General features: G+C 47.2%; 1 protein-coding gene and 1 long non-coding RNA gene across 19 annotated transcripts; one reads left to right on the top strand and one right to left on the bottom strand.

Moving 5' to 3' along the window:
- Positions 1-21,409: 21,409 nt before the first annotated feature.
- On the bottom strand, positions 21,410-54,398 carry LOC100382879 (uncharacterized). 18 transcript variants are annotated; one of them, XR_004852496.1, is made up of 9 exons: positions 54,101-54,371; positions 37,421-37,508; positions 36,503-37,317; positions 28,715-28,784; positions 22,889-22,982; positions 22,697-22,785; positions 22,554-22,614; positions 22,079-22,217; positions 21,410-21,972 (listed from the first exon to the last, which is right to left on the bottom strand). XR_004852496.1 is itself a non-coding variant. In XM_008660614.3 (7 exons), exons 1-6 carry the CDS (start codon positions 54,112-54,114, stop codon positions 22,581-22,583), a joined length of 1,110 nt encoding a protein of 369 aa, XP_008658836.1. In that variant the 5' UTR covers positions 54,115-54,398; the 3' UTR covers positions 21,410-21,972; positions 22,554-22,580. The 18 variants fall into 18 exon arrangements, 2 of the variants coding, with proteins under 2 accessions (XP_008658836.1, NP_001169041.1); XR_004852494.1 differs by having other exon boundaries at positions 22,088-22,217; XR_004852495.1 differs by having other exon boundaries at positions 22,118-22,217.
- A 1,114-nt stretch (positions 54,399-55,512) lies between these two features.
- Positions 55,513-59,042, top strand: LOC103638331 (uncharacterized). The gene is made up of 2 exons (XR_558702.4): positions 55,513-56,133; positions 58,744-59,042. It is a non-coding gene; the product is annotated as an uncharacterized lncRNA (long non-coding RNA).
- The last annotated feature ends 13,047 nt before the right edge of the window (positions 59,043-72,089 follow it).

The following is a 72,089-nucleotide window of genomic DNA, read 5'->3' as shown; positions in this document are numbered from 1 at the left end:
CGCCGCATGCCCTCCATAGATCATGAAGCAGTCGCGGACCTCGGGGAATTCTCCTGCTAGGTGTTCTTCGTTCTTGTCGTCGTCGCGGGCCCTGCCACCCTCGGCGGGTGGCCCGGCCCTGTGGAAGTGACGCTGAAGCATAACGCACTCCTCGAGGGCGTGCTTGACGGGCCCCTGATGGTAGGGGCACGGCTCCTTGAGCATCTTGTCGAAGAGGTTCGCACCTCCGGGGGGCTTCCGAGGGTTCTTATACTCGGCGGCGGCGACAAGGTCCGCGTCAGCGGCGTCGCGTTTCGATTGCGACTTCTTCTTGCCTTTCTTCTTAGCGCCGCGCGGAGCAGACGCCTCGGGAGCCTCTTCCGATGGGCGGCCCTGGGGCTGCTTGTCTTTTCGGAAGATAGCCTCGACCGCCTCCTGGACAGAGGCGAACTTGGTGGCGATGTCCATCAGCTCGCTCGCCCTGGTGGGGGTTTTGCGACCCAGCTTGCTCACCAGGTCGCGGCAAGTGGTGCCGGCGAGGAACGCGCCGATGACATCCGAGTCGGTGATGTTGGGCAGCTCGGTGCGCTGCTTCGAGAATCGCCGGATATAGTCCCGGAGCGACTCTCCCGGCTGTTGCCGGCAGCTTCGAAGGTCCCAGGAATTCCCGGGGCGCACGTATGTGCCCTGGAAATTGCCAGCGAAGGCTTGGACCAAGCCGTCCCAGTTGGAGATCTGCCCCGGAGGCAGGTGCTCCAACCAGGCGCGAGCAGTGTCGGAGAGGAACAGGGGGAGGTTACGGATGATGAGGTTGTCGTCGTCCGTTCCACCCAGTTGGCAGGCAAGGCGGTAGTCCGCGAGCCACAGTTCCGGTCTCGTTTCCCCCGAGTACTTTGTGATAGTAGTCGGGGGTCGGAACCGGGTCGGGAATGGCGCCCGTCGGATGGCCCGACTGAAGGCCTGCGGACCGGGTGGTTCGGGCGAGGGACTCCGATCCTCCCCGCTGTCGTAGCGCCCCCCACGCCTGGGGTGGTAGCCTCGGCGCACCCTTTCGTCGAGGTGAGCCCGACGGTCGCGTCGATGGTGCTCGTTGCCGAGGTGGCCCGGGGCCGCAGGCGCGGTGTTGCGCGTGCGCCCGGTGTAGACCGAGGCTTCCCGCATGAATCGGGAAGTCGCGGCATGAGGTTCCGAGGGACAACCTTGCCTTCGGGAGGCAGTGCTCTCGGCCCGCCGGGCCGCAGCGCCTTCCAGGAGATTCTTGAGTTCTCCCTGGATTCGCCGACCCTCGGTGGTTGACGGCTCCGGCATCACACGGATGAGCATTGCTGCGGCTGCCAGGTTCTGACCAACCCCGCTGGATGCGGGCGGCGGCCTGATCCTGACATCGTCGGCGACGCGGTGCTGGAGACCTCGGGGCAGGTGACGTATTTCTCCGGCCAGGGGTTGGCCCACCCATGCCTGTCCGACGTCCCGACGGATCGGCTCAAGCGCTCCTGTTCCCTCGTTGAGCCTGGCCTGCGCCTCGCGGACTTGCTCGAGTTGTGGGTCGTAACCCCCCGCCAGAGCGGGGACCACAGCTAGCTCCCGCGGGATGTCGGCGCGAGGCGCTGACCTAGGGAGATCACCGTCCTCCGGCATGCCAAGATGGTTGCCTTCAGAGGGATTCCCTAGCTCGATGTGGAAACATTCGCGGCTTGGGCCGCAGCTCTCGTCGCCAAGGCTGCGGCTTCCATCGGAACGGTCGGATAGGCAGTAGTCACATGCGGTCATGAAGTCCCGCACGGCACTGGGGTTGCCAAGTTCGGAGAAATCCCAACCGATGCCGGGATCGTCATCTTCCTCGGACCCAGAGGGCCCGTAGGTCGAGACGTCCGTCAGTCGGTCCCAAGGCGACCGCATACGGAACCTCAGTGGGGTTGCATTCGCCTCAATGAGAGCGCCCGCCAAAACGAGGTCGTTTGGCGGGTTGAGGCCGAGTCGAAATGACGCAAGATGGGAGTTAGTCGTTACCTTTTGGTCGACGAGGAGCGACGTAGTCACATCGGGGACTGGTTGCACCATCATCTCTGGTCCGGGGGCGACGTCCTGCAGGCTTTCCGCGAGCGCGCCGGCGCCGTCTTCTTGCTCGGGGTCAGCGTGCCGCGGGGGGACGGCGCTTGCCTCCGTCTTGAACGCGAGGTCGACGTCCGGCGTGCCTTCCGTCGGGGTGTCGGGGGCGTCGATTTGCTCGACGGCCGACGAAGCGCGGCCTCCCACCTGGCCTTGACGGCCCCGTCTCCTCCTCCGTTGGCGGGGGAGAGAACGGAGCGAGCCCGAATGTTGCCCTTCCACCACGCGGGGAAGACGTCGTCGATTCCGCCGCCGGCGGGCGGGTTGTCGGCCGCCATTGTCGTAGTCGCGCGGCGGTGGAAGGAGTATCATGTCGTAGCTGCCGTCGAAGGACATGAACTCAAGAGTCCCGAAACGAAGCACCGTCCCGGGGCGGAGAGGTTGCTGGAGACTGCCCATCTGGAGCTTGACGGGGAGCTGTTCGTCAGCACGCAGCAGGCCCCTACCTGGCGCGCCAACTGTCGGCGTTTCGAGACAGGGGGGTCCCTAAGCCGACGAGTGAGTGTGCTGCGTGCCCCAGCCCAGATGGGTCGAGCGCGTGGGCGAGCACGAAGGGGGGAGAGGCGAGGCGGCCGGAGTCGAGCGTGAGAGAGGTGGAAGTCCCGCGGCCTTCGTGTTCGTCCCGCGCCCAGGTCGGGTGCGCTTGAAGTAGGGGGGTTACAAGCGTCCACGCGGGTGAGGGAAGCGAGCGGCCCCAAGAGAGCGCCTGTCCCGTCCTCGGTCCCGCGCGGCCAACCTTCTCTGAGAAGGCCCTGGTCCTTCCTTTTATAGTCGTAAGGAGAGGATCCAGGTGTACAATGGGGGGTGTAGCAGAGCGCTACGTGTCTAGCGGAGGGAGAGCTAGCGCCCTAGGTACATGCCAATGTGGCAGCCGGAGAGATCTGGGCACCCTGCTGGTGTGATGTCGTGGCTGTCGGAGGTGCGGCGGAGCCTGGCGGAGGGACAGCTGTTGGAGCGGTCGAGTCCCTGCTGACGTCGTTCTGCTTCCGTAAGAGAGCTGGGGGCCGCCGTCGTCATAGAGCTTGTGGAGCGCCATCATTGCCCCTCTGGCGGAGCTGGCCGGATGGGACGCCGGTCTTGTTCTCCGTGACCCGAGTCGATTCGGGGTAGGATGATGATGGCGCTTCCTGTTGACGTGGCGGTCTGTGCCCTAGGCAGGGCGACGTGGGGGTTCCTCCGAAGCCGAGGTCGAGTCCGTCTTCTGTTGCCGTGGCCGAGCCCGAACCATGGGGTCGGGCGAGGCGGAAGTTGTTCGGCCGAGGCGAAGCCCGAGCCCTAGGGTCGGGCGAGGCGGAGTTTCGTCGTCTTCCGGGTCTTAGCCCGAGTCCGAGCCCTGGGGTCGGGCGGAGCGGAGTTCGCCGTCTTCCGGGTCTTAGCCCGAGTCCGAGCCCTGGGGTCGGGCGGAGCGGAGTTCGCCGTCTTCCGGGTCTTAGCCCGAGTCCGAGCCCTGGGGTCGGGCGGAGCGGAGTTCGCTGTCTTCCGGGTCTTAGCCCGAGCCCGAGCCCTGGGGTCGGGCGGAGCGGAGTTCGCCGTCTTCCGGGTCTTAGCCCGAGTCCGAGCCCTGGGGTCGGGCGGAGCGGAGTTCGCCGTCTTCCGGGTCTTAGCCCGAGTCCGAGCCCTGGGGTCGGGCGGAGCGGAGTTCGCCGTGGCGCCTTTGTCAAGACCTGACTGCCGGTTAGACTCACTCTGTCGAGTGGTGCTGCAGTCGGAGTGGCGCAGGCGGCGCTGTCCCTCTGTCAGACTGGTTAGTGGAGCGGTGGAGTGACGGTGGTCACTTCGGCTCTACCGGGGGCGCGTGTCAGGATAAAGGTGTCAGGCCACCTTTGCGTTAAATGCCCCTGCAATTTGGTCGGTCGGTGTGGCGATTTAGTCAAGGTTGCTTCTGAGCGAAGCCAAGGCCTCGGGCGAGCCGGTGATGTGTCCGCCATAAAAAGGGGGCCTCGGGCGAGACAGAAGTCTCTCGAGGTCGGCCGCCCTTGGCCGAGGCTAGGCTCGGGTGAAGCATGATCGAGTCACTCGTGTGGACTGATCCCTGACTTAATCGTACCCATCAGGCCTTTGCAGCTTTATGCTGATGGGGGTTACCAGCTGAGAATTAGGCGTCTTGAGGGTACCCCTAATTATGGTCCCCGACAAAGTTGTTGTAACTTCTTCCGCATATTCGTTCCTCCAATGTCTTGTAATATCTGCGTGACGGGTGAAACGCTCTTGGGAAAGGTAAAAATTTTAGATACCGAACTTGTCAAGTGATCAGGTGCATCTACAGGGTTGTCCGAGGTCCGATGGACAAGGACAACTATAGGTGGGCCTAATAACTTGGGAGGTCCTGTCACAAATACAATATTGCCCTAATCCCTAAATCACATATACCACTAATACATTAATGAAATCAAACTAAACAATAACACTAATTACAAACAGTAATCAAACAAACACAATTACAAATATATACTAATTTCGGTGGCAACTAAATAACAGCAGCCAAAAATAAGGAATAAAATACGCAAAAAAATTACCTCTTGACGTGGCGGCTCGACGACGACGGCGGAGTGGTGGTAGGAGGGCTCGGCGACTCGGAGTGGCGGGCAGCGCGGCGGCTCGGCGGGCGAGCAGCGCAGCGGCGGGCGGGCTGGCGGTGCGCGCACGGGCGGGCGGCACGCGCAGGCGGGCAGCGGCGCTCTACGGCATGGCGGGCGTTGCTGCAGGGGAGAGAAGAGAAAGAATAGAGAAGAAGAAGGGACCGATAGTTTTTAAAACGTTTATTATCGACGGCTAGGGGTTGGCGCCGAAAATAGGTTGCTATTTTCGGCGGCTGTGTCAGTGGCCGCCGAAAATAAGCATATTTTCGACGGCCAACCCCTAGCCACCGAAAATAACATAGGCCGCCGAAAATGATCCACAGTGCTGTTGTGAAAGGATCGAAGATCGACGGTCTGAATTTAATGAAGGCCAATCCAATCTTACCCATTCGATCAAGATTGGACGGATCACTTATCTTCAGCCTAGCCAATGTCTAGGATCTAATCCCAGCCGCATGCGATGGAACCAATGGTCTACATCCCCCCGATGACTAGGGACAACGGCGCCCTATGCACCCGCGGCGGCGGGCCGCTGTGGCTTGGATGGCGGTGGTGCTGCCACGAGGCTATAGAGGAGATGAGTCTATGATTGATGGCTTGAGGTGTTATGGTGGCATGTATTTATATATGCTGGGAGGTGTATGGTTACATGATAGATCTAATCTGGTACTTATTTGTTACAATCCTATCCTATCTTTTAGGAACTCTAAGAAACTCGAAACTAAATCTATTACATGACATATCTAATCTGGTATTTATCTGTTACAATCATATCATATCTATCAGAAACTCTAACTTATCTCTTTTATTCCAATAATATTGTTGTTAATTTATACTAATCATATTAGACCTTCAATTTAAATAAATCTTAGAATATATTTTTATTTAAATTTTTAAATTAAATTTTTAGGTGTTATACGCGAGCTGAAAGGAGTATTTTCTTAAATATCTTACTGTGATATCCTAATTTGTATCGACTTTACCTAAAGGACGTCGTGTACAAACGAACCAACCAAACATACATCAATCCATTATATTATCTTATATTTTTAATTTCTGCTTTTATTTTAAATTTAAAATCCAAGTCTAATTTAGAGCTAAGTTAAATTTTCTATTTCAAGCATAAATTGCAACAAACAAAAACTCAACCTAAATGCAAAGCATGTTTATTAATTAATATATCCATTTAAGCAAATGAAAATTAGTAGAAATAATTCAGTTAAGATGTTTTACAATAATAATTATTAAAGAAAATAATTCAAACACATAGCCACATTTTAGAAGTACAATAAAATAAATTTATAATCTTCACATATTTATTTAAAAGGATTTAATTTCTTATGTAAACTCTATATTAAGAGATAGTTTAACTTAATTTTTTTTTTGGAGAATAGATCTTTAACACAAAGGATAGTTCACATAGAATTATTTTAGATAATCTATTATTTGAAAACACATTTATTTAAATCACGAAATGAGAGTTTCCTAATTTATTCAGAATGTGATTTTGGAGTGTTAAAGTTTGTCTCTTTTAGTGGGTACAATTGCATATTTTATATTCGTCTTGTGCCATTGTTTAAATCTCAGAACTTTTTCCCTAGGCCTCACAAGTCCTAAAGTGCATTGCTTTGCAAGTATTCATCACTTGTATGCACGAATTTCGGGGGAGTAATGGTCTACACTTTAAATCTTTGAGACTACTATCATTTTGAGTCCACTTTGTACTTAGGGAAATGGAGTTGTAAGCAAAGAGGACGCTTCCACTACACATCTGTTTGGTATCAAAACTCTTTGCTCCAACTCATGTACTTGAATTCTATATATTCTTGTTGTAAAGGCCTTCGATTTTCTTCGTTTTTGGTGCTCAATGCCAAAGGGGGAGAAATTACTAATCCAAAGCAAAAGGACCGCACCACCACCATGTTTACAAAACATGTTTAGACTTCCAAATTAGTACATGTAACACCTCTAGTGTTACAAGAACTAAAACTTTGGCATGGCATCATATGCATTGACATTACATTGTTTGTGATACACCTAGAATGCATTCACTAGGCTACAATTTCGAAACAAAACATGTGATGTGATGCTTGTTTGAGTGTATGATCTGGTAAGGATGTTCCTTAATCTAGGTAGGGGTGAATCTCTCCAAGGACTAGTAGCATGTGGCCTTATGTTTTAAGCACAAAGGAGTGATCTTGCCAAGTTGGGTAGACATGCTTTAAGGGGTAAGGATTAGAAGGGGTAAAGTGCTTAAGGGCGATTAAGAGCTCCAAAGACTTTTAATTAGAGCCAAAAGTGAAAATCATTATCTAATCACTTTTTGCTAGAAGTATATATATCAAAGTGGTAGAGTAACAAAAAACTAAGCAACTTTTATACTTGGAGATTTTCAAGTTTTGTGGAGCAATTTGGGGTGAAGTGCAAAAACTCACAAGTGCTCAAGGATTGGAATTATGCAAAACAATGCTACTGAGACAACTTTGGGCTCTTGCATCTCTTAATCCATAAGGGATTTGCTATAAGTTATTATGGCAAAGTTGTTGAGCTACTATAGTAGTATCAACTTGATTAAGTGACCTAGCCCAAGAACTACATGGAACTTGGAGTAAAACACCCTGGAAGTAGGGATGTCGGTCAAGGGGGTATTCTGAACCTGGACTGACAGTGACATTAGTCCAGCTTTGGAGCTAAATTGTGGATAATCCAGTAAGGTTAAGGCAAGGATCACTTTGACAAAGTTGAAGATGATATATAGGAGAACAACTTTTCTAAAGTCGAGTTGGTATGTTGCTACATGGAAATAGGAGTAAAAAGACCTCAAAGTGGCTCTATCAGTCAGTTAGAAAGGGGTATTCAGTGGGAATGGTAACTGAACAAGATCCTAGGTTCACTAAACCCGCTGGTGGCAAACCTTGTGCCATGATTCATGTTTAATGCTGTGATTCGTGCACGGCTAAGGACGAATTCTACGGTGGAGTGAAAAGATCATGGGGGAGGGTGAACCAGGGGTCTGGGCAGGCTCATCTGTCGTGCCCACTTGCCCACATGGTCAGTCTGTCATCGCCGAAGTTCGCCGTGTTCTCAGTGAAAGACACGTAGTCGCCTGATTCATCGTGGTGTCGTGGTCGTGGCACCCTTTGGGTTGTGCTTGTGGAACAGTGAAGGCATGAGCTCCATGGTAAGTGTTGGTGTTTATTACCCGACTGCGTACCACGAGGTTACCTACGTGATGCTTTTGGGCAGGATGGCGTTGTTGATCGCGACTCGATGGTTTGTGTGGTGACACGACAGGGAGACATGTAGGCTAATACAGGTTTAGACCGCGAGAATGGCGTAACACTCTACGTCCTGTGACGATCTTGGTATTGGGATGAGATTACAAGCTATGAACTATGGGTACGGTGGGCTGAGGTGAGATGAAAATGGTACAGGTGCCTCCCGACCTTATATACACGATCGAGGATGGCTATCCCCGCACAAGTGATAAATGTAATCCATTCGCATATGTCCCAGTTTGTAGCGAATCGTCTTCCTACATCTCTGGAACCCTCTTCACTCATCTGCCCGAGTTACCGCCGGAGGCTTAGTGTAAAGCCCAAAATTGGTAAAAGAAAATAATATTAATAATAATTATGAAATAAATAAATAAATATATATATTTGCACCTCATGACAAAGTTCTTGCCTTTTGCCTCTGTACTCAAAATTATGACAAGTTTAAGTTTGAAAAATAGAATTTGAAAAGGGAAAGAGAAATAAAGAAGGAGAAGGAAACCAGAGAGACCACTTCATCCATCAGCTGCGCCACCATGCAAGCTCCTAGGGATATAAATGCCAGCCTCCCTAACTATCTGCGATGAAACCAGAGAGACCGAAGAGAACAACCGGCTGCCACTCGCCATCTCCGCTTTGCTGACGGCTCAATCTTGGGGAAGGCGCTTAGAGAATCACCGATAGACCGTGGAAGTGTGTTCAAGAATCATCGCGCCTGGGGTGTCCTCTCGTTGTCTGAAACTCTCGTCGAAGCAGGGCTTGTGCCGTCGTCCGCCTCGCACCATGGGTGGGGGTAAGGGCGGACCCACAGGGGGGTCCAGGAGGGTCGTGGCACACCCTAAGCCTAGCCTTCACAGTTCTGACCCTTGAGCATGAGCAGACCTAGTCGTCGGTTGCCAGAACGCCACGCCCAGCCTCAGCGGTCAGCGCCGCTAGAACGCCTCGCCTAGCCATCGCCACCAGGACGTCACGCGCCCGCGCCCATCTATCGTCTCGTCGCGCGCCCACGTTGGTTAGCCACTGTCGTGCCGCACGCTCGCGTCCAGAGCCTAGCCGCCACACGCCCATGCCTAGTGGCCAGTGCCCAGCCAGGATTCACCTACGAGGCTGAGCCTCACGTGGGTCCTTCTAGGTGATGTGTGCAGACTAGTCGAATTGTCGTTGTGCTCGTCAAATTATTTCTCCGGTTAATAAGTATATAAATATGTGATCGTACATTTTCTTTCCCTTTTATTTACAATTGATAAGGTGTTGCACATCGGTGAGGAGCAAATGGATAGAGATACATGGGTGCTTATGGTTGATGTCGCTCAGCTTTTGACAACATATTTAGGTTACATGAATTGGCTTTGCAAGAGGGCTCGTGGTTGCTATGTTGATTCTTTTGGAGTCCTTGGAGAAATATATGTTGTGCTTACCAAGCAATCACGATTTAGAGCACATGGATTGATATTCAGTAAGCAAATTCACCCATTGGCTTCTATTAAAATTGTAGGTTAGAGTTTATGTTGGAAAATTCCTATTCGAGCGATCGGTTGGGATGCTAGATGATGGAAAAGATGATTACTATAAATTTATATATACACTGTAATTGTATATGAAAATTTTGTTGCGGCACACCCTATATAAAAAACCTAGGTCCGCCACTGGGTGGGGGTGCCTGCAACGCTAAGCACCGGTAACGATTTTCCCATGACGTTCTTCATCGCCCATATCGTAGGTATTTCTCTTCGATTTAGCTTTTGGGCACCAGATGGTGTGGGGGAAGGCATTGCCGGCGCACTGCCGCCACGATCTAGGCACCGCAGTCAGTGCGGGTGGCCGGGGAAGAAGAAATTGAGCTAGTCGTTGATTGGTGGGTTGGACGGCCCAGATTAAAAGTGGGGAAACACTCCAGACTGTCAACCCTAGCCGTTGACCCCATACCGTGCGGCCTAGATTGGTTTGAGCTTACCGCTTCGGTAGGATTAGATCTGAGCCGTTAGTGTAAATTGGATGATCGAGATTGGATCTCAGCTCATCAAATCTGGGGCATTGTGTTGGGATCCGATGGCTCACATAGCATACCGGTTCGCTTAAAGGATCAGTCTAGTCTGGACCCTCGAGATCAGATCGGGCGGCCTAGGATTGCCTATACCCTTTCGGCCTCACGACTTTTGCGAAAGAACCCCCAAGTTATTTATAATTCAACCCGCCATCCACCCGCAGCTTACAAATATTACAGAGAAGTCCAAATATTAGCAGTTTTAACCCTAGGGTTGCCTGAATTAGTGGCCGCCACCCCCTAGTTAAGATAAAGCACATAAAATAAATTATAAACTCCAGGAAATTCGCTGGAAAATGATTTTTAGAGTAAGAAATTAGTGCAATAAACTTAGGAAAATCATAACTTGTCCATTTTAGCTCCGAGTGGACCCGTTCAAATTGCAATAGCTTCATATGAATATTTACTATGTAGTAACAACATATATTATACCATATCTCATAATTTTACAGTTAGATATTTATTTAACCTATGTCTCTACTAGATTAACTCTTCTAATCAAAGCTAACATGTCCATAATTATAATTTGGTTAAAATATGATCTTTAGTCAAGTTATAATTAAGATTAAAGTTGAATTAATTATTTCTTTAGATTATCTTTATAAAATCAAAACAAGACCTAGTTTCAATCACTTACTCACGTGGGTCTTCCGTAAACTATACCTCCTTAACTGTAACTCCGAATTTAGTGGTTCTCGAACCCACGATCTCGTAGCAACGCGTAGATTATTATTATGCAATTGGTTCTTATGTTTGGTGTGATGTTAATTTTGTCTATATCATGTTTGTTTGTATTGCTACGACTAGCAGTGAGGTCACAGAATCTGAAGATCATCCTGGTACCTGGAATCTCAAATCCCAGGCAAGTTGTGCCCTTGACCACTTTTTACCCAATAATGTTCTTTATTATCACTTATCAATGCATAGGTTTAATTTTGATGGAACCCAATAGGTCACCCTAGACTGGTCATCCTTTTACCTTGTTTACCTCTGAATCATTTGGTTAGTTTTGTTATTGCCATATATGGTTTTGGGATTAATATCACATTATGTCCATGTTCCAATTATTCTGTTATTTTATTTATTGTTCATGTCAAGATCATTATTTTTAATTGGAACGTGGAGCTTAACTTGAGAAACGCGTGCCACCACAAGGGTGGAATGGGACGCCCTTGGCTGACTAACTAGCAAAGCTAGTGGAGGACTACCTTACCCGATAGGGGCAAGGGTAGTAGGGGAGTAGGCGTGTAGAGAGGTTCCCGGGTTGATTTTGCTGCGATGGCGGTCAGACGGAGGATTCCGGCATTGCTCTTCCTAGAAACTGTAGCGGGTTTTCTGAAGCTAGTGGAACTAGGTAAAGGCCTCATAGTGTTGCCCTGCCTCGCTTCCTTGGTAGAGGTGTATGGGAGTCGCGATCCCTTGGCAAATGGGTGACATGACTTGTGGGTACAGGGTACAACCTCTACAGAGTGTAAAATTGGTATACTAGCCTTGCTCGCGGTCATGAGCAGCTCAGGACTCTCGCATGATTAAATTATGGAACTAAATTCAATTTGTCATTTGCATTGCATGGGATTTAATATTAATTTTGTTCTATTATTATGGTTCGGTATTTACTTACATTTAGTAACTGCTAATAAAAATTTGACCAACTTATTAAAAGCAATGCTCAGCTTAAACCCCTATTATTGATCAGCCTTACACACCACATGAACTCCCACCTTTAGTGAGTTCATGCACATTATTCCCACAACTTGTTGAGCAATGAACATATGTGAGCTCACTCTTGCTGTCTCACACCCCACAGCTCAAGAACAGGTACCACAGGATGAGGCGCATGGAGGATGCTGCGATGTGTTCGTGAGAGGTCTAGGCCGTCGTCTCCCAGTCAACTTTGGGTTGATGGATCGTTGTCTCCTTTCGATGTAATTATTTATTTATTTTGTATAGAACTCTTATTATATAGTAAAGATGTGACATTCGTTTCTGTACCATCATCCATCATATGTGAGACTTGGTCCTAGCACACCTGGTGATTGCGTTCGTGCCCGGGTCCCTAAAACCCGGGTGTGACACTTAGCGTGTTGGGTGACCACAACCGTTCTTCCTGATATGCTCGTGCTCTCGTAGCGCTTAACTCGGGCATTGGCCTTTGCTGGTTCAGAATGGGCTTGCTTCACCTGGTTACCTTCAGCTGGCCCACCTGGAGGACGACCCAGGAGGAAACCTGCCAGGTGGCCCAGGACGCGTTTCCATGTGTGTGAGGACCCAAGGGATATCCATCCCCCACAAGCCCCGAGGTTTGAGTCAATTTTTTAGGATAATTGACTTGAGACTTTAAGATGAACCCAATCTCGTGATTCTCCCTCGATTCTTCAGTGGTTGCTTCCTCCTTATGCTCTGTCCATTGGGTGCACCAAAGGTGCTCCCAACGGGTGTAGTCCCCGAGCTTTGAATTGATTTTGAGTAATCAACTCAAATGTCATCATTGTTCGCTTTTGAGTTTATCGTTCCTCCTTGGGCCTTCCTGCGTCTATTGGGCCCCGAGCTTTGAATTGATTTTGAGTAATCAACTCAAAGGTCTTTTCAGCCTGCCCTCAGGAGATTTTGATGTACTCCAGCGGTGACGCTTGTCCACCCCTAGCTTGGTTTGAACCCACTCCGACTAGATTTCTTGAGGAATAGGGGTCTGGCCGGCTGAGCTTCAACCAGGAGAGGTCCAGCTGGACGGCACTTGACCAGGCTTTCAATGCTTCTCCTGATTGGACTTTTGCCCGATAGAGTCCTGACTGCCTTCAGTTTTACCAATCTTTCCTTTTGTCGTTGGGTATTCATTGCGTATATGTTGCTAGTCATGCCGCTTTAGAAAATCTCAAAAGGTCTAGATGGTACATCCAATGGGTGTCTATCCATTGAAAAGTGCCAATTTTCTTGTCCCGAAATAGTAAACTGATGTGACGGGGGGTGTAATGTTGTGTCTAAGCGGTTTACTTTGATTTCTTCTGGTGCCGAGTGTAAAGCCCAAAATTTGTATAAGAGAAAATAATACAATAAATAAATAAATAAATATATTTATATGCTGGTGTTTTGGGATTATGGAACCTTTAAAGATTATTTAGTTTTCTTTTCTTTGTGCATATTCAATTAATGGAATTATATTGGTCAAATAACAAATAAATATAGAAATATGCATCTCATGCTGAAGTTCTTGTATTTTTGCATTTGTATTCTAATTCGTGACCAAGTTTAAATTTTAAAAATTGAGTTTGAAAAAGGAAGTAGAAAAGAAAAGAGACGAAAAGCGAAAAGAATATATACTATAAAGGAAAAATATATATAAATAAATACATCTCTTCCTGCTCGTATTTTTTATTATTTGTGCACTTGACCTCTGTGTGAAATCCACAACAAATTTGAATTCAAATGCAAGGTTTGAAATTGTGAGGGAATTCAAATCAGAAATTATAAAAGAAAAAAAAAGCAAAAAAAACGCCTTTGGGTCGAAACCCCGCGCTCGGCCCACCTACTCGCCCTACTGCGTGGCCCAGCCAGAGTCTTGGCACCGACATGTGGGGCCGCCTGATCAGGCGCGCCCTCACGCACTCGTCCTCTAACGTAAGGACCCCGCGTGTCAGCCGCCACAAACCACTGTTGATCTTCTCCCTCGCAACAGAACGCGCCGAAGAGCTCGGCGCCACGGGGAAAGCGGACTCTGTTGCGTAGCACCCCGTACCGACCTTCCAAAGTCATATAGCTGACTCTCGGGTGTTCTCGCTCCTCCCTTCACCCCCACAAACCATCGCCGGACGAATAGAGTTGAGAGGAGAGAGCCACAGATTTCCGTCGTGCGGGGAAGCTCGAGCCTGGCGCAACCCAGCCCTCAGCGATTATCCAGAGAGGTTCGCTCGGTCATGGGGAGGGTGGTCGGCACCTTGCCTAGGGTGAATCGAGATCCAGTGCCCCGGAACTCTCGCCGGAGTTCGTGTGCCACGAATGTCCGCCCCACCACGTGGTCGACCCTGTCCGCGACTTAATCGGCCGGTAAGTCTTCTCCCAATCGAGTCGCCTTGATTTCCCGTACGTGTAACCGTTGCCGTGCATGCTTGTGGGTGCGTTATGGCCAGGGCAGTACTCCTCTGCCGCCGCCGCCGTAGCAGTCGGCGTGCGTGCCACCGCCTCAGTCGGGCCAGGGGAGAGAGAGACGTGGTGGCCGTCGATCCTCTATCGGACGGTCTAGGTTGGAGCACGCGTATCCTTTCGCGTACTCCGAAACGGGACCGTGGATCTGCGATTGCAGGGAGGGGATCTCATCACGTCTAATTAAATCGGAGCCGTTGGGTGAGCGATCGGTGGCCGGGATTGGGCCCTGCTTTCATAAAACACGGAGCATTGGATCTAGATCCAAGATCCTGCGTAGCATACCAGTTCGGATGACGCCAGATATAATCCGTGTCTTCCACTTTAGATCGGGCGGCCGAGGTCTGATAGTACCCCTTCATCGTGCACATTTTACGTAAGAGACCCTGTGTTTTAGAGAAATCAACCCACCGTCCACTGCAGGTATAAAATAATTACAACCGCGCCTAGAGTTTTACATAGTGAACCCTGTGGATTCCGGAATTTGTGTGCACAGTCCACAGCCATTAGAAAAATTCAGAATTTAATCAGAAAAATGATTTTTTTAAAAAAATAATAATTTCATAAACTAGTTTAATTCATAATAAATCCATTTTAACTCCTTTTTGGTCCATTCCAGTTGCATTAAATTCATAATAATATTGTTTATCATCTGGTAACTTTGTTTTGTTATGAAACATGGATTAAAATTATGCACTTAATTTGTTTTATATCTAACACTTAATCCTTCGGAAAATCATAACTTGACAACTGTAACTCCGAATTTAGTGGTTCTCGAACCTAGGATCTCGTTATGATGCGTAGATTATTATCATGCACTTTGTTCTTATGTTTGATGTAATGTTAATTTCTCCTATGTCATGTATGTTTGTATTGTTGCGAGTAGACGAGCAAGTAATTGAGGAGCCTGGTACTCAGCAGGTGGAAACTACTGAGCAGGAGCTCATTGAAGACATGTTGTGCCCTTGACCACTTTTATTTACCCAACAATGTTCTTTATAATCACTTTGGCATGTTTAGGTTTAACTTTGATGGGACCCAATAGGCCACCCTGGTTTGGTCACCTTTATGCCTTGTTTACCACTGAAATTTTTGGGTAGTACCTGCTATTGTTATATGCAGTTTTGGGTGTTAAGATAATCATTATTCATGATCATGTTCTTTAGTGTTTTGAATTCTTTATCATTCACTCTCCTTGTCTCCAATCAAGAAACACGAGAACATCCTGTGAACCATTAGCTATTTCTAGTCAGATGCTCTAAACTACTAGTAATTTGCTCGCGCCCTTGGCGAGTCTTTGGTTGATTTGTTTATACCATTTAAAAAGTGTAGCTTTAGATGTATAGAAGCAACAATAGTATATAGTATCAAAACAGTTCAGTCTATAAATATAACAACATAAGCACCCTAGAAGCAACAATATTATAATGGTGCTACTTGCAGAGGGTGTGCATACATGCATGTATTGAAGTAAACAAATATTGGTCTTAACGGCCACAAAAAATGGTACTTTGAACGAAAGTTTAAAGTGAGTTTATGCAGCAGCGTACTAAGAGTGGATCAACCATATGTACAAATTTCGTATGGCAATAAAATATTGGTCTTAAAGGCTATCGGAGATCAACATAACCAAAATATGCGGCGCTTCTTATGATTGTGTTTAATCTTTATGGAGTTTATTATTCTCTTTTTCCTATATGTAGCGTTTGTTTCTTCATACTGTATATGTTGTGTAGAGTAGTAAATGTGAAGCTTATTGGTTTCTAACTTTAGAGAAAGATATCCAGTTACTTGTTAATGCTTCCATATATTCGTCTCCAAAATGGCAATATTACCAAGTTGTTGTATCGAGCACTAAGCCTAATGCTAAATGGGTACAACCTAATCAAATGGTGGAAGAGGACAACTCGTGCTTCATGTTGTTTTGTATTGAGTAATAAGTTCCACCACCGTAGACAGGTTTTGTTCCGGTGTGTAGAGTTGGTTAGTACAAAATTGTCGTAGAACATTGCAATTTACGAACTTAGCACTGTGAGGAGCCTAGACACTATTATAATGGTTCTGGTCGCAGCTAGTTAAAGCAATCGAAATTTGATCTTAGTTGGATCAAAATAATAATGTGCTTAAATAAAGAAGTTTACAGTGAGTTCGTGAAGCTACACATTTGAGAGCAGATTAGGCATATATATGCAAATTTGTTGAGACAACAAAATACCGGTCTTAAAAGGACACAAAATGGCATATCAACACTATAGAAGTATGTTGCGTAATGCAGAAAACAGTGTTAAAAATTGACTACTCAATCTGCAAATGTAAAGAGTAAATGTTATAGAAGGTATGCATCTCTAAATTAAAATAAAACATGTACCTCACTTTTTTCACATGGCTAGTTGCTAATTTGGCTAAAAATTAGCTGAAATCAGATATGACCGGCTACCAACTGGTTGGAGACTTTGCTACCAAAATTTAGACCGTTTATTAGACCCAACTAAAATTACCTAGCTAGTAATTAGCCCAACATAACCTCAGATTATGTACATAATTTGTCTGTACCCACACACATGGTTGTAGCATGCCACCATGACTTTGCCCCCATCCGGCAAGCTGAAAAATGACCAAACTCTAACCTCTGATATGGGAGACAAATGACAACATTAGCTAAATTAAATCGTCCTAAAGACGGAAGTTAATTCATCCTTGCAAATGGATCTAACAGAAGCACACGACATCTCAGGATAGGCACGGTCATATGAAATGGGACAACTTACATAGCATCTTCAAATCAGAACATGAGAGTGTGGGAACACCGACCATGGCTATGGCTCAAGTGCTCCAATCCTCCTCGATCCATCTTCTCCGCGGCTTCTGACGAAGATTCCTTGTGCTGGTTGACCTGCCACCACCACATGCTTCGCGAGAGAAAAGACCAGCGTCGTGCGCACGACCGCCTGCGAAGTGGACAACTGTTTTGGGTGTGGGATGCAGGTGGCAGCTGAAATCCCTGTCCGAAACTAAGACCACCCGCCGTGCTGCAGCGACGAGACAGCCCACATCGATGAAGCCACAGACCGGCTGCCAACTCCGGCTGCACCCAGCGACGGCGACGCGGCGGCCCCGGAAAGCCGCAGTGGCGTGAGCCATGTGTTGCTGATGTGTGGGTCGTCACCTGTTCCGCAGGCGGGCGAGCGGATCAACGCCGCTTCTCTGGAGGTGGGGCAACCTAATGCGCATTTGGGAAACTCATGGGATCTAGACGTATGCATCAGCTGCTAAGGGGTGGATGGAGCCGTTGCTGGCACTATGAAGCAAGGGCGGACGGTGGAGAGGCCGAGCGTCATGTGGCTGCCTAGTCGGTCGAGATGAGGCCAAGGTGGGTCAATGGAGAGAGGGCGGAACCGGCGAGGCAGACTGCGTGTGGGATATATAAAATGCCACATCGATGTTTGATCTGGCATATTCGAGGAGCCTTTAGAAGCTGCCAGTTCCCCTCAGGCCCTCACTATGGTAAAGATCGTAAATCAAGAATCTGACGGCTACAGTTTTTTCAGCTGTCGTGGATAGCGTGGCTGCGGAGCTTTGCGTCCGCCTTTAATGTATAGAATAGAATTTCTTCTTTGGCCATGCCCTAATGACACTAACCCTGATGGATGCAGCCATGATAACTGGATTGGATACATTAGTTCACCGTGCCCCGTGGCCTTCTCCCTTGCAAAGCATACTCACTAGATAGTCAAACCATCTTCATGCCCATGTCTCCTTCCTGTCAGCATGAGTTCTGGTAATTAATAGGCTAGTCAAACCAGGCTATGAATCTTATCAACCAATGATAACTGCTCGTCAGTTTGGCCTGAACCTGGTTCCTCCCCGGTTTTTCATTCATCATACTATGCAAAGTAAGGCCAATCTCCCTGACATATTGATTGCCTCAAAAGGATAGGCCCTTTTTTCCGATCTGTCTATCTTGATGTTGTTTGGTCTACATTTTGTGTATACGGCTTGGAGCTTCGAGGATTGGTGGCGACCTTAGAGGGACCACCTTTCCCGTTTTGCTATTGGGCCCAAACTGACTACAATAACCTACCGATCAAGAGGAATTTGCAATCTTTCATCTCGATAGATCGTCTTTGTCTTATGTTGATTCCAATATAACCGGGTTGTTTTGTTATAGTGGGTGGACTCTAGCTCCCTGGAAAAGTTCTGACTTGCTCTGCGACTGGTCCTGTGGTGCTATACTGCAATCAAGACATGTCCCTTTCTAAGGTGGTGATATGCCATGCCGAAATCATTTATAATTAATAAATTTAAAAAGTGACTATCATTTATATATTACTCCTTCATCCCAAGATATAATTCGTTTAGACTAAATATACATTTAATTAATTAACTTATAAATATAGTTAGTATATATGTCTACTTTTCTTAGCATTGATTCAAATGTAGACGAAAAAAGAGGACTAAAAAGAACGATATTTTGGACGGGAGAGAGTAACATTTAACAATCCATGTGTCAGGATTCTTTATTTCGATAAGTATTTCTACTATTACAACTATTACCCGTTTGCCAGTGATTCTAACAATTCCCTTAAGAATTAGCGAAGTTTCTTTTTCAAAAAAAATAGCTTGTTTTTTCAAGGAACGAAAATAACACTTGTTCCGTAATTTTATATCCAGAAAAAGGAAACAAACTTTTAGCAAACCAAGAACATGTCAAGCGTGAAGTGACAACTATATGACTTTTTTAATTAAGAGCTAAAACAGTTGATATTGTCAAGCAAAAAAATGTTATCACTAAACTTTTTTTAGATAACGGATAATATTTGGGCTTCATCCTTTGTAATTAAGGGTGTGTTTAGTTTGAGATCAAAGTAGAACGAGACCAGGACGACACCGACCCCTCAATTTTTTGGTCACGTCGCCACCAAACAATTACTACAGTGTTTATCTCACTCATACTTGACTCTCATCTAAATATTATAAAAACTATGACTGTCCTTTTCTATCCTGCCTTATACATCCAACCAACCACATCCTAACGGAATCAGAACAATTGTTATAAAGTTTAACAACGACAAAACAGAAAGCCGACCAAAGTTAATATTCAGAACAATACAACCGACGACTGCATTTAATGATCATCCTCGGTTCATTTGCTATTTTTCTCGTACAATTATGCTATATATATATAAGAAAAAATGTTCACAGTTCACCTGCTACTAAGAGGACCTTCCTCAGCAGGTCATCGATAAAAAACCACCGCTCACGCTCACATTCAACAATGCTGCATTACAGTTGTCATTGTGTTTCATCTGCTATACTTTTTTATATTAAGTAATGCAAACAAATCCTATCAAATTATGCAATAACCAAAAAGTAAACATTATTATATGTATTATTTGGGTACAAATAGAAATGCATAGAAACAATCCACTTGTCTTGTTCGAACGTGTCATGTGGGTCGTCATCAAACGTGTTTGATTCGTCTACCCCACAGTCAACTTCTAATCATTGATTTGCGTATCGTACATACAAAAAATACGTACGCCAAATAAATAAACATACACCATCCCATGGATAATCATTCACCATTACATACACATTCATATATCACACAACTATATAAATATGTCTAAAACATAAATATTTATTAATCCACTATATCTTCCACTTTGAGTTATCATTGGTGAAAAATATGAGCAGGTGACTACGAAACTAGTTTATCTAATATAACATAGATAAAATGACTTATCAAACTTTACGTAGATAAAATGACTTATCTAATATCACGTACGCCAAATTAATTATTTTCTTTATGACTAATAATAATCCTTTGGGTTTTATCCTTCCCTTTCTAAACAGAAATTATACGCATTACTAAAATGTTTATTTATAAATCACCTAACATTAATATTCTAATAATTATTGTCGATTACTAATTTTAGACTTTAGTAGCATAATCATAGTTACTTAGACAGAAATAGATATTTTACTAATTCTAAGTAATTAAGTGCTATACATATGAACACATTTATTATGACTAGTAAAAACCTATATTTTTAATCTGACCGAAAAGATGTGACCTAGTACCTCTTTCATTTTCTTATATTAGTAAAACTATACTTAAACATCTAATTATTTAATATTGTTTTATATGCTAAAATGAGAAGTTAATCGAAAACGATTCTAGTACTTAATCACAAAATTAAAGAATCGTGACATAACTTATTTATTTTCGAAATACAAAAATAATGTTTATATCCAAAATATTTCTGTAGTGATGATCTATAATTAAATGTATACATCAGGGTCTCTTTTTAATAGTTTCTGAATCGTAAATCTCGGAATTAATTTTTATTCAAGCGTAGGGACTAAAATGCAAAAAGTGCATCTTCCAGCTTGGGATTGTGCTTGTGTGCAGGGAGGTCGGCGAGCAGGGGGCAGGACCGTGTGGTCTCGGCGGGCAAGGGACGGGCACGGTGAGGGGCGAGAATGGTCCGAGCGGGGGCGCGGACGACGAGGCTCCGGCGCGGCGACGGCTAGCTCCGACGAGGTCCGAGCACGGCGAGCGCGAGCGAGGGAGAGAGAGCGCGAGGAGGGAGAGAGAGAGCTCGGGCAGGGGAGAGAAGGGCTCGGGTCGGTTTTTATAGGGAGGAAGAGGGAGAGGTGCCGAGGGAAGGAACGATCGGCGGCTTCAATCACCATTGATGGTGCCGATTAATGGGAGAGTTAGTGGGGGGAAGAGAAGAAGAAAACGGGCGACCGACGACGTCCATAACTCAAAGAAACGGTCCGCGGGGAGGCGAGGGGACCAAACCGACTCGACCAGGGGCGTGACACAAGTCGTGCACCAGGCGATGACGGCACGCTGAGGGGAAGAAGCCGCGGGGCCAGGGGCAGGCCCACGCGTAAGAGAGAGAGGGGAGGGGTGAAAGACGGCTGACCGTTTAGGCCCTGGTGGGCCAAATTCGGCTAGGGTTTGGCTGTTTTGTTTTTTTATCCCCATTTCCCAAAAATATAAATAAATATATTTTAAAATATTACTAAAAATTATAATAATTATATCAAAATTATTTATAACTAAAATACTTATTTTCAACCCAAGTTTCTATATTAACTAATTGGGCTTTCAATATATAAAAAATTCCACAAATACAATGATCAATCCAATATGAGCAAACAAAAATTATTCTAAAGGTAAATAAAATCAAACACTTGAAGAAATAAAATTTTATTTAATATTATTACCACTAATATTCTACATGTATTATTTTTAACTGATGGTTTTGAGATGTTACAACCATACAACCGACGACTGCATTTAATGATCATTCTCGGTTCATTTGCTATTTTTCTCGTACAATTATGCTGTATATATATAACAAAAAAATGTTCTCAGTTTACCTGCCTACTAAGAGGACCTTCCTCAGCAGGTCATCGATAAAAAACCACCGCTCACGCTCACATTCAACAATGCTGCATTACAGTTGTCATTGCATTTCATCTGCTATACTTTTTTTGTATATTAAGTAAAGCAAACAAATGGCCTTATTGGACCTATTGGTGCAGTACCCTTCCACAATATGAAGAGAACATTCAGGTGGAATGGAAGCAAATTTATACGGCTGCCCCTTTCACTTGTCGGCCAGGAAATGTTCAGCTATTATCTGGTGGCCTAGAAGACCAGCAATTGATACATAGAGCCACACTTAGTGAAGTCTATAAATACGAGTATTACTTCTGTTTTGATATTCAAGCACAATTGTTGTCAGACTTGTTTCCGTCGCCCTCAGGTCAACAGTGCTCTGAAAAGGTAATCCCAGCATCTACAGGACCATGGAGATCTTCAAACTTTCTGATTTGAATGGAGTGTTCAATATTAGGCATATAGCTAAGAATAAAAGATTATGCGAGTGAACTATGCAAGATAAAAGAAAAGGAACAGCGAATTTTTAGCGCACAAGGATTGCCTTGTTTCAACTGGCGACAAAGCAACCAACCACTAAATGGAGACAAAGCTGTACTTTCCGAAGATGCCTCAAGCTAAACTGATCTTCAGAATATTGTAAATAATTGGTGGATAACGATATCCCAGAATGCCTGGTTCCAAATGTTTCACTTCACTTGGTCAAATGAGGAAAATAATTTTGCAAGAATGAAACACCAAATGAATGAAAATTTGTGAGCAAAAGAAAATGAATGCAAGACCAAGCGAATATTGATGAAGAGTCAAAAGCATAGTAATTGCAAAAAAGATCCCTAATACACCTACTACATCCAATTGCAAATTTGGAATTGTTCAATGATGCCACATAACTATTACCAAACTCCTATATTAGAAAATAAAAATGGCATTTCTAGGCATGCATTGCATATTGGATTATTTGGCCAGAAATAGAATATTGATGCAGACTGGGCACTAAAAGTGGATCTTACATTTGATATCAATACAGCTGCTGGTCCCTAAAGATCCATCCTACCAAGGAAGTCTGATAACCTGGAAGAGAAACATGAAGGTGAGAGGGTAAGTTGAGGGTGAAAATACAAGAATACAAAGAAACTTGATAGAGAACAGATACCTGATACTTTTTGCAATTACTGTACTTCCATCATCAGCATCAAGATGCCGCAGTATTACCTCTTCCAAGCGGCCATCTCTGTAGGCATGCTGCAAAACATGCAGGCAACAAGGGTTCAGTGTTGTTGACTGAAAAGTCAAAATGATGGGCTTTACTGAACAGTTAATACTACAGTTCACACTAACAAATTACCAACGTGAGCCACACAGGAAAACAATAATCATAAGACTTCAAGTTTCCTGCACCTTCAAACAGCTATCCAGGACATCAGTGAGCACAATACGCTCTACTGCCAATGAACAAGAATCAAGAATTGCACAAAATTAATGTAGCAACAAATCTCAAGGTTCAACAATCTATAACAAATATGCTAACTAAATAAGTTCCACAACAATATGTAGAACTTCTTATAGCAGCAATAAAAATGAACCAGATTGAACTAAAGAGGAGCTGATGTTGACTATCATCATTGGAAAGATTGAACTAAAGAGGAGCTGATGTTGACTATCATCATTGGAAAGTATCCTTCAGTTGGTTGACGAAGATGAATAGATTACTTAGGAGTTAGGGCAAAACCCAAGAATCCATCCGAAGGATCAATGAAATAATATACATATAAATGTTTTCTTCAGCCAGCTAGACTATAAATGATACTCCATTCCAGATTATGTTGTTTTCGCTTTTCTATGTACATAGTCTTTGCTATGTATATAGACAATATCTAGGTGCACAGCAAAAGATATGAACAGCAAAATGACTTATAACTTGGAATAGAGTGAGTACATTTTATTTTGGACAAATTACTGTGTTCAGCAACTTCTAGAAGCTTAGAGGTGACAAAAGTGACCCAATGCCTTGCCACCATATGGTCAGGGTGCTCAAGTAGCTTATAAGAAGGAAAACAATAAAATGGAGCAATTAAGATTCCACACACTGTCAATAGTCAGGTGTTGTGGACACTCTATTTGGGCGTAGCTATCGGAGACGAAGGAAGGCAGAGGCCCAGGCCCAGGCGCCTGCAGCAGAGAACTCCCTTTAAGGGATAGAGCTTATCTCTTCAGTTAGTTAGCTAGTTTTATGGAGTCTATCTCTTCAGTCAGCTAGTTTTATGGAGTCTATCTGTTATAGCATATCAATCTACTAGTTTATTGCTAGTTTGTTAGACTGTCTGGCATCTATAAAGGCAGGGGAGGCGTCAAGGCAGAGAGGAATTACCTGGCTCCTAGGAGTAGCCGGGTGATCACCTCCCCCTTTTGTAATCCTCTTCCAGTTTTTCAATAAAAATCCAAGTTCCCCCAACATCTTGGTACTGGAGCCAGCCATCTTGCGCCTACAAATTTCCCCCCACCCTCCCCTGCGCCATCCACTATTCACCATGTCGGACTCTTTAAGCATGACCGACGCTAAGAGAATGCTGGAAGAGATGCTTGCCTCCACCACAGACTTGCAGAAGCGCATGGTGGCACAGGAGGATAATCTGGTCGCCCTGAACAGCGAGGTATCTTCGCTCAAGGTTGATCAAGGCAGGTTCCACGTCGCCGTCAACAACGTCCAGTCCCAGCAGATGGACACGATGGGGAGATCCAGCATCCCGACCAACAACCTCCAGGATCCCACATCAAGAACCGAGTCGTCCCAAACCGGGGGCATGGCCAGAGCTCTCCTCGCCGCTGCTGCCCACCAGCTGCGCTTCCCCAAGTATGACGGCACCGAGGACCCCCTCCCGTGGTTGGATCGCTGCGACCAATTCTTCCAGGCAACCGCAACCCCGGACAACGAAAAGGTTCGCCTGGCAACCTTCTACATGCAGGGTGTCGCCCAGCAGTGGTACTACATGTTGGAACGCAACCAGGGAATCCCAACCTGGCCATGTTTCTCCCAACTGGCCAACCAGCGATTTGGCCCACCAACTCGCAGCAACCCCCTGGGCGAGCTATGCCACCTTTGTCTGCAAGGATCCGTCGCTGACTACACGGAGGCTTTCCTCGCACACCTGTCCCGCTGTGACACCCTCACGGAGCATCACGAGATCGCCATCTTCACCGCAGGCCTGGGCGAACCATTGAAGACCGACGTCGAGCTGCAACAGCCGGACACTTTGGAGGACGCCGTGGGGTTGGCTCGTGCCTATGAACGACGTGCTACCGTGGCGGGATCCTACAACGCGTTGTCCACACCACGCTCCTCCAACCGGAACAGCAGCAACACGGCGACCCCGGCAGCACGGCCAGCCACGACAACAACACCCAGAGCACTAGTCAAGTCGCGTGCTCCACCAGGGACGCGGCTATCCCGGCTCACACCAGAAGAGATGGTCCACCGTCGCGAAGAAGGGTTGTGCTTTAACTGTCCCAAGAAATTCTCTCGGGGTCATCTCAAGCACTGCTCCATGAAAGGGATCTTCTTGCAGGAGATGGAAGACGGTGAATCTGCTAGGGACAACAACGTCGACGACTCCAACATCGAGATCTCCCTCAACGCGGTCTCCGGCCTATCCGCCATCTAGACCATGCGCCTCGGCAAGACCATGCGCGACAAGTCCCTCGTCGCCCTGGTGGACTCCGAGTCGACCCACTGTTTCCTGGCGGAACAGGTCGCATAGCGGCTGGGCCTACGGCCAACAACCACAACCTGCATGACGGTGGGGGTTGCCAACGGCGAACGCCTTCCCTGCACAGGGATCTGCCCAGCCCTCTCTTTCAACATACAAGACGAGGAGTTCTACATCGATTTCTTTCATCTGGGCGCCCATCGAGTGGAACTTCAACCTCCTCTCCATGGCGTTTTGGCGCCATGATCACCACGTCAAGTGGACAGGCATGAGCGTGGTCCCTGCACCACAGGCGCTAGCACTCTCCTCCGACAACCTGCTGCAACTGCTACTTTCAGAATTTGTTGATGTCTTCGCCGAGCCGACAGGTCTCCCACCACCTCGCCCCTTCGACCACCGCATCCACCTGCTACCATCTACACCACCCGTCGCTGTCCGGCCATACTGATACCCACAACTACTGAAGGACGAGATTGAAAGGCAATGCGCTGACATGCTGCGGGAGGGCATCATCCACCCTAGTACATCGACTTTCTTAGCACCAGTGTTGCTGGTCCGCAAGAAAGACAAGACATGGTGATTCTGCGTCGACTACCGGGAACTCAACGCCAAAACAGTGAAAGTCAAGTTCCCTATCCCAGTCGTCGATGAACTGCTAGACGAGCTCCAGGGGGCTCACTTCTTCACCAAGATGGATCTTCGCAGCGGCTACCATCAAGTGTTGATGCACCAGGATGACATCACCAGAACGGCATTCCGAACACACCATGGCCACTTCGAGTTCCTGGCCATGGCGTTCGGACTCACCAATGCCCCATCCACATTCCAAACACTAATGAACAATGTCCTGTGCGACTACCTGCGACGGTTTGTCCTTGTTTTTTTCTACATACTCATCTACAGCAGTACATGGGTCGAGCACTTGCAGCATGTTCAGCTAATCCTCCAGGTCCTGCGCCACAACAAGCTGGCGGTAAAGCACAGCAAGTGTTCCTCCGGCGCCACCACCGTCGACTACCTCGGCCACATTATCTCCAACGACGTGGTGGCAATGGATCTAGCCAAGGTCGAAGCAGTCCAAGGGTGGTCGCGTCCCTGCTCAGTGAAGGCGTTGCGGGGCTTCCTCGGCCTCACGGGCTATTATCGTAAGTTCATTCAGAACTACGGACCGGTAGCTCGACCCCTCACACAACTGCTGAAAAAGGAGGCTTTCGCTTGGAGCACGGAAGCGGAGCAGCCTTCCTCGCCCTCAAACAAACCCTAGTGGAAGGGCCTGTGTTGCAGCTGCCTCACTTCGACGACATCTTCATCGTCAACTGCGATGCGTCAGGCACAGGGTTTGGAGTTGTTCTACATCAGGATAGGGGACCCATCGCCTTCTACAGTCGGCCCATTGCCCCACAGCACGCCAAACTGGCCGCATAAAAGCAAGAGCTCTTCGGCCTCGTCAAGGTTCTGCGCCATTGGCGTCCGTACCTCTGGGCGATCATTTGTGGTGCGGACCGACCATTTCGCGCTGAAATACTTGCTGGACCAGCGCCTATCTACAGTTCCACGTCACACCTGGGTAAGCAAACTACTCGGGTATGATTTTCGAGTTGAATACCTACCAGGGAAGGCAAATACATTCGCCGACGCGCTGTCCCGTCGCAACGAACACCCGGCCATGGTGCTGCCCCTCTCCTCCCCGACATTCGAGTTGTACAACGCCCTCCGGGAGAAGCTATCACGCTTGGAGGACGCCACACAACTCCGAGCAAAGATTGAGAAGGGCGAAGCAGCAGCAGGATGGTCCATATTGGACGATCTACTCATCTACTCTGGCCGCGTCTTCGTCTCCATAGCGTCGGCCATATGGTCGCCCATTCTTGCCACTGCCCACGTCGCCGAGCATGAAGGCATCTAGAAGACCCTGCACCGCCTTCGCGCGTCCTTCTACAACACCAACGTTGCACGACTCGTTAAGGACTTCATCAAGAGCTGTGCGGTGTGCCAGCGCAATAAATCCGAACACCTGCATCTTGTCGGCTTACTGCAGCCACTCGAGGTCCCAGGGACGGTGTGGGAGACATCGCCCTTGACTTCATCGAGGGCTTTCCACACGTTGGTGGCAAGACGGTGGTCCTTACAGTCGTCGACAGATTCCCCAAGTATGCCCACTTCATCCCTTTGGGGCACCCGTACACCGCAGTTGCGGTGGCCCGGACGTTCTTTAACAACATCGTCAAGCTCCACGGCATCCCATGCTCCATCGTCAGCGACCGCGACCCCGTCTTCACTAGCACTTTTTGGATAAAGCTATTCACCCTCTCCGGCATCAAGCAGCGGATAAGCACTGTGTTCCACCCATAGACCGATGGACAGTCCGAGGTAACCAACCGCATCTTGGGGTTTACCTGTGCTGCCTCGCAGGAGATCAACCAAAAAGCTGGCTACGTTGGTTGCCTTGGGCAGAATTCTGCTACAACACGTCGTTCCAGACAACACAGCACACCACTCCATTAAATGTGGTCTACGGGCGCGACCCTCCTACTCTATTGTCCTATGAGCAAGGCCAATCCAGGGTGCCAGTTGTGGACACTCAACTGGTGCAACGAGATTCCTTCCTTGCAGAGATAAAAGAGAAGTTGCTACATGCCCAGGAAATTATGAAGGGAAACTATGATGCACACCATCGTCATGTGGAGTTTTAGGTGGGTGCCTGGGTGTGGCTACGGCTACATCATCGCATCGCAGCCACCCTTATTAATAAAGCTAAGGAGAAGCTAGCTCCAAAATATTATGGGCCTTTCAGATATTGCTGGAACACATTGGTACTATGGCATATCGCCTGGAGTTACCACCAAACTCGCGCATTCACGATGTATTCCATGTGGTTTTCTTGAAGAAGTTCGTGGGCGAGCCACCTACATCTGTGGCACCCTTGTCGTCCATTGAAAATGGTATAGTATTGCCAATTCCAGAAAAAGTGATGCGAGTCCGACTCAACAACGGCAACTAGGAAGTAGGAACTTCTAGTTCAATGGACCAGGCATTCCAGTTCTGATGCCACTTGGGAGTTGATGACAAAATTCAAAGACTCCTTTCCCTCGTTTCAGCTCGAGGACAAGCTATTTCCTGATGAGGGGGGAAGTGTTGTGGACACTCTATTTGGGCGCACCTACCGAAGACAAAGGAAGGCAGAGTTGGGAAGCAAACACAAAAGTTGGAACTTGGAAGCTCCATTCGCTGAGTTCATAGTACTACTTGGAACTTGGAAGCAAACACAAAAGTTGGGAAGCTCCAGCTAGAGTTTTGTTTAGTATTACTAGATCTAGATCAGTTATTGCACATAAGCAGCAAGGAAACAGTCTGGTAATGCGCTCTGAAATCATGTTAGCCAAAAAGAAACTTGGTCTCCAGACCTCAAAGTATGTTCAGCTGCATTCACTTCACATATCATAGCATGTAAAAGACAATATTCCTACCTTATAGAAACAACTTGTTCCGAAGGGGCATGAGCCAGTCCCAAAGTCGAAGTACTTGCAATCAATAGACCTGCAAAATTTATCCTATTACAAACTAAGAAATTAGTAAAGTAATAAGGTGAAAAGTAATATTCACCTAATCACCTTAAAATACTCCTCAAAACATATGTTTTGACGAAGTATAGGTGTGAATACACAATTTATTTTTGACATTACAATTTCATTTTCAACTACGTCCGTATTGTCTCAACATAGCAGGTCTCAAGCCTGGTAAAGGAGGAGATATATGATAGACTTGACGAGCCAAAGTTAAACCTAGCCATTCCAATGGAGATGAAACCCGAACGAAATTTGTTGGGTTGTAACCCTCTTAGCAACGCGCCATATCAGAACCTACGTACGGTGTTAAATGTGCCATATCAGAACCTACGTACGGTGTTAAATGGGCAAGGGCCAGGTCAACACCTCGTTGGTGACATGCAGTGTTGCAATATGGCCACGTTGTCAAGTGAGCAAGGATCGGGTCACTACTTCCTTAGTGGCGAGCTACAACTATGCCCGGGTGTAGTGAAAAACGTGCAAGGGTCTTCATATAAACGAAGAGTGCGAAAGGTAAGGAAGCTAGTCGAACCAACTAGGATCCATCTAGGTGGTTGGAACATAGGGTCGCTTGCAAGTAAGTTAAGCGAGTTAATTGATGCAGACATAGAAGGCGTGTAAATATCTTATGCATCCAAAAGACTAAATGGAAGGGTCAAAAGGCGAAGGAGGTGGACAATATCGGGTTTAAGCTTTGGTACATAGGGACAACTACAAATAGAAATGGGGCAAGAGTTTTGATTTATAAGTATCAAGAATGAAGTGCAGGCTGTGAGAAGGCAAGGAGATAGGATTATCTTAGTCAAGCTTGTCGTGGATGATTTGGTCTAGAAAGTAATTAGCGCATATGTCCCGTAAGTAGGCCATGATAAGTGTTAAGGAACTTTTCTGGGAAGACTTAAATGGAATGGTTAGAACTATACCTATTCGTGAGAAGCTTTTCGTAGAAGATCTCAATGGACATGTAGGTACAACAAGTGCAAGTTTGAAGGCGGGTCATAGAGGAGGGTATGGTGGTAGGAATCAGGAGGGAGAGGAAGTCTTAGACTTCACAGTAGCTTTTAACCTGTTGATAACCAACACTTTCTTTAGGATGAGACTCATTTAGTGACCTATAGTAGTGGCCAGCACTCTAGTCAGATCGACTTTGTCCTCACAGGGAGAGGATAAACGAGCATGCTTGGATTGTAAGGTGATACCTAGGTGTTGAAGTGTATAACTTGCCTACCTTCTCCTAACAATTTAAGTTTTTGGGTTGAACTGGTTAGTGCGTCCACTATAACATGGTATCAGAGCCAGGGGTCTCAAATTTGAATTATGGTACAGGCCTCATTTGTGCCTTTATCTCTTTATTTCCACATTTGCGGCTTTCTCTCTGGCTGCACATCAGTGGTGGTGTTGAAGTGTATAAGTGGATTGGCTACCTTCTCCTAACAGCTTATGCTTTTGGGTTGAATTGGTTAGTGCGTCCACTCTTAACACTGGGGAGTATGTTCTCTCAACATAAGCTTGTGATGGTAGTCTTCCATTTTCAGGTGCGTGCTCGTAGGGATAAACAAACAAAGACTGAGAAAAAGTGGTGGAAACTGAAAGGGGAGGCAGTCTTCAAGGAAAGGGCCATCAAAGAAGGCACTTGAAAGGAAGAAGAAGATGAAAACAACATGTGGGAGAAGATGGCTAGCTGCATTCGGAAGGTGGCCTTAGAGGTGTATGGAGCAACTAAAGGGAACAGAGGTGAAGCTAAAGAACTTGACAGTGGAATGAGGAAGTCCAAAAGGCTATTAAGATTTAAAAATAAGAATGCTATAGACGTATGTACTATGATAGGAGTGTAGACAACATAGAGAAGTACAAGGTAGCAAAGAAGACTGAAAGTGAGTTATAAGGCTATTCACAATAGAGGTTTCATGAGGTGTTTCATGTATTAATTAGCCTGCCACATCAACTATTTTGATGACATGTCACATCATTTAAGAAGGAAGAGTTTCATGGAGTTTCATGGGGATGAAACCATGTTAACTTGTTTCCAATGTCTTGGAAACTATGTGAAACCTCCACTGAGAGTGTTTTGTTTCATCTCCATATAATTGAGTAAATCCTATTGGTTATTTATATGCAGCATTTAAGAAGTATGTTGACATATGAAATAGTGAGATGAAACTCTATTGAGAGAGGGTGTTTCATTCATCCATAAAGTTGATGTGGCATTTTTGGAAACAGAGACATAAAATCCTCACTGTGACTAGCCTAAGTGTGGCAAAGATTAGGGTGTATGGGGATCTTTACTAACGTTTGAGTACGAAGGAATGAGCAAAGGACATATATAGGATGGCTAGGGTCCATGAGAGGAAGACAATTGATTTTAACCAAGTTAAGTGCATTAAGGATGAAATGGATCATCTCTCAGTGAAGAAGAATGAGATCAAACATAGATGGCGACATAATTTTGATAAATTATTTAATAGGGAGAATGGGGACACGACCTTTGATGACACTAATAGGCGCTTTGTCCGTAAAATCCAAGAATCTGAGGTTATAGAGGCATTGAAAAGAATGAAAGGGGAAAGGGAAATGTGCCATTTGGCCATTTCTATAATTGTTTTGGTGATTAGATGTCCAACACATTGTTCTAAGTTTATAAGTGCCAAGATGCAAATCAAGGAACAAGGTATGTCTCCGGACTTAGTAAATTGTTTTTGGGTACTAACATGTTTAACTAAGTGCTAGAGGCATGGCCAAGAAAAGAGGAAAAGGATTGGAGAAGAAGTGGTTGTAATAAGCCAAACCAGCACCAGCCTGTGGCGCACCGGACAGTGTCTGGTGCCTAGGCTGGCCCGGCAGCGAACTCGTCGCTCTCGGGAAATGAAGAAGGCGCCGCGGCTAAAATTCACCGGACTGTCCGGTGAGCCAAAGGCGCCCGCGGCCAACAGTCGGTTGGTCACACCGGACTGTCCGGTGTGCACCGGACAGTGTCCGGTGCGCCAACGGGCCCAGAGGACCAACGATCAGCTGCGCCCGATATGGAAGGAAATCGAGCACCGGACAGGTACTGTTCATGTCCGGTGGTGCACCGGACTGTCCGATGCACCACTCGACAGAAGGCAAGATTTGCCTTCCAAGTTGATCTCCAATGGCTCCTAGCTGCCTTGGGGCTATAAAAAGGACCCCTAGGCGCATGGAGCAGGACACCAAGCATTCTCTAAGCATCTTAAGACTCCTAGACTCCGCCTCCACGCATTTGGATTGTTTTGTTAGTGATTTGAGCTCCGTTTGAGTTGTGAACTCCCTGCGCCGTGTTTTGAGCTCAAGTCTTGGCTTGTGTGCGTGTGTGTGCTGCGGATTAAGTCTTACGTGTGTTGCTTTCCCTCCCTTACTTCTGTGCTTCTTGTGTGATCATCATTGTACGGGCGAGAGGCTCCAAATTGTGGAGATTCCTCGCAAACGGGAAGAGAACTCAAAAAGAAAAGACCGTGGTATTCAAGTTGATCATTGGATCACTTGAAAGGGGTTGAGTGCAACCCTCGTCCATTGGGACGCCACAACGTGGAAGTAGACAAGTATTACTTGGCCGAACCACGGGATAAAAACAGCGTGTCTCTTGTGTTGCTTTTCTGTGTGATTGATTCTATCTCAAGAACTCGCTTTATAACCACTTGGTTTAATCAAACTAACATATTATAAACAAAGTTTGTGTTATTAGTATTGAATTTTGCAGGATCACCTATTCACCCTCCCCCCCCTCTAGGTGCTCTCAACGATGGGCCATGATGGTATCCCAATTGAGGTATGAAGATGCCTCGGGAACATAGCTATAGTATAGCTAACCAAGTTGTCCAATCATATCTTCTGGTCGAAAAAAGATGTCTGACGAGTGAAGAAATATATTGGTACCGGTCCACAAGAATAATGGAGATATTCAAAGTTGTACTAATTACCGGGGAACTAAGTTGATGAGCCATACTATGAAGCTATGAAAGAGAGTTATCGAGCATCGTCTAAGAGGTATAACGAGGATCTCTTTTAACCAATTTGGTTTCATGCATGGAAGGTCAACCATGCAGGTCAATTTCTTAATAAGACAAGTGGTGGGACAGTATATGGAGAAGGACTTTCACATGTTTTTTTATTGACTTGAAGAAGGCTTATGACAAAATACCATAAAATGTTATGTGTTAGGCTTTGGACAAACATGAAGTTCCAACTAAGCACGTTGGACTCATTAGGTACATGTACAACAATGTTGTGGCTAGTGTTCGAACAAGTGATGGGGACACAACATATGACTTCCTAATTAGAATAAGACTACATCAAGGATCAAATTTGAGCCCTTACTGTTAGAGTATATTAGGCATGTTAGAGTATATTAGGCAACTCCTGATACGGTTGGTTTAGGATTGATTGTAATCTCGGTATAACCTTCCTTGTATCTAGGATAACCTTCATGGTATCACGAGTTAGGGTTTCTAAATCCTAGCCTAGTCTTCTGCTACCCCTGCTACGTCGCCCCCGGGGAGATCCATTTCCGCCGGGGGCACCGCCCTCGTAGGATGCGCGGCTGGTCCCTCTGATTTGTCGTGACCATCGCGTCATCGCGTCAAGTCGAAGTAGCAGCAGATCGGAAAACTCACCGTCGGTGTTGCTCGGATCGGCCCCCGTCGACCTGCACCGGCTGGATCCGACACCTCCACACGCCGTTATGGTGACGGTTGTGGCCGGGTCGACTCCCCGCCGTCGGCTGGGTCGTGCGCCGCCATGATGGCGGCTCCGACACTCGCTGTTGGCCGGTCCACCACCAGTTACATCCCCGGGGCATCAACGCGTCGTCCCTCTGCGTGGAGGTCAGCACTGGCCAGATCGAGCCTCGCCGTCGCCGCACGGCCTCCTCCGCCCAGTATGTCACCGCCAAGCCATGCCTTCGCACGGTCCCTCCGCACACCGAAAGGGCATGGGGCTACGACCTCCGTCATCGGGTCGAGCCATGCCGCCCCTCCGCCACCAGGTCACGCCGCGGTGGTACCGCGGGCTGCACCCTTTCCCCTGTCACTGTGATGACGAGCCACGCCGCCCCCTTGGTCCCCGGTGAATTCCCTAGATCTGTTGATGCTGCGTCTTTTTTGTTTTCTCGGTCCGTGATCGGGTTTGTGTCTCCATCGCCCACTGCCAGTTGACTCGCGCGCCCTCGACATCGGCTTCAACAACACCGGCTTCTTCATCTTCTTCGACAGTGCAACTAGTGTGGCCTGGCGTAACCAGAACGTCTGACTGTGTCGCGCCTCTTCGTCTGCACGTCCATCTATGTCGGCTCGTCGTTGCCACCACCGATCGAGAGGCTCCACCATCGACATCACCATCGTCATCTCCGACTCGCACACCGTCGACCTGATCAACCGATCGCGGTGAACCACCCTCCCGAGACGTTTGTCGTCCATCGCGCAATGCTTCGCCAAGCAAGAGGGTCATTGCTGCGTCGCCTCCTCGGACAACAGCATCGTCGTCTGTTGTCGACCAACGCCGTTGCATCTACATCGCTGTCGACTTCGTCGGTGCGCGTCTCCCGCACATGGTTTGAGCAAGTTATTCGACACATGCGAGTTGTGCAGGCACACCCGTCATTCTGCGTTGCGGGTCCTCCTGCATGCTGCGTCAACACCTTGCGCTGGTGTTGCGACTGTCCTAGGCGTGCCAGCCACCGTCGTCGGTCTGCACCGCATTTGTCATCGAGTTCTTCACCGACAAACACTGTCATCTCGCTCCACTGGCGCCATTGAGGCTTGTTTCCTATGCGTCATGGCTCTCGCCGCCACAACTCCAGGAACCTCGATGTGTCGCCACGCCTACCTCTTCGCTTCGTCCAGCACAACCTCGTCAGCATCATCATCGTCTCGTCCTCGACTACTTCGTCTACTCCGCTCTGACAACCGTGCGTTGCACCGGCACTCCCGCCATGCTGCACCACAACCGTCGTGGTGGCCTTCTCTGCTGGTCCCTTGAGATGCTAGCACATATGGTTGGGACCCTCTACCTAGTACGTCTGATACTAGCACCATCGGCACGTGCATTCATCCACGACGCGTTTCTAGGCTTAGCAAACCTGGAACATGCATCGTCCATGGCTGCTTGACGTGTCGCCCCAGCATCGACACCCTCATCTGCCCCTACGCATCGCGCCTTCGTATACAGCTCCTTCTCAACGCCACCGTCACCACAGCGTCCTCTGGCGCGCTGCGGGCCTTCCCGCGTGCCGCACCAGCGCCCGCGACTTGTGCGGCTTGTCTTCTCTGACGTCCTCGAAAGCTTCCTCGACACGGCTACCCTATGCACTGCACCTCAACAACGGCTCAGCGCCCTTGCACTCAGCTATCTCGACATAATCGACACAAAGGGCTATCATCTGTATGGGCTACTCCAGTCGCAGCATTCGCACCTGCGTTCCGACTGTGGGGGGAGATATCTCCATTATTCTCCAGTCTGTCTGTTCGTGTTGCTAACGCTACGACTGCGGGGAGATGTTAAAGTATATTAGGCATGTTATTGTATATTAGGCAACTCCTGATATGGTTGGTTTAGGATTCATTATAACCTCGGATAACCTTCATTGTATCTAGGATAACCTTCCTTATCTCTAGGATAGGCTTCTTGCCCTCCAAGTCATGTACTGCTATATATTCTACCTAGAGACTCAATGCAACACATCCCGCACATTATACACATTCTCTACTTCCTTCACTTACCTTTTTGACTTGGTGGTGGACATACAAGGGGATATCCTTTAGTGTATGCTTTTTTGTGGACGACGTAATGCTAGTTGATGAAAGTCGGGCAGGAGTAAATAGGAAACTAGAGTTGTGGCGGGAAACTCTATAGTCCGAAGGTTTTAGACTCAGTAGAACTAAAACCTAATATATGGGATGTGATTTCAACACTACTACACATGCGGAAGATGTTAGTTTAGGTCAAATAGTGCCCAAGAAGGACACCTTTAGATATTTAAGATCAATGCTTTAGAGAGACAAGGGTATTGATGAAGATTTAGAGCAGTGTGGATGATGTGGCATCAAGCATTTGGTGTTCTATATAACAAGAGGACATAAGCTAAAAGGTAAGTTTTATAGGACAGCGATTAGACCTACTATGTTGTATGGTGCAGAATGATGGCCTGTAAAAGAAGACATATTCAGTACATAAGTATTGCGGAAATGTGTATATTGCCTAGAATTTATGGTCATACAAGAAGGGATCAAGTCCAGAACGATGATATATGTGATAGGCTAGGGGTAGCACCAATTGAAGAAAAGCTTTTCCAACAATGATTGAGATGATTTGGACGTATCTAATAAAGACCTCCAGAGACACCAGTGTGTAGTAGGATCCTAACGCGCAATAGCAATGGAAAAAGAGGAAGAGGAAAGCCGAAATTGATATGAGAAGAAGCAATAAAAGGAAACCTGAAAAGATGGAATACACCAAATTTAGCCTTGAATAGGAACGCATGGAAAATAGCTATCCATGTGCCCGAACCTTGACTCGTAGGTTTAGTTAAATTTCAACTCTAGTCTATCCTAACTTGCTTGAGGCTAAAAGGTTTTGTTGTTGTTGTTGTATAATTTCAGTTTTAAAATACAATATTAACCAAATAAGAGGCACGCAGCAAGCTAAAAAACCAACCACAAATGGGAATACAAGTCTTACTTGAGCTTGGATTTGTAGCTTTCAGTGATCTCCTCTTTCTCTTCCTTTGAGAAGTACCAAAGAACACTTGGAATGACATAGTATGAAAGTTTCCGACATATTGGACAAGCCCTCAATGCTGAGTTCACATCCATACCAGATGCAGGAGAATTGCTACGCCAATTTCTAATGCATTCAATACAGAAAGGATGATCACATTCGGATAAGAGTCCAAACTTCCTTTCAGCAGCAGTAGGCTTTGAAAGCACACGATCCAAACATACACTGCATTCTATTTCTTGGCTGCGTTTCAGAGCTACAAGGCGTTTGTGATTTTTCTCACATAACTTGATATGCTCCTCCCTCTCATCAGGACGATAAGGATGCAAGCACAGTTTTCCACAGGTTGCACACAGATCTCCATGCATTTGAGGGCACCCTTCCCCATAAGGACAATTACCAGCAGCAGCAAAAGAACAAATAGGGAGATCCACAGGTTTCAATGATGTCTGGTTTATCAAATTTTGATTAGAAGACCAGTCAATTCCATCATCTGAAACAATATCATGCTGAAAATCATTTCTCCATGCAGGCTTACTGGCAGAATGTGCCAACACATCCACAGATATCTGATGTCTTTGGTTGCTTGAATCTGTTTGGTGCACCATATGAGGTGGATGATTGTAACTTGAAAGTTGAAGAGAAGTAGATGCACGTCTTGAAGTACTTGACGTTGGGCGTGGTGGTGGCACTGTGGGGTTACGAGAAACTTTGACATGGTCATATCTGCAACGGCTACCATACGAGCATGCACCTTTTTGGTAGAATGTGCAAACCTGAGGTGAAAAGTGTAACAGTAAGATACAGCAGAGGATATGCACTTATGACTGTAACTCCATATGTAAGACTAAACTGCATGGAATGTTACTAATACGTTACATTATTTGCTTGATCACTCCAGTCGTGGGAGAATTCACAGTACTCTCCTTTCAAGCAAGCTCCATGCATGAAGAACTTGCAAAGAACTCTGATAACAAAAGAAGCAGTGAGCAAACAACCAAAATTGTTGGTTTCATCTGAGACAGAATAATTCCAGACTAGTTCTAAAAATACTTTATCAAGTAAACAAGATGAAACATGTAAGTCTGTAATTCTGAATCAAGGCTTCATACTTAAAACAATGAGTAAACAATTACAATGTTTGGCACATTCATTCCTTTGGCAGTTTCAAGTGACAAAATGTTCACCCGGAAGTCCTTAGTAAAAAAAAATATGTTACTTTTGCTAGTGAGTCGAAATATATTTATACACATAAATTTTTTTCTCGAATGCGCAGGAGGACTGCGCATCTTTATATATTAGAGAGAAGAAAAACACCCACAAAGGGCAAAGATACAGAACACAAACATACACCCAAACACACACACACACACACACACTTCGAAAGAACACACCAGGACAGGGAGACCTGCCACGCAGGCCCGACGTCTACAAAGCAAAAACACGGTCAGCCAAACCAATGCTCCCCAGCTGCTTGGCTCCAGCTAGAACCCAGCAAGCGAGCTCATCAAGGAAGGATCTCAGCACTTTCGCAATGGAAGGGGACTCCTCATGGAAGATCACTCGGTTCCTATGAAGCCAAAGGCACCATGCCCCAAGGATGATAGCACTGTTGAAGCCCTTCTTCTTATCTTTGTGGATCTGATTGATCACTCCTCCCCACCACTCCACAAAGGAGGCCTCCACAGGGTTAGGAATAAGGTGTCCTAGGTTAAAAGGGGCTAGAATGCCATGCCAGAACTGACGTGCAAAAACACATGAAGTTAGGAGATGTTGAACTATCTCCTGCTCTTGATCACAAAGGGGACAAACAACCGGGTGGGGCATACCACGCTTTCGTAATCTGTCAGTTGTTCAACACCTATTTCTTATGGCCAGCCATAGGAAGGTTTTGCATTTTGGGGGGACCCAAGATTTCCATAAATGAAAGCATTAATGGAAGTACCATATGACCTCCGCTAAGTATTGTCGAACCAACTTTACCAAACATTGTACTGTATCATGATCACAAACCTAACACCTTCACTTTTCCTCGTTATGATCATGACCAAATTTTGTTAAGGTTAAATATGGTACCAACCAAACACTTTACATTTTCCATTAGCTATTCGTATATTTCTTATTATTTTCTAACAGCAAAGAGAATGTTTGCTATGCCAAGCAATAGAAGTGGTTTTAGGCAAATACCCTTACAAGCTATACAGATTGCAGAGTATGAACACATGATACAAGGTCATGGTTGTCATGGCGTCGTCTAGGCACCGACTAGGCATCCAGGCGGCCAACAAAGGACATCAAGGCACGTCGTCTCAACTGAACCGAGAACGCCACGACAATTAGGCGACGCCGTGCTGACACATTGTTGTTTAGATGGGCTCCAATGGGCCATAACTTAGGGCGTGTTTGGCATGGCTCCAGAGCATAACTCTAAGGAGGAGCTGGCAAGAGCCTGCCAAACACCCTAACTCCAGAGTTGCAAACTCCATGGAGTTTTCAGAGTTGCAGTATAGATTTTTGGAGTACCTCTTTTGCTGCTCCAAAAACTCTAAAAAAGCAAGCTAGACGTGAAGTTTAGAGTTATTTACCCGCCACTGCCACTGGTTATGAGAAAACCATTTAAATCTGGAGCAGAGCTGCTCCATCTAGAGTTTTGGAGTGGAGCTACTCTGAAGTGATGCAGAGCCATGCCAAACACGCCATTACCCTAAACCTTTCCTCTCACTCTCTCACCTCTCCTTTCACCTTTTGTCGCCGCCGCTCCCCTAGGTCGATTCCTCGCTCTCAAGGCCGCCACCACTCGTTCTTGCCGCGCCCATGCATCGTGCTCTTCTCTCCAGCTCTCCTCCTTTGCTCTTCTCCTCTAAGTTGTTGGTATTGCTTCCTCTGATCCTCTCCTCCTCTGAGTTGCTGGTATTGCCTAACTTGGTATTGCTCGGTTGATATATGTTGTTGTCTACTTGTCTTGCTGCTACACCATAGAGAAACGTATAGGTTGGACATGGATGCCAGAGCAGAGGGTAGACAGGAAGAGGTAGAGGTTTTACTTGATCCATCCAAGGATCCGAAAAGAAAGGCGAAGTCAAAGGATCCTAGTTGGAAGTATGGATTTTGGCCGAATTTGACAAATAAAGATTTGGTGCAATGTACTCTATGTGGAAAGCAAATACATTCAGATATCAAGAGGTTGAAGCAGCACCTTACCGCTGGTTTTGGTGATGTTCAAAAATGCCCCAAAACTACCTCATCAATAATAAGAAAGATGCAAGATTATTTGAAGAGTGCAAGAACTACCAAGGTATATATTGATGATGAAGAAAAGGGGCAAGATGAGGAGGCTCAGGAGGTAGAAGTTGAGGTCACACAATCATCAAAGGCATCTTCATGCACCCCAGCCCCAAGTTCTAGGACAGCAGCCAAAAGGAAGCAATCAGCCCTAAACTTCAAATCAGCCCCTGAAGTGACTAAGGCAATCGCTTCAGCGATAAAAAAAGACACTAGAAGAGGTGGTTGAGGAAAGGCACTCGAAGGAAAAATCCCAATCCTCTATAGAGCAGTGCATGAGAACCATGGAAGAATAGGAGAAGACGGATATGCACGTGGCTGATTTCTTTTATCAGTGTGGCATTCCATTCAATCCAGCAAATTCTCGGGCCTATAAGACTATGATGGAATCTGTTGAACAGTATGGCCATGGGTAGAAGCATCAAGCATCCTACCTATCATTAATTACAAGTGTCATTGCTTGAAAAAGCAGTGGAGGAGGTTTCAAAATTAAGGGAAAAGCTAGAGGTTTCGGGGATGAAATATGGCTGCACCATAATGGCCAATGGGTGGACAGAAAGAGGAGACAAAACTAATCAATTTCCTTGTCAATTGTCTAGAAGGCACCTTTTTCTTAGACTCTGTAGATGCTTCATCTCAAATTGCTAATGCAAGAATGATAGCAGATTTGCTTGAGAAGAGAATTCTGGAAGTGGGTGTGGACAATGTGGTCCAAATAGGCACTAATAATGGGGCCTTCAAGGCTGCAGGTAGAATCATTATGGAGAAATATCCAAAAAGTTATTGAACCCCTTGTGCTGCACATTGTTTGGATCTTATGTTACAAGGCATTACAGACATAAGATATTTCAAAGGATGCATTAACCAAGCCAAGCAAGTGAAAGACGTCATTTATTGGCATGGGAGGCTGCTCAATGCAATGAGGGAAAAGGCAGGAAGAGATCTAGTGAGGTCGGCAGCCACTAGATTTTGTAAGTAGAGGGACTCTAACTATCATCAAGAGGATGACACTATGAGTTGGGGCAATTTTCTGTTTATTTACTCAAACACTACACAATGTCATACCCATCTAAGGGTTGGAGACACATATTTATAGCCCTAGAGGCTGCACTACCACACCTTCTCACACACACTACACAACAGGATTGTCTTCTAGATGCTAAAGAGATTACAGAGGACAGTCAAAAGCGACTGTTGTCCTCTAGATGCTAAAGGGACTACAGAGGACAGTCAAAAAGCAATTGTTGTCCTCTAGATGCTAAAGGGACTACAGAGGACAGTCAAAAAAGCGACTGCTGTCCTCTAGATGCTCAAGACTTATTCCATCATTCTCCCCCTAAGTCTTGGGCGTCGTCTTGTGGGAAAGTTGGGCCATCCCGGACCTGGAGCAAAGCTCAAGAAATTTGATCTTCCCAAGGGGCTTGGTGAGCAGGTCTGCAAGCTGATCCTTGGTGCTGATGTAGCGCGCCTTGATGCTCCCTTCTGCCAAGTAGTCTCGGATGAAATGGTATCTCAGCCGGATGTGCTTTCTCCGTTCATGGAACACGGGGTTCTTGGCCAATGCCAGACCGGACTGGATGTCCACCCTGAGTTCCACATCTCCAGTGTCTCTCCCGAGGAGATCACCGAGCAGTCGAGCCAGCCAGAGCACCTGAGCCGAAGTAGTGGACGCCGCTATGTACTCGGCCTCGCAGCTGGACATGGCCACCACCTGCTGCTTGACCGACTGCCAGCTAATGAGGCACATGCCGAGGAAGAAGAGGATCCCGCTTGTGCTCTTGCTAGTGTCGATGTCACTGGCGTGGTCGCTGTTGTTGTACCCAACAAGGTGTGCCTCCCCAGGGCACCTCGGGTAGTAGAGACCGTGGTCGAGAGTCCCCGCAACATAGCGGATGATCCTCTTCACAGTCTGCTCATGCTCCGTCGTCGGTCGCTGCAAGAACCGACTAACGTAGCCGACGGAGTATGCCAAGTCAGGCCGTGTGTGGACGAGGTAGCGAAGACTCCCCACAAGACACCGGTACTGTGTAGCATCCACCTCCTCCGTCGTGCTGTCACGACTCAGCTTCAGCCTCTTCTCCATCAGAGTGAGAGCTGGGTTGCAGTCGGTGAGCCCAGCCAGCTCAACAATGCGCTTGGCGTCGGCGGTCTGGCGAAGTGTGATCCCGGAGTCTCCCTGGTGCACCTCAATCCCCAGGTAGAAGGAGAGATGCCCCAGGTCACTCATTTGGAAGGTGGCCTTCATCTCTTCCTTGAACGCTGCCACCTCTGCATCCTTGGCGTCGGTGATCACCAAGTCGTCGACGTAGACACCCACCAGCAGGGCACTTCCTCCATTGCCCCGCCGATAGATGGTCGCCTCGTGCGGGCTTGGCGTGAAACCCATTCCTTTGAGCGTGGAATCCAGCTTGGCATTCCACGCCCTCGGTGCCTGTCGCAGGCCATAGAGAGCCTTGCACAGGCGCAACACCTTGCCCTCCTTGCCAGGGATCGCAAAACCTGGCGGCTGGTGTACGTAGACCTCCTCCTTTAAGTCGCCATTAAGAAACGCCGACTTGACGTCCATGTGATGAACATGCCAGCCCTGCTGGGCTGACAGCGCAAGGAGGAGTCACACGGATTCCATCCGTGCCACGGGGGAGAAAGCATCGTCGAAGTCGATCCCCTCCTGCTGTAGGAAACCACGTGCCACCAAGCGAGCCTTGTGCTTGACGATGGCGTCGGCTTCATCCCTCTTCAGTTTGAACACCCATTTAAGGGTGATCGCGCGATGACCATGAGGGAGATCAGCGAGCTCCCAGGTGCGGTTCGTCTCAACCGCGTCCATCTCCGACTGCATCACGGCACGCCAAGCCGCATGTTTCTCGGCCTCCGCGAAAGACCGAGGCTCACCATCGTCGCATGCAAGATGCAACTCTCCTGCCAGAATGCGAGACGTCGGGCCCGGCACCGACGGGTCGATGAGAAGGCCCTCCACCCTTCGATACCGCAACGGCTCGCCGTCGTAGCACGCGTCGACGCGCTCCTCGTCGTGGGAGAGCGGGGTCACGAGCTCCACTGGGTCGTGCTCGACACGAGCTGGTGTCGGAGAGGATGTTCCCGGAGAGGGTACCGTCGGTGCTGGAGTACGTGGTGGCGAAGAGCTCGCTGTAGCCGGAGTCGTGGCTGGAGTGCGTGGCGGTGAAGAGCTCGTTGTAGCCGGAGCTGGAGAGCGTGACGCTGGAGTCGGTGGAGACTTGGGGGCTGGGGTAGACCTGCTCGGAGAGGAGTTGCCTACTCCCCCAGCTCCCTCAAAGTGGACGTACTCGATGGTGAAGTCGTACATCGGAGTCGTGCCGTCGTCCACCGCCTTGTCCCACGCCCATCCTCGCCCTTCGTCGAACACTACGTCGCGCGCCGTGCGCACACGCTGTGTTCTTGGGTCAAGGATGCGATAAGCCTTCGAGCCCTCCGCATAGCCAATGAACACACCCGGGGTGCTCCTATCGTCGAGCTTGCTGATGTGGCCAAGCTCCTTGGTGAACGTGAGGCAGCCGAAGACCCGTAGGTGAGAGACCGTCGGCTTGCGCCCATGCCAAGCCTCGTACGGTGTCATCCCGTTGAGAGCCTTGGTGGGCGAGCGGTTGAGGATGTAAACCGCTATCACCACCGCCTCTCCCCAGAAGACAGCCGGCATTCCCCTCTGTTTGAGGAGAGCCCGAGCCATCCCCACAACCGTCTGGTTGCGTCGCTCGACGACGCCGTTCTGCTGCAGGTTGTACGGCGCGGAGTAGTGGCGCTGAACGCCCTCATCCGCGCAGTACGACACGAACTCAGCCGCCGTGAATTCACCGCCGTTGTCGGTGCGCAGCACACGCAGCTTGCGGCCGCACTCCGCCTCCGCAGCGACCTGCACACGCCTGATGGCGTTCGCAGCTTCTCCCTTGCTACCAAGGATCATCACCCACATGTAGCGGGAGAGATCGTCGACGAGCAGCAAGAAGTAGCGTCATCCTCCTGGTGTGGCTGGTGTCACCGGGCCACACAAGTCCCCATGCACGAGCTCAAGCCTCTCCTTGGCTCGGAAGCTCGACTGCTGGGGAAAGAGGAGTCGTCTCTGCTTTGTCAACACGCAGACATCGCAGAATTGCTCCACATGGTCAAGGCACGGCAGGCCTCGTACCATCTCCTTGGCACTGAGCCGCTTTAGGGCCTCGAAGTTAAGGTGCTCGAAGCTCTCGTGCCACTGCCATGCCCCGTCGTCTCGACGAACAGCAAGGCAGCAAGGTTGTGCCACCTTCACATTGAGGATGTATAGCCGATTTGGACTCCTGCGTACCTTGGCAAGAAGGCGACGAGAGGGGTCCCAGATCCTCATGACTCCGTGCTCGACCTCCACGCACGAACCGTTCTCATCCAGCTGTCCCAAGCTGATGATAGAGTTCCTCAACGCGGGGATGTAGTAGACTCCGGTGAGCAGCATGTGCTCACCAGACGCGGCGGTGAAGACGACTGAGCCGGCGCCCTTGATCTCTACGCCGGAGGCGTCCCCAAACTTGACAGAGCCTCGGACGCTAGAGTCAAGCTTGGTGAAGAACTCTCGTCGGCCGGTCATGTGATGAGTGGCGCCGGTGTCGAGGCACCATCCTTCGATCATGTCTTTGCTAGAGCCGTCGCCGAGGAAAGCGCGCGCTTTCGACTCATCAAGGTGGAGGAGTGCCGCTGCGGCCGGTGCCGCTGGAGATAGCTCGATGCTTGCATGTGCTAGGAGCAGAGCCTCCTCCTCCGCCTCCGCCTGTGCGACGTTGGCCTGGCCACGTCGTGGCTGTCGACAGTCCCTGTCCCAGTGGCCAAGTTTGCCACAGTTGTGACAGCCGTCGTCTCGTGCCGGCTTCTTGTTGCCGACGGCGCCGCCTTGGGCACCACCCTCAGCATGTCCTCGCGCCTCGGCCTGGGCGCCTCCACGCGCCTTGCGCGGCTTGCCGCGTTTGCGGCCTCGTGTCGAGGAGGACTCCCCCTTCTTCTTTTCACCCTGGCAGGCCTCCCACTGCTCCCGAGTGAGATGTAGCTTCCCGCCGATAGTGATAGGCCCAGAGAGAGCCTGTGGTTCGTCGCCGTCGACCACCTTGAGGCGACCAATCGCCTCTTCGATCGTCATCGTGGAGAGGTCTAGCAGAGACTCGATCGAGCGAGCAATCTGCCTATACTTCTCGGGGATGCAACGGAAGAGCTTCTCAACAGCTCTCTCCTCATCGTAGGTGTCGTCGCCGAACTGCACCATCTTCTGCAACAGAGTGTTGAGGCGGAGAGCAAAGTCATCAACATCCTCACCTGGCTTGAAGGCCAGGTTCTCCCACTCCTTGCAAAGTGCCTGCAGTGTGGTCTTGCGAGCACGGTCGCTGCCGATGCGGGTCGCAGCGATGGCGTCCTAGGCCTCCTTGGCAGTCCGCTTCTGGGAAAGAGAAAACTGCATCTCGGGCGGGACTGCAGCAATGAGGGCATCCAGCGCCCGTCGATCCTCGTGGTAGTCGACGTCGCCGTACCGAACTGCTTCCCACATGTGGCGAACCTGGAGCCGTACCCTCATCACCGTGGCCCACTCGACGTAGTTGGTCTTGGTGAGGGTAGGCCACGCACCGCCGGGACCGATGTCCCTGACAATGGCCTAGGCCATGCGGCGACCATGGTACCAATCCGGAGAGGGAGAGTCGCGCCGCCTGTAGAGGTCGCGGTCTCCGTCAGCTCCGTCGCCGCCGCCGGCGTGTCCACGCCCGTCTGGGCTGCCGCCGCGTGCGCCCTCGCCCGGAGCGCCGTCGGCGCGTCGGCGCCTATATGGGCTGCTGCCACGCACGCCCCCATGGGGATGCGCGGCTGCCCACTGTGCCGCCTGCTCTCGCGCTGCTTCCCTCGCCATCCTGAGCTCTTCGTCGGTGTCGTCGACAGAAGCAGAGCTGCCAGCTCTACTGCCGCGCAGAGCCTCGAGCTCTACTGCCGCCGCACGTGCAGCATCCGCCGCCTCCGCTGCTTCTACTTCCGCTCTCGCTACTGCCAGTTCCGCCGCCGCCAGTCGTGCTGCCCTCGCTGCAGCCGCTGCTGCTGCTCGCTCGCGTTCTTGTGTCGTGGCGACCTCGGCCTCCTTCTGGCACCGCGCACTCGAAGTGACCGAGCGTAGGGACATGGTGGGCTAGTGAGGGGTCGCTGCATGTGGAAGAGGCTGTCTCAGACAAAAGGTTGCTCGTCTGAGCAGGGGAGGAAGGAACAGTTGGAGCTCTTGCTGCCGACTGAGTGTGAGGAGAGGCGCGGGAAGGAGATGAGCACGAGATGTTTAGGCTGCAGGATAGTTTGGCTTTGATACCAATTGTAAGTAGAGGGACTCTAACTCTCATCAAGAGGATGACACTATGAGTTGGGGTAATTTTCTATTTATTTCCTCAAACACTACACAAATGCCATACCCATCTAAGGGTTGGAGACACATATTTATAGCCCTAGAGGCTGCACTACCACACTACCACACCTTCTCACACACACTACACAACAGGATTGTCCTCTAGATGCTAAAGAGACTACAGAGGACAGTCAAAAGCGACTGTTGTCCTCTAGATGCTAAAGGGACTACACACTACACAACCTGCTTTTGACTGTCCTCTGTAGTCTCTTTAGCATGTAGAGGACAATCCTGTTGTGTAGTGTGTGTGAGAAGGTGTGGTAGTGCAGCCCCTAGGGCTATAAATATGTGTCCCCAACCCCTCTAAGGGTATGGCATTGTGTAGTGTTTGAGGAAATAAACAGAAAATTGCCCCAACTCATAGTGTCATCCTCTTGATGAGAGTTAGAGTCCCTCTACTTACAATTGGTATCAGAGGCAAACTATCCTGTAGCCTAAACATCTCGTGCTCATCTCCTTCCCGCGCCTCTCCCCACACTCAGTCGACAGCAAGAGCTCCAACTGTTCCTTCCTCCCCTGCTCAGACGAGCAGCCTTTCGTCTGAGACAACCTCTTCCACACGCAGCGACCCCTCACTAGCCCACCATGTCCCTACGCTCGGCCACTTCGAGTGCGCGGCGCCAGCAGGAGGCCGAGGTCGCCGCGGCACAAGAACGCGAGCGAGCAGCAGCAGCGGCTGCAGCGACAGCGGCGAGGGCAGCACGGTTGGCGGCGGCGGAACTGGCAGCGGCGAGAGCGGAAGTAGAAGCAGAGGAGGCGGCGGATGCTGCACGTGCGGCGGCAACAGAGCTCGAGGTTCTGCGCGGCAGTAGAGCTGGCAGCTCTGCTTCTGTCAACGACAACACCGACGAAGAGCTCAGGCTGGCGAGGGAAGCAGCGCGAGAGCAGGCGGCACAGTGGGCAGCCGCGCATCCCCATGGGGGCGCGCGTGGTGGCAGCCCGGATAGGCGCCGACGCGCTGACGGCGCTCCAGGCGGGGGCGCACGCGGCGGTAGCCCAGACGGGCGTAGACGCGCCGGCGGTGCTCCCGGCGCGGAGACCGAGTCGACGGAGATCGCGACCTCTACAGGCGGCGCGGTTCTCCCTCCCCGGATCGGTACCATGGTCGCCGCATGGCCCAGGCCATTGTCAGGGACATCAGTCCCGGCGGTGGGTGGCCTACCCTCAGCAAGACCAACTACGTCGAGTGGGCCGCGGTGATGAGGGTACGGCTCCAGGTTCGCCACATGTGGGAAGCAGTTCGTTACGACGACGTCGACTACCACGAGGATCGGCGGGCGCTGGATGCCCTCATTGCTGCAGTCCCGCCCGAGATGCAGTTTTCGCTTTCCCAGAAGCGGACTGCCAAGGAGGCCTGGGACGCCATCGCTGCGACCCGCATCGGTAGCGATCGTGCCCGCAAGACCACACTGCAGGCACTTCGCAAGGAGTGGGAGAACCTGGCCTTCAAGCCAGGTGAGGATGTTGATGACTTTGCTCTCCGCCTCAACACTCTGTTGCAGAAGATGGTGCAGTTCGGCGACGACACCTACGATGAGGAGAGAGCTGTTGAGAAGCTCTTCTGTTGCATCCCCGAGAAGTATAGGCAGATTGCTCGCTCGATCGAGTCTCTGCTAGACCTCTCCACGATGGCGATCGAAGAGGCGATTGGTCGCCTCAAGGTGGTCGACGGCGACGAACCACAGGCTCTCTCTGGGCCTATCACTATCGGCGGGAAGCTACATCTCACTCGGGAGCAGTGGGAGGCCTGCCAGGGTGAAAAGAAGAAGGGGGAGTCCTCCTCGACACGAGGCCGCAAACGCGGCAAGCCGCGCAAGGCGCGTGGAGGCGCCCAGGCCGGGGCGCGAGGACATGCTGAGGGTGGTGCACGTGGAGGTGCCCAAGGCGGCGCCGTCGGCAACAAGAAGCCGGCACGAGACGACGGCTGCCACAACTGCGGCAAGCTTGGCCACTGGGCCAGGGATTGTCGGCAGCCACGACGTGGCCAGGCCAACGTCGCACAGGCGGAGGCGGAGGAGGAGGCCCTGCTCCTGGCACATGCAAGCATCGAGCCATCTCCAGCGCCACCGGCCGCAGCGGCACTCCTCCACCTTGATGAGTCGAAAGCACGCGCTTTCCTCGGCGACGGCTCCAACAAGGACATGATCGAAGGATGGTGCCTCGACACCGGCACCACTCATCACATGACCGGCCGACGGGAGTTCTTCACCGAGCTTGACTCTAGCGTCCGAGGCTCCGTCAAGTTTGGGGACGCCTCCGGCGTAGAGATCAAGGGCGCCGACTCAGTCGTCTTCACCGCCGCGTCTGGTGAGCACAGGATGCTCACCGGAGTCTACTACATCCCCGCGTTGAGGAACTCTATCATCAGCTTGGGACAGCTGGATGAGAACGGTTCACGCGTGGAGGTCGAGCACGGAGTCATGAGGATCTGGGATCCCTCTCGTCGCCTTCTTGCCAAGGTACGCAGGAGTGCAAATCGGCTTTACATCCTCAATGTGAAGGTGGCACAACCTTGCTGCCTTGTTGCTCGTCGAGACGACGGGGCATGGCAGTGGCACGAGCGCTTCGGGCACCTTAACTTTGAAGCCCTGAAGTGGCTCAGCGCTAAGGAGATGGTACGAGGCCTGCCGTGCCTTGACCATGTGGAGCAATTCTGCGATGTCTGCGTGTTGACAAAGCAGAGACGACTCCCCTTTCCCCAGCAGTCGAGCTTCCGAGCCAAGGAGAGGCTCGAGCTCGTGCATGGGGACTTGTGTGGCCCGGTGACACCAGCCACACCAGGAGGACGACGCTACTTCTTGCTGCTCGTCGACGATCTCTCCCGCTACATGTGGGTGATGATCCTTGGCAGCAAGGGAGAGGCTGCGAACGCCATCAGGCGTGTGCAGGTCGCTGCGGAGGCGGAGTGCGTCCGCAAGCTGCGCGTGCTGCGCACCGACAACGGCGGCGAATTCACGGCGGCTGAGTTCGCGTCGTACTGCGCGGATGAGGGCGTTCAGCGCCACTACTCCGCGCCGTACAGCCCGCAGCAGAACGGCGTCGTCGAGCGGCGCAACCAGACGGTTGTGGGGATGGCTCGGGCTCTCCTCAAGCAGAGAGGAATGACAGCTGTCTTCTGGGGAGAGGCGGTGGTAACAGCGGTTTACATCCTCAACCGCTCGCCCACCAAGGCTCTCAACGGGATGACACCGTACGAGGCTTGGCATGGGCGCAAGCCGGCGGTCTCTCTCCTACGGGTCTTCGGCTGCCTCGCGTTCACCAAGGAGCTTGGCCACATCAGCAAGCTCGACGATAGGAGCACCCCGGGGGTGTTCATTGGCTACGCGGAGGGCTCGAAGGCCTACCGCATCCTTGACCCAAGAACACAGCGTGTGCGCACGGCGCGCGACGTAGTGTTCGACGAAGGGCGAGGATGGGCGTGGGACAAGGCGGTGGACGACGGCACGACTCCGACGTACGACTTCACCATCGAGTACGTCCACTTTGAGGGAGCTGGGGGAGTAGGCAACTCTTCTCCGAGCAGGTCTACCCTAGCCCCCAAGTCTCCACCGACTCCAGCGCCACACTCTCCAGCTCCTGCTACAACGAGCTCTTCACCACCACGCACTCCAGCCACGACTCCGGCTACAGCGAGCTCTTCGCCACCACGTACTCCAGCACCGACGGTACCCTCTCCAGGAACGTCCTCTCCGACACCAGCTCGTGTCGAGCGCGACCCAGTGGAGCTCGTGACCCCTCTGTCCCGCGACGAGGAGCGCGTCGACGCGTGCTACGACGGCGAGCCGTTGCGGTATCGAAGGGTGGAGGGCCTTCTCATCGACCCGTCGGTGCCAGGCCCTGCATCTCGCATTCTGGCAGGAGAGTTGCATCTTGCATGCGACGATGGTGAGCCTCGGTCTTTCGCGGAGGCCGAGAAACATGCGGCTTGGCGTGCCGCGATGCAGTCGGAGATGGACGCGGTTGAGAAGAACCGCACTTGGGAGCTCGCTGATCTCCCTCATGATCATCGCGCGATCACCCTTAAGTGGGTGTTCAAACTGAAGAGGGATGAAGTCGGCGCCATCGTCAAGCATAAGGCTCGCTTGGTGGCACGCGGTTTCTTGCAGCAGGAGGGGATCGACTTCGACGATGCCTTCGCCCCTGTAGCACGGATGGAATCCGTGCGACTCCTCCTCGCGCTGGCAGCCCTGAAGGGCTGGCATGTTCATCACATGGATGTCAAGTCGGCGTTTCTTAACGACGACTTAAAGGAGGAGGTCTATGTACACCAGCCGCCAGGTTTTGCGATCCCTGGCAAGGAGGGCAAGGTGTTGCGCCTGCGCAAGGCTCTCCACGGCTTGCGACAGGCACCAAGGGCGTGGAATGCCAAGCTGGATTCCACGCTCAAGAGGATGGGCTTCATGCCAAGCTCGCACGAGGCGGCCATCTATCGGCGGGGCAATGGAGAAAATGCCCTGCTGGTGGGTGTCTACGTCGACGACTTGGTGATCACCGGCGCCAAGGATGCAGAGGTGGCAGCGTTCAAGGAAGAGATGAAGGCCACCTTCCAAATGAGTGACCTGGGGCATCTCTCCTTCTACCTGGGGATTGAGGTGCACCAGGGAGACTCCGGGATCACACTTCGCCAGACCGCCTACGCCAAGCGCATTGTTGAGCTGGCTGGGCTCACCGACTGCAACCCAGCTCTCACTCCGATGGAGGAGAGGCTGAAGCTGAGTCGTGACAGCACGACGGAGGAGGTGGATGCTACACAGTACCGGCGTCTTATGGGGAGCCTTCGCTACCTCGTCCACACATGGCCTGACTTGGCATACTCCGTCGGCTACGTTAGTCGGTTTCTGCAGCGACCGACGACGGAGCATGAGCAGGCTGTGAAGAGGATCATCCGCTATGTTGCGGGGACTCTCGACCACGATCTCTACTACCCGAGGTGCCCTGGGGAGGCACACCTTGTCGGGTACAGCGATAGCGACCACGTCGGCGACATCGACACCAGCAAGAGCACAAGCGGGATCCTCTTCTTCCTCGGCAAGTGCCCCATCAGCTGGCAGTCGGTCAAGCAGCAGGTGGTGGCCATGTCCAGCTGTGAGGCCGAGTACATAGCGGCGTCCACTACTTCGACTCAGGCGCTCTGGCTGGCTCGCCTGCTCGGTGATCTCCTCGGGAGAGACACTGGAGCGGTGGAACTCAGGGTGGACAGCCAGTCCGCTCTGGCATTGGCCAAGAACCCCGTGTTCCATGAACGGAGCAAGCACATCCGGCTGAGATACCACTTCATCCGAGACTGCTTGGCAGAAGGGAGCATCAAGGCGCGTTACATCAACACCAAGGAACAGCTTGCAAACCTGCTCACCAAACCCCTTGGGAAGATCAAGTTTGTTGAGCTTTGCTCCAGGTCCGGGATGGCCCAACTTTCTCACAAGACGACGCCCAAGACTTAGGGGGAGAATGATGGAATAAGTCTTGAGCATCTAGAGGACAACCTGCTTTTGACTGTCCTCTGTAGTCCTTTAGCATCTAGAGGACAGCTTGACTGTCCTCTATAGTCTCTTTAGCATCTAGAGGACAGCAGTCACTTTTGACTGTCCTCTGTAGTCGCTTTAGCATCTAGAGGACAACAGTCGCTTTTGACTGTCCTCTGTAGTCTCTTTAGCATGTAGAGGACAATCCTGTTGTGTAGTGTGTGTGAGAAGGTGTGGTAGTGCAGCCCCTAGGGCTATAAATATGTGTCCCCAACCCCTCTAAGGGTATGGCATTGTGTAGTGTTTGAGGAAATAAACAAAAAATTGCCCCAACTCATAGTGTCATCCTCTTGATGAGAGTTAGAGTCCCTCTACTTACAGATTGCTGATGGAGATGAGAAGCCAGTCATGCCAGAAATAATGGCTGCCATGGAACTCGCTAAGGAGAAGAGAACAAACTCTTTTTCAAGCAGAAATAGATTATTAAAGACCAAGCTGATGATTATGAAAAAAATGAGGAGCTTTAGAAAGCAATTGGCAATGAAACAACAAAGAACCCTCATAAGTATCTTAATTCCTAAATCAAAATCACTATTGTTTTTGTTTCATTCAGTTTTAAACATGGAAATACAAACTGAAATTGAAGTTGATTGGCAGGATGCTTTTGGTGGCCTTAATAAAGTGCTTCAAAATTTTGCAAGACGCGTTTTTGGTCTTTGTTGTTCGGCCTCCGGTTGTGAATGCAGTCGGAGTATTATCGAATTTTTAAGACATTCACATTATCTACTTGCTGAAATTTTTATTCTTTCCCTTTGTAGTTGGTTACTGAGTAGTGGTTTTTTTTAGATCCATACAAAGAAATGGTACAGGTTGGAGCACCAAAGATTGAATGATTTGGTTTATGTCCAATACAGTAAGAAGACAATGGAAAGGTTCAAAAAGAGACATGTGGAAGGGAAAAATCTGAACCTGTTGATCTTAGAAGAGTTTTTATGGGACAATGAATGGGTTCAAATGGCAACTAACAATGAAGTTCATCCTAGATCATGATCTTTTCTGGTCTATGTTGGTGAAGCCACTGATGCAACATCATCGCTACAGGGCCGCAATTTTCCTAGGATGAGCAGGACTTACACTCATCGAAATGTAGTTGCTGCTTCAACATCCACCATAGCCAAAATTTCAGAAGAAGAACAAGGATTAGAAGAAGAGGAAGAAACTGAAGTTGACTTTGTTGCTCCTGATGATCTACTTATTGAGGATGACTATGGCCATGAAGCTGCTGCAACTGCATGTGATGAGGATGTGGACGGCATAAATGTGATTAACTTAGATATTGATTAGGGGATTAGGCCTAAGGCCTTAGCCCTTAGGGGACTTAGGGCAGTATGTCCTATGCCCATATTTATCAGTTATTCACACTCATATAGCTGCTTGCTACTTGCTGTCTGCTGGAACTATATTTTATTTGGTATTATTTGATATATCATATATATTCATATATGTTGCATTTGCATACTTGCATATTTGTTGGCTGCTGCTAGACAGGATGCCTAGGCGTCTAGGAGCCCGGCTGGAGACTCGCCGTGGCACCATGACAACCATGTACAAGTTTGAATTATCATAACAGTAAAAGATGACCTACCTTTGCTAACTACTCTCAGTACATATAGGAAAATAAGTGCTCTGCTTCCACCTTTCCACAGATAAACATCAAAATTTTCCTTTGCCAATTTGTTTAGAGTAAATATTAACTGATTTTTCAGTTACTGCTAGGAAACCGCATCCATCACCCGCAGTGTAGCCAGGCAATTACAGAATCAAATAAGCAACATAGGGAACTAAACGAGAATGATCTATTTGGATTCAATTCAATACAATGAAATAATATATGGTAATAGGCGTCATACCCTAAATCAACACCACTGCTTGATCCACAAACAAAATATGATCAGACCAAATGCTAAAACAAATGCAGCCCATCTTCCCAACTAACAAGCATCAGCAAGGCACACAACCAAATGGCTCATGCTTCATTCATAACGCTCAGAACACTCCCACTACCTAAATCTGGCATTGCATCAAACTTACATCACCCAGGTACTTAAGCGAAGGTACATAAGCAGCACGTCAGATTGAGCTAGCTTCCAACTTAATCCCAAATAAACACCCAACTAGATACGAATTTTTATCAGCTGCGACCATCACGAACCCTAACCCTAAGGCCTAGAGGAAGCTCAGTCAGCCTCAATACAATGCTCACCACTACATTCATCCATCCAAGACCCCAACGCGGCTTAACCGCACGCTAACATCGATCCAGTCCGGCCTCCAAATCGCACGCAGCTAAGAAGAGGATCGAATTCAAACCGAAGAGAGAAAAATTACTTCTTAGTCGACATGGCCGAGGCAAACCGATCGGACAAGCCAGCCCGCGTCGCGCAGCTACTAGAGGCGACTAACAGCGCCGTCACCTAGGCTTCGCCCCTGATTTGAATCCTTCCCAGCACGTCGCCACGGCCTAGGGATTGCTTGAAACTGGTGTGCCTTCCTCAGGTTCCTTTCTCTCCTCGGCCCTTGCGCGTCGCCTTTTGAGGCTTTCCCTTTGCGGAAACGTGACCCGCGGGGTATCAAATCCTGGAATGATTCCCAGAAACAGGATACGAAAAATGACAAGTTTACCCCCGAAAGTGGAAAACACAAGACGATCGTAGGAAAGGGAGATTTTTTTTATTATTTAGGACTCAAAACGAATTGGTTCGATTGGCTTCGTCAAAATGACGCAGATGTCTTTGATTTCTTCACTGACTTCTACAAATTTGACAAGATTATACATACCAGCTAGGATGGAAAGACCAACATGCCCCTCACCATTAAATTATCATGTTTTCGTGTCACTCCTCGCTTTCACAGGGATTGAAGAGCAAAGCCAATCAACATTTGAATCATGTACCTCACTCTGGCTAGTATGATCAACAGATTGTCACGCTAGCAGTTAGATGGGGAATGCTTTTTAAGATCAAATTTCAAATAGAAATAAAACTCTTTAAGTGAATGGAGCAACAAATATTGCTTCTTCTGGTGATTGTCAACTTGATCCAAAATAAATGGTAAATGCTTGGAGAGGTTGTCAACAACAATGTTTCGAAGAGCATAGGATGTTGCAGATAAACACCCCATAATCCTACTTTGGGTAAAGTAGGAAAACTCATTTTGTGATCTAAATAAATGTGTTTTCAAATAACATTATATAAAAGATTCTTATTTGAATTAAATGACCCTTTCTTAAACTATATATTTAAGATATGTTCCCTAAAATAATTAAGTTAAACTATCTCTTAATACAATATGGGATGAATATGATTTTTATAGAAATTCCTTGATAGGGATTAAACTCCATTAAAACAATTATGGGTTGAATATGATTCTTTAATACATTCAAAATATACTCTTGAAATGAATAATGTGTATGTTGCATTTGCCTAATTAATAATCAGTTAATATATAAATAAAATATATAACTTCGCATCATGCTTCGAATGTGCATCTAATTTAATTGAAATTTAAAACTCAGATTTGAATACAATTTGAATTTAGAAATTTAAAATAGGAATTTAAATAGAAAAGGAGCCAGAAAAGAAAGGGAAAAGAATAAGATGATATTGGGCTGACTCCCTCCCCCGCCCTCGCCCACTTCCATTTATCTGCAGTGGCAGCCCATTCTCTTCCTTCACTGCACGGCCCACTTCGGTCCCTTCTTTTTTCTCTTTTCCGACCGCACACCCACGTCGCTGACGATCGGGGGGCACTGGCCAGCTGCTCGCGTCGCCTCCGCGCGGCGCTGTCCCCGCCAGGTGGGTCCCATTCTCCAGAACCTTCGCTTTTACCGAGTCACAGCAAACTCCGGCGTGCACGCGTAACAAACCGAGAATCGTGTGGCCTTGTGCACCGGGGCATCTCCCCCTCGCATGGGTATAAAATGTCACGCCCGTGACCCCCTCTCTGGCCACCACCCGAGCACCATACAGCGAGAAATCGTGTGCACTGGCACCTCATCGGAGCTCTACAGGAAAAGTCCCCAGGCGTCATCGGTGATCGATCAGAATTCAATCTATGGGCTTTGTCAGGCGCTGAGGAAGGTGTGATAGTCATTCGTCCTGTGTTCAAGGCCGTAGGGGAGCCACAATTCTTCATTGGAGTTCGCGATTGGTACGAGAGCCGCTGCGCTAGGGCTTTGCCCACATCGTGCCTCTCTGCCCACGGAGGGTGGTCGAGGATGATCGCTAGATCCTGTGCAAGCTCTTCATGCAGTCGTCGAGAAGAGAGGGTCACCTTCTCCAGCCAAATTGTTCACCGGTGTTGAAGATTCGCCTTGGCGTCACGGTGTCACGTGGGTGGAACTCTGGTCGCCTCAATCTGAGGTGAGAAGCCTTCTACATCATTCGCCTCGTCCTACTCATCACATAGCACTAGTCAGTCTCGGGTTCGGGCGCTGGGGCATCGGGGATGCTGGCATGCTGCACGCCGCGACTAGAGATGGCAACGGGTACAAACCCGCTGGGTTTTGCCGTCCCAAACCCGTACCCGTGAAAAATATCTATACCCATTAAAAAATCCATACCCATGACGGGTTTGAGATTTTGCCCAAACCCGTACCCATCGGGTTAGCGGGTACCCATGGGTTACCCGCGGGTTTCATCTCAAATATACTTGTTCTTCTCATAATCAATAAGTATCGTAATGATTAATGAGATCATGACCCAAAATCTATGTAATGAACAACGAGTTCATGATTTGGTATAAAATTATTAGTAGAGAGAATAAAATACAAATAATAAGTTGTATAATTAAGTGACCTTGCACTAAGTTATCCATCCACCACATATATAATGCTAGTAAAAACTATAATAGCATGCAAGCAACACTCTCACCGACTACTGATACATTCACCAATTGATAAAAAATATGAAGTAAATAAGGAATACCAATTTTGTTGGTCGTTTATAAAATAAAATGACAATATGCAATAGGTTTGGTCGGGTTTAAAAAACCCACGGGTTCACAGGTTTGGGTACTATAGAAACAAACCCGTACCCATAAACCCGCTGGGTATAGATTTATGCCTATTAACAAACACATGGGTATGAAAATTGACCCAAACCCGTACCCTAATAGGGTAAAAACCCATCGGGTTTCGGGTTTCGGGTACCCATTGCCATCTCTAGCCGCGACCATAGCCGCCGCCTCGGTGAGCACCATCGCGGTCTGACGTCGGGAGGTAGGAGAATGGTCTGTGACTTTTGGATTGAAAAGATGCGATCCAGATTAGATCATAGGAGACCGCTTTTGGGTATTCAATCGTGGTCCTTGATCGATGATCCAAGGGCTTGGGTTAGATCAAGGCGTGGGGCACTGCGGTTCGTTGATCTCCAATCGGACAGCTACTTTTAGATACCGGTTCGCGAGAAGGTGGTTCTAATCTAGGGCGCCGGATCGGTATCCTACGGCCAGGAGGGCGCGTAGTGCTACCGTCGTGGCATTTTTATTTAAGAAACCATATTATTTTAACATGTTAACCCGCCGTCCCTTAGCAATAGAAAATATTTACATTAAGGTCCCTAGAATTGGCAGAAAGGAGACTATTTTAGAGACTTTGAAAATCAATAACTTCTTCGATATAACTCTGATTTTCTCCGTTCAAGTTGTGTTAGCTTCGTAATAAAATTGCCTACAAAGTAACAACATTATTTTATCATGTCACGTAATTTTATAAATAGATATTTGTTTAACCTATGTTTAGTAGATTAATCTTTCTAATCAAAGTTAATCTGTCTATAATTATAATCTGATTATAATATAATCTCTAATCAAGTTATAACTTAGATTAAAGTTTAATTATTTATTTCTTTGTAATATTTTTCTCACATGATTTATATTAATTAACATAGAACATACTTTTACTGTTTAATCGTCTAAAACTTCAGAAAACCATATCAGTAGAAGCGAGGTTACGAGGAACCTAAATCCCAAAGTTGGGAAAGTACCTAGAATCGTAAGTAAAAGGCAAGTTGTGTTCTTGATCACATTATTTGACCTAATAATATTTATGAATCTGTTAATCATTGTGACGCTGTTAGGTTACCTTGATGGGACCTAATAGGTTACCTAGTTTTGTTTACCCTACACCTTGCATACAAATGAATTATTTGGTAGTCCTGCTATTTCTCTACATAATTTTTGGGTTAATGATACTTATGAATTATGATCATGTTTCATTGTGATATATTGTTCAATTATTTATTTATTATGTGTGATGAGATCATTCTGTTAATTGGAATACGGAGAACCACCCGAGAAAACAGTGCTACCACAAGGGTGGAATAGGACACCCTTGGCCAATTAATTAGGAAAGATAGTGAGAGATTACCTTACCCGAAAGATACAAAGAGGGGAGTGAATCTGCAGAGTATAGGGAGGTTCTCGAGTCAAACTATCTATGATAGTTTTTCGGACGAGGGATTCATATGCTCCCTTTTGCCTAAAACCTAGCGGGTTTTCTCGAGCTAGTGAAACTTTGTAATGGCCTCGTAGTGGATCCCTAACCATTCACCTTGGAAGTGTCTAAGGGTCTAGCTAGCCAGGCTAAAAGGGAAACACATCTTGTGGGTAAAGATGTGCAACCTCTGTAGAGTGTAAAACTGGTATATCAGTCGTGCTCACGGTCAAGAGCGGCTCAGACACTCACATGATTAAATGATAGAACTAAACTTAAACTTGACATGCATTGCATTACATTGAGGGATTGTGTTCATCTATGATCTCTTATTTGATTGAGATGATGTTTAATTATACTTAGTAATTGCTAATAAAATTCTGACCAACAAAATTAAAAGTGATGCTCAGTCTTAACCATTATCCTTTGTAAGGCTTAGACCACATGAGCCCCAACGGTAAGTGAGCTCATACACACTTTCCACACACTTGCTGAGCGATGACCATATGGGAGCTCACCCTTTCTATAATCACACCAGGTCAAGAACAGGTACCGTTAGAGGAAGATTGCCATGAAGATGAGTTCGGAGAGGTCTATGCTATCGTCTCCCAGTCAACTATGGTTGTGGAGGATCGTTTTCGTCACATGATGTATTTTATTTAGCTATTTTTAAAGAAATTATATCATGTAATAAATATGTGACATTTTTTGTGTACACTGGGTCATCATATGTGTGAAACTTGATCCTGACATACATTTGAGATACATCTGGATTTGTCCTTAAATCTAGGTGTGACATAATTTCATCAAAAGCTTATTGAAATAATTCAATGACGATGTTCTCAATTTGAACATGATTGCTAAGGTCCTTTCTCCTCCCATTTTCTCAAAAGGTGTATGATTAACATACAACAGATCATAAGCCAGTCACAAGCATAAGACCTATATGCCCTTACTACAGGTCACATAAGACCATCTCCATCTCCATTACCATGAACATGCTTCTTGAAATTATGCATTAGATGCCAAAAACATTCTCTTTGATCAACATGGGGGAACACATATTTCACATCTTTTTATTAATCTTAAGCAACCATCTGTGCATATAGCAAGTTGTGAAGGACTTCCTATAGCCTTTTGCAACTGAGTCATAAATCAAGTCCAGTTGTCCTCATTTTCACAATATATCAATCTGAAAGCAACTAGATATATCCAATAATGACCATCAACACCTATAGCTGCAGGTAACTTCCCATTCCACCTACCATTCAAGGCAGTTGCATCTATACTAATGTATGGTCTACATCCAATGACAAATCTTTAGCTGGAATGGGTGCACCATGTGTTTCAACACCATCGCAATCGACATCTTTAGTGATGTGTCCTTTGAGAGCACCTAGAGAGGGGTGAATAGGTGATCCTGCAAAAATCAACTTAAAACACAAATTTGATCCAAAATATTAGAGTTAGCGCAATATAAACCAAGTTTGAGACAAGAAGAAGAGAGAAAAGTTTCCTTCACTTGATTGCTCTTCCAAGATATGAATTATACTAAGAGCAATATCACAAGTGAATAGAGAGAACTTGGGAAGAAAGGAAATATCAAGAAAGTAAAAAGACAAGTGAGACAGGTGATTTTTATCCCATGGTTTGGCCAAGTGTACATCCATGTTGTGGTGTCCTCTCTTGGACAACTGTTGCACTCAACCCCTCTCAAGTGATCACGTAGATCAAACTTGAGTGCACAGTACTTCCTTATATCAAGAGTGTTCCCGTTCGTGAGGAATCTCCACAAGTTGGAGTCTCTTACAGCCTTACAAAAGATCAGAGTCTTAAATCAGAGTAATGGATGGAAAGAAAGTACACACATAAGAGAAAATTGCAGCAACACACGCAAGAACACACAATGACACGAGTGCGAGTACACAATATCACAAGAACAACATAGAACTATCGCTCGAATCTCACTAAAACCACTATAATGCGTTGTTGCAGTATGTCGGAGTGTAGTTGTGCTCTTGGAGTACTTGAGTGCTGAATATAGGCGCCAATGGGCTCTATTTATAGCTCAAAGTGGCCTAGGAGTCGTTGCCTCCTTCCTTATAAAACTGCCCAAAATCTGCTTCCTGCGGGGGCACCATACTGGTCCACCGAACCGGGTCATGTGCCCCCCGTCTGGGATTTGATTTGGCGGTTCCCATAGCTGCGTGGCATCAGACTGGTTTGGTGCGCCACTGGGCCGTGGGCCTTGTCAGCTAGTCGTTGGCGCTCTAGCGCGCGCCAAAGTCGACCATTGGAGATATAGTTTAGTGCACACTAGACCGGTACTATTCACGGTCATGTGAATTTTATAATAAAATTCCCAAGACCGAGTAGTACGACCAGGTCACACGGTCTCGGTCCGGTGCACCACCAGACCAGACCAAGAATGGTTCTTTTGAGCCTATCTTCTCCAAAACCTTTTGACTGTATTTTGGGGGTTCCCTACAACTTAGATAAACATTATTAGTACCTAATCCAATTGACTAAAGGTGGGAACCATACCTCTTTCTCATATTTTCTCTAGGATTTGCAATATGCCCAAAAGTAAGTCCAAAATGCACTTTTCTTGCAGAAATGAGTTAGTAGCCAAAACAAAGTGCTAGAAACATAGAAATGAGTATGTACAACGTATTCAAACACTTAAACCTCATGTTTATATTGTTTTACCCAAAGTTGTACTTTTGGCCTCCAGTTTTGCTCATTTGGACTTCGTGCCTTCAATTTGCTTTTACTTGAACCTATGCTCATACTCACATCAAAGTAGTTAGTCCGATGTGGTGTGTTGGACACTTAATCACCAAAACAGGTAGAAATGGCCCTATGATACATTTCCCTTTCATCCCTGCACATCCATCCCTTGGGCAACATCTCCTTGGTTAGAAGGTTCTTCTGTAGCATTCCTCGCCATTTCATCCTCGGTCATTAACCCCAAAGAAGTGTATGTTTGGTCATCAGTCATGACTGCTATCTGACCTTCTTCATCATATAACTAGGTGAGTGCTCGTGCGTTGCAACGGGAATATGTAATACAATAATACCCTATATACAAATGTGTATTATATTGTTATAAGAAAAAGTTTTGTAATCCATTTGTGATCCTAGCGATACATAAATTTTGTTATTTTAATCTACCTATTTCACCACTCTATTGGAACCATCAATACCATGCAGACTTCTATATATGATAGTACAATGCATCACTTTTGTACAAAAAACACTATCAACAGTTGACCAAAACAAACAAGCTCAACACGGAAAATCTTTAAATATTGTTTGTGCTCAACATTAAACCTGATATCTGTAGAAATACTGAAAGTCGCCTAGAGGGGGGGTGAATAGGCAAATCTGAAATTTATAAACTTTAAGCACAATCTACAAGTCGGGTTAGCGTTAGAAATAAAAGCGAGTCCGAAAGAGAGGGCGAAAACAAATCACAAGCAAATGAAGAGTGTGGCACAGTGATTTGTTTTACCGAGGTTCGGTTCTTGCAAACCTACTCCATGTTGAGGTGGTCACAAAGACCGGGTCTCTTTCAACCCTTTCCCTCTCTCAAACGGTCACCTAGACCGAGTGAGCTTTTCTTCTTAATCAACGGGTCACTTAGACCCCTTACAAGGACCACCACAACTTGGTGTCTCTTGCTTGATTACAAGTTGCTTGAGAACAAGAATGAAGGAAGAAGAAAAACGATCCAAGCGACAAGAACTCAAATGAAGACAAATGTATCTCTCTCACTAGTCACTAATTGTTTGGAATGATCTTGGACTTGGGAGAAGATTTGATCTTTTGTTTGTGTCTTGGAGTGAAGTCTAGAGCTCTTGTATTGAATGCAACGGCTGAAAACTTGGATGCCTTGAATGGTGGCGGTTGGGGGTATTTATAGCCCCAACCACCAAAACAGTCGTTGGGGAGGGCTGCTGTCGATGGGCGCACCGGACAGTTCGGTGCGCCAGCCACGTCACCCAACCGTTAGGGTTCGACCGTTGGAGCTGTGACAGGTGGGACCACCGGACAGTCCGGTGTGCCTTCTGGCATCTGCTCTGACTCTGCGCGCTCTGTCCACGCACTGTAGCGCTTTTACAGGTTTCCGTTGGAGTCGACCGTTGCGCTGTAGCCGTTGCTCCGCTGGCACACCGGATAGTCCGGTGGTACACCGGACGGTCCGATGAATTATAGCGGAGTGGAATTTCCAGAAACCCGAAGGTGGCGAGTTGGAGTTGATCCACCCTGGTGCACCGGACACTGTCCGGTGGCACACCGGACAGTCCGGTGCACCAGACCAGGGCAACCTTCGGTTGGTTTTGCTCCTTTCTTTTTGAACCCTATCTTGGACTTTTTATTGGTTTGTGTTGAACCTTTGGCACCTGTAGAACTTATAATCTTGAGCAAACTAGTTAGTCCAATTGTTTGTGTTGGGCAATTGAACCACCAAAATCATTTAGGAAAAGGTTTGACCCTATTTCCCTTTCAATCCCCCCCTTTTTGGTGATTGATGCCAACACAAACCAAAGCAAATATATAAGTGCATAATTGAACTAGTTTGCATAAGGTAAGTGCAAAGGTTGCTTGGAATTAAACCAATTTAAACTTCTATAAGATATGCATGGATTGCTTTCTTTCTTTTAACATTTTGGACCACGCTTGCACCACTTGTTTTATTTTTGCAAATTCTTTTTGGAAAATCTTTTCAAAGTCTTTTTGCAAATAGTCAAAGGTATATGAATAAGATATCAAGAAGCATTTTGAGATTTGAAATTTTCTCCCCCCTATTTCAAATGCTTTTCCTTTGACTAAACAAAACTCCCCCTTAATGAAATTCTCCTCTTAGTGTTCAAGAGGGTTTTACAAATTGAAAGAAGATCAAATATTTTAGATACCAATTTTTGAAAAACTCCTCCTTTAAAATATAGATACCAAATGAGATAGAATTTCTTAGAGGAATACTAATTTCAAAGATACCAATTGAAGAACATTTAAAAACTTAAACTTGTTTCGAAATTTTTTTGAAATTGGCATGGTGGTGCGGTCCTTTTGCTTTGGGCTAATACTCTCTCCCCCTTTGGCATGAATCGCCAAAAACGGAGTCTTTAGAGCCCTTTTTAAATTCTCTCCTCCTTCGGCAAACAATATATGAGTGAAGGATTATACCAATGTGGAGAGCGATGCGGAGTGACGGCGAAGGGTAAATAATACCGGTAGAGTGGAGTGGAAGCCTTGTCTTCGCCGAAGACTCCATTTCCCTTTCAATCTATGACTTAGCATGAGATACACTTGAAAAACACATTAGTCGTAGATATAAAAGAGATATGATCAAAGGTACATAGATGAGCTATGTGTGCAAAGTATCAATCAAAATTCCAAGAATCAAGAATGTTTAGCTCATTCCTAAGTTTGGTAAAGGTTTTCTCATCTAGTGGTTTGGTAAAGATATCGGCTAATTGTTCTTTGGTGCTAACATAAGCAATCTCGATATCCCCCCTTTGTTGATGATCCCTCAAAAAGTGATACCGAATGGCTATGTGCTTAGTGCAGCTGTGCTCAACGGGATTATCCGCCATGCGGATTGCACTCTCATTATCACATAGGAGAGGGACTTTGGTTAATTTGTAGCCATAGTCCCTAAGGGTTTGCCTCATCCAAAGCAATTGCACGCAACAATGGCCTATGGCAATGTACTCGGTTTTGGCGGTAGAAAGAGCTACTGAATTTTGTTTCTTTGAAGCCCAAGACACCAAGGATCTTCCCAAGAACTGACAAGTCCCTGATGTGCTCTTTCTATCAATTTTACACCTTGCCCAATCAGCATCTGAATATCCTATCAAATCAAAAGTGGATCCCTTGGGGTACCAAAGACCAAACTTAGGTGTATGAACTAAATATCTCAAGATTCTCTTCACGACCCTAAGGTGAACTTCCTTAGGATCGGCTTGGAATCTTGCACACATGCATACGGAAAGCATAATATCCGGTCGAGATGCACATAAATAGAGTAAAGATCCTATCATCGACCGGTATACCTTTTGATCTACGGATTTACCTCCCGTGTCGAGGTCGAGATGCCCATTGGTACCCATGGGTGTCTTGATGGGTTTGGCATCCTTCATTCCAAACTTGGTGAGTATGTCTTGAATGTACTTCGTTTGGCTGATGAAGGTGCCCTCTTGGAGTTGCTTCACTTGAAATCCTAGGAAATACTTCAACTCCCCCATCATTGACATCTCGAATTTTTGAATCATAATCCTACTAAACTCTTCACAAGTAGATTTGTTAGTAGACCCAAATATGATATCATCAACATAAATTTGGCATACAAACAAATCATTTGCAATAGTTTCAGTAAAGAGAGTAGGATCGGCTTTGCCGACTTTGAAACCATTAGTGATAAGAAAATCTCTTAGGCATTCATACCATGCTCTTGGGGCTTGCTTGAGCCCATAAAGCGCCTTAGAGAGTTTATACACATGGTTAGGATACTCACTATCTTCAAAGCCGGGAGGTTGCTCAACATAGACCTCCTCCTTGATTGGTCCATTGAGGAAGGCACTTTTTACGTCCATTTGATAGAGCTTAAAGCCATGGTAAGTAGCATTGGCAAGTAATATGCAAATTGACTCAAGCCTAGCTATGGGTGCATAGGTTTCACCGAAATCCAAACCTTTGACTTGTGAATATCCCTTGGCCACAAGTTGGGCTTTGTTCCTTGTCACCACACCATGCTCATCTTGTTTGTTGCGGAAAACCCACTTGGTTCCTACAACATTTTGATTAGGACGTCGAACTAAATGCCATACCTCATTCCTTGTGAAGTTGTTGAGTTCCTCTTGCATTGCCAACACCCAATCTGAATCTCTTAATGCGTCTTCCACCCTGTATGGCTCAATAGAAGACACGAAAGAGTAAATGTTCACAAAAATGAGCGACACAAGATCGAGTGGTTACCCCCTTATGAATATCGCCGAGGATGGAGTTGACGGGGTGATCTCGTTGTATCGCTTCGTGGACTCTTGGGTGTGGCGGTCTTGGACCCTGATCATCTTCCTTGTCTTGATCATTGGCATCTCCCCCTTGATCATTGTCCTCCTCTTGAGGTGGCTCTTCTTGGTCTTCATTTTCATCATCTTGAGCTTGATCCTCATCTTGAGTTGGTGGAGATACTTGCATGGAGGAAGATGGTTGATCTTGTGTGGGCTCTTTGGATTCCTTAAGACACACATCCCCAATGGACATGTTCCTTAGCACGACGCATGGAGCCTCTTCATCATCTAGCTCATCAAGATCAACTTGCTCTACTTGAGAGCCATTAGTCTCATCAAACACAATGTCACAAGAAACTTCAACTAGTCCAGTGGACTTGTTAAAGACTCTATATGCCCTTGTGTTTGAATCATATCCTAGTAAAAAGCCTTCTACAGCCTTAGGAGCAAATTTAGATTTTCTACCTCTTTTAACCACAACATGACTGTTGATCATTTTCGGCGGCCTGTATAATTTTCGGCGGCCCATACCTAGCCACCGAAATTTAGCTGCTATTTTTGGCGGCTTGACGTGGCCGCCGAAAATAAGGTTATTTTCGGCGGCCCCTGACACAGTTGCCGAAAATAGCCAAATTTTTGGCGGCCACTGACAAAAGCCGTCGAAAATTAGGCTTTTAAAAACCGTCGGCAACCTTCTTCTTCTCTGTTTTTTCTTCATCTCCCGAACCAGCTGCCGTCGCTCTGCGCCTGCTCGTCCGGCCGCCCCGCCTGCGCGCCGGCCGCCCGCGCCGCCCGCTCGCGCTGCTCGCCCCGCCCGCGCTGCCACTCGTCCGTCGCGCCACGCTGCTCGGCAGCCATGCTGCCCGTCACTCCGAGCCGCCACTCCGCCGCATCGAGAGGTAATTTTTTGTGTATTTTATTTCTTATTTTCGGCGGTTGTTATTTAGTTGCCGCCGAAATTAGTATATATTTATAATTGTGTTTGTTTGATTACTGTTTATGATTAGTATTATTGTTTAATTTGATTTCATTAATGTATATATGATTTAGGGATTAGAGGTATATTGTATTTAGTCATTAATTTCATATTAATATGTGGTACTATTATATTATTAGTTTTAATAGTAATGGTATTAGTACGTAGTATAATTGCATTATTTGTGTATGTTGTACTTAGTTTGATTTCATTTAATAGTATATCATTCTCTGTTTTATATATAAGTAATGTATTGTTTAGTGGCAGCGAGGTTATGCTGCCGAAATTATTTTGGGTCCTGCTAGCTTGTTGTGGTTTAGAATCTACCCTTGCCTATACATGTAGGACCGGATACACTTCACGAAATTGAATAATGGTTTCACGATATGGTTCGGTTTAACAGTCTCAGGCATGGCTGAAGACCATGCATGGATGTACCATGGCTGGAGTAGGAATGGACGTCATTCTGATGAGTGGGTAGCCAAGACCAAAGATTTTGTGGACCACATATTCGCCTTGTCCTTAACCTGCACTGTCAGATACCCTTGTAGGCGGCACGAAAACAGTATATTTCTTAATAAGGAAAGAGTTAGCCTAGATTTTTGTCAGTTTGGATTTATGCCCGGATATGAGGTGTGGGAACATCATGGTGAGGTAGTACCCAACCGGAATGTAGAAGAGGAGGAGAACAATGATTGGGTTGGCAATGATGCCGTGCATGAGATGCTAGATTCGCTACGTCCAGAATTCAACCTAAGCTCCGAGGATCCTGCCACACCAGAGGTTTCCAGATTTTTTAAACTACTAAAAGACTCTGAAGAGCCGTTGCATGAACACACAGATGTGAGTATACTCGCTTTTGTGACACGTCTCATGGCCATTAAGTCCAAGTACTTTTTTTCGAACAATTGTTACAATGAGATTTTAAAGTTATTCAGAGATGTGCTCCCAAAGCCCAATAAGTTGCCTAAAGATATGTACCATTCAAAGACAATTATCAAAGGTCTCAGTATGGATTATGAGAAGATTGATGCGTGCAAAAATAATTGTATGCTTTTCATGAAGGAGCATGCAGAAGAGAAAAAATGTCTGAAATATGGACAATTTAGATTTGTGGAAGTTGTTAATGATGAGGGTGAGAAGGTGATGACAGATGTTGCACATAAGCAGCTCCGCTACTTGCCACTAACTCCTCGAGTGAAACATATGTTTCTATCTAAAAAACCGCTATGCACATGCGATGGCACAAAGAAGGTGTCCGTGATAACGATGACCTAATCGTGCACCCTTCAGATGGGGATGCATGGAAGGCTCTCGACACGTTTGATCCCGACTTTGCAGCTGATCCGAGGAATGTTCGAATCGGCCTCGCGACCGATGGCTTCACACCTTTTGGTCAAATGGCATCATCATACTCATGTTGGCCTGTCTTTGTTATTCCATACAACCTTCCACCTTCTCTTTGTATGAAATATGAATTTATATTTCTTTGCTTAATCATTCCTGGCCCAGACTATCCTGGAAAGAACCTCAATGTCATGTTAAAACCCTTGATTGAAGAGTTGAAGGAGTTTTGGAAAGGTGTTGAAGCATACGATGTTTTTAAAAAACAGATACTCAAACTTCGAGTTGCGTATTTGTGGTCAGTGCATGACTTCATGGCGTATGCTATTTTTACCGGTTGGAGTACACATGGTAGATTGACATGTCCATATTGCGGTTCAGATATGGATTGCTTCCGTCTTTCTCATGGTGGAAAGATCACTTACTTCGATTGTCATCGACGCTGGTTGCCCAGGAAACACCCCTTTAGGAGCGATAAGAAAAACTTTATAAAGAACATTGTGGTCACCAAAGGACCGCCTAAACGTCTTAACGCAACAGAAATATATGCTCAGTTGAACAACCTTGTCTTAAATGAAAAGGGGGACAAGTACGAAGGATTCGGAGTGGACCACAACTGGACACATATATGTGGTCTCTGGGAGCTCCCTTATATGTCGTCATTGATTCTTGTGCACAACATTGATGTCATGCACCAAGAAAGTAATGTTGTTGAAGCCCTGATACACACCTGCATGCATTTTGAAAAAACAAAGGACAATCTGAAAGCTCGAAGAGATCTAGCAATGCTTTGTGACCGACCAACCCAAGTGCTCAATGCCAACGGTAAGCTGCCTCGTGCCTTGTTCTGTCTTACCTCTAAAGACAAGATCGAGGTAATGAGATGGATGAAAAAAATTAAATTTCCCGATGGATATGCTGCGGGCTTGAAAAGAGCTGTGAATTTGAAAACGGGAAAACTAACTAGGTTAAAGAGCCATGACTTCCATATATTAATGGAGAGGATTATCCCTGTCATGTTTCGTGGTTATATGCCCGACGCCATGTGGCAAGAAATAGCTGAGCTAAGTTATTTCTATAGGCAGATCTGTGCCAAAGAAATAAGTAAAAATATGATGGAGAAGTTGGAGAAAGAAATACCAGTGTTGTTATGCAAGCTAGAAAAAATATTCCCACCTGGATTCTTCAATCCGATGGAGCATCTACTTATTCACATTCCATATGAGGCAAAGGTTGGTGGACCAGTACAATATAGGTTGATGTATCACATTGCACGTGCACTCAAAAACCTGCGAGGCATGGTTCGAAATAAGGCTAGAGTAGAAGGATGCATCGCTGAAGTTTTTTGCTAAAGGAGGTTTCATACTTCACGAGTGTGTATTTCGCAGAGGAACATAATGTCTCTGCTACTACCATGCGATACAATGTCGATGAGGAACTTCCAGTCAGTGATCTCAACATTTTCCAATGGAGAGGCACAAGTACTAGTAAGGGCACGTTCTACCACCTTAGCATGGATGAAAGAATGTCCGCATTGCTATACATGTACTCTAATATGGAAGAGATGGAGCCATATTTCATGTAAGTCTTTATTTGACCCCTAAATTTCTTTACCAAATGAGCCATATTTAATTACTTATTTGTCGTACAGTAAGTTCGACGAGGAAAATTGGACTTATTCCCATCAGCTTACAAGCAAACAACTAGATACGTTGCGACGACATGGGAGGCAAGGAAGACCTAATTTTGTTGACTGGTTTCGCGAGCATGTAAACTCTTTATATTCCTTACTTTCATGTCATTTAGCCTTTTACGCGAGGTAGTCAATTTAACTGTATGTTATTTGCATTGCACAAAGACTCCTAACATACACGAGGACTTGAGACAGATATCTTATGGGACGGTGACTTGCAGAACCTTTAGTAGATACGATGTGAATGGCTTCCGTTTTCGTTCAGACCAATTTGAAAAGTCCCATCCTCATGCAACCACACGTAACACTGGAGTTCTGACTAGGGCACTCGATGCACTCGGCAGAGAAACTAATTATTATGGCATCATTCAAAACATCCTGGAGTTTAATTTTGCAGGGAACAAAACTTTGAAATTAGTATTCTTTCTATGTGATTGGTTTGACAGCACTAATGGGATTAGACAAAGTCAATATGGCATAACTGAAGTAAAGCACAAGGAACGACTTCTAGGCCATGATAATTTTATCCTTGCACACCAGTGCGAGTAGGTCTACTATATGTCGTACCCAAATCCGAAGTTTAAAGCATGGTGGGTAGTTCATAAGGTGAACCCTAGAGAACGTTTACATACTCCTTGCACTGCTGGTTATCAATTCGAAGACGAACATGCCGATGATGTTTATCAAGAAGAAGAATTGCCAACCACTTTTACTATCGATGAGGGTGTTGCACTGAACTCACTAGTCGGAGACCGTAACGATGTCACTGCTGATGAGTGTGTTGCACCGAAATGAAAACGAAATCCAAGGAACAAAAATGCCACATTGCGAGCTTTGGATCGAAGAAGACTCCTTGATCGTCATTTTGATGAATTTTGATGTGTAATGCATAATTTCATATTATGTGATGTATTATTTGATTTTTTTATTAATTCACTTAATTTTATGGAGCTAATACATTTAATGTTTTTCTATTGAACATGATGTGTGGTAGGAAAACAAAGCGCACTGCTAGGGGGTTTCTTAATGCGGCTAGCAGGATACTCCCTGGTGCACGTTCCCTTTTCCAAGGGAGTTCTTCTAGCCAGAGCAGACATGAGGCGTTGCTGAGACACGCCCGGCCAGAACTACATGATACACCTATCGCTCTACAACGGAGTACCGATGTAAATGTTTATGTAATTGATCTTATTTGTCAGTCATTTATGTAATTGATCTTATGTAAATGTTTACATCTATCTATTTCATGTCCATAGGAAGAGGAGGACGAGGAGGAGGAGGTGCAACACCATGAGGAGGAGGACGAGCAGGCCCATGAGGAGGAGGAGGAGGTGGGCATAGATGCTAAGGCGGATGACGATACCACCGAGGCTCCTATCGTTCGACGAAGGGGCACTCGGAAGGGCCACTTTGTCCTACCTCCGTCAGCGCCTGCACAATCTGAAGCTCGAGTACTGATCATCCCGGTTGGTGATAGGTACTCACGTTTGGCCACTTTGTTCTTACTTATTTGTTTATTGTACATTATATATATGACATGACTTCCTTGTTTTTTGTCATGCAGCCAATGGGAAGACACGTCATTTGACGGTCGAGGTCACCATAGACAGGTTAATCAAGTCTTAGGTAACCTCTGTCGTCTACATAATCCAGGAATTGTCACCGACCCGAAAGGTGTGGTGGTTCCTTGCACTAGATGGTCGCACTTCGCACTAGCTCCACATGCTACATATGGAACAGCTCAAGGCGCCGTCAAGCACGACTTTTGGGTAATGTTTCAAACTAACATTTATTAGTTGTTTCAAACTAACATTTATTAGTTGTTTTCAATCTAATTTTATTTTCGATGTTGGACAGAGACGCTATCGTGTGGAACCTGAGGCTCAAGAGCATGCAGACCGAGTATTAGAGAAAAATGCGAAGAAGGTGTGCAGGGATGCATTTTCCAATGCTCGTCTACAGGTTGTGAACGCGTACATGAAGCGCCGAGGTCATTCTATCAACAACTTTCGACAATATTCAGATGTCTACTTGACTGTAGACCAGTACATGGAGGTAAAAATCTAATTTAGCAGCTCATTCAGATGTGAATGTAATTTTGAGCTATGGGCTTCGCCCGAGTGGATTGAGAAGTCTAACAGGAATCGACATAGGCAACACCATCAGCAGGACGAGGACGATGATGAGGTCGTAGTCAACCATACCTATGGGGCTGATTAACACATTCGGTTGGCGAAGCGAATGGTGAGTATGTAGTATTCTGTTTTACTCAGAAATGAAACCGAATTAAACTCATATATTTGCAGGAGGCTCAAACTGGAGTTGTCCCGAGCCCAATCGATGTTTATAGGAGAGGGCATAGAGCGAAAAACAGTGAAATCTCCGATGAGCTGTGTAGTCAAGCGGCCGTTGAGCGTATGGTTAGTTGTTGTTATGATTAATGTTTTCTTGCCATATAGCTATAAATTACATGTGTGCTGAACCTTCATATTGTATTGCAGGAGACATACTGGCAGGAGATGGTTAGAAAGTATGGAGAAGACTACGATTGGCGAGGAGCGCCTACCATCGACGTTGAAGTTGTGCATTCACTTGGAGGCAAGGCGTATGGACGGTATGAACTTGTGAATTTTTTTCAATAATATTGGAACTATGACCGAATAGCTAATTTTCTTGTTTTTCAAGATATTCTATGTTTACTAGTGTTATCGATTCGACGAAGTTGCGTTCTCGTGGCGGCTCTTCGTCGCAGGCGGGCTGTGGTAGTAGCAGCCGTAGTCGCCGCTCTGTATCTAGCATGGAGGACACTATGAGGGAGCAACAAGAAAAGTTTCGCGAAGAGCTGCGGCAACAAC

This window comes from Zea mays, chromosome 9 (assembly GCF_902167145.1).
Source record: "Zea mays cultivar B73 chromosome 9, Zm-B73-REFERENCE-NAM-5.0, whole genome shotgun sequence".
Lineage (NCBI taxonomy): Eukaryota > Viridiplantae > Streptophyta > Magnoliopsida > Poales > Poaceae > Zea > Zea mays.
Note: the sequence above shows the minus strand (reverse complement) of the source record. Positions and strands in the feature narration are given on the sequence as shown.

Excerpts from the sequence above, each read along its gene's own strand:
- LOC100382879 (XM_008660614.3), bottom strand. Across the intron at positions 37,318-37,420 it reads GGAGTGATCAAGCAAATAAT|GTTTGCACATTCTACCAAAA; the intron begins GTAACGTATTAG and ends TTTTCACCTCAG. Across the intron at positions 28,785-36,502 it reads AGCTACAAATCCAAGCTCAA|GTCTATTGATTGCAAGTACT; the intron begins GTAAGACTTGTA and ends TAAATTTTGCAG.